Source organism: Ruditapes philippinarum, unplaced genomic scaffold (assembly GCF_026571515.1).
Source record: "Ruditapes philippinarum isolate M1 unplaced genomic scaffold, ASM2657151v2 ctg570_1_1_1_1, whole genome shotgun sequence".
Lineage (NCBI taxonomy): Eukaryota > Metazoa > Mollusca > Bivalvia > Venerida > Veneridae > Ruditapes > Ruditapes philippinarum.
The window spans coordinates 369,563-435,265 of NW_026859409.1; the positions used below are offsets into that span (position 1 = coordinate 369,563).

General features: G+C 32.4%; 3 protein-coding genes and 1 long non-coding RNA gene across 5 annotated transcripts; 2 read left to right on the forward strand and 2 right to left on the reverse strand.

The window, feature by feature from the left end:
• Positions 1–5,882: 5,882 nt before the first annotated feature.
• LOC132756392 (piRNA biogenesis protein EXD1-like) lies at positions 5,883–18,321 on the reverse strand. Of its 2 annotated transcripts, none has more exons than XM_060747455.1 (7): positions 18,176–18,321; positions 11,390–11,512; positions 10,894–11,024; positions 10,440–10,520; positions 9,666–9,779; positions 8,983–9,101; positions 5,883–7,228 (listed from the first exon to the last, which is right to left on the reverse strand). In XM_060747455.1, exons 2-7 carry the CDS (start codon positions 11,508–11,510, stop codon positions 7,000–7,002), a joined length of 795 nt encoding a protein of 264 aa, XP_060603438.1. In that variant the 5' UTR covers positions 11,511–11,512; positions 18,176–18,321; the 3' UTR covers positions 5,883–6,999. The 2 variants fall into 2 exon arrangements, with proteins under 2 accessions (XP_060603438.1, XP_060603437.1); XM_060747454.1 differs by lacking the exon at positions 18,176–18,321 and adding an exon at positions 12,341–12,509.
• A 9,799-nt stretch (positions 18,322–28,120) lies between these two features.
• On the forward strand, positions 28,121–35,136 carry LOC132756388 (angiopoietin-2-like). Its single transcript, XM_060747449.1, has 5 exons — positions 28,121–28,835; positions 31,840–31,970; positions 32,504–32,600; positions 33,589–33,747; positions 34,850–35,136. Exons 1-5 carry the CDS (start codon positions 28,121–28,123, stop codon positions 35,134–35,136), a joined length of 1,389 nt encoding a protein of 462 aa, XP_060603432.1.
• Positions 35,137–38,280: 3,144 nt separating this feature from the next.
• Positions 38,281–56,936, reverse strand: LOC132756398 (chymotrypsinogen A-like). The gene is made up of 6 exons (XM_060747466.1): positions 56,763–56,936; positions 56,035–56,227; positions 54,955–55,051; positions 53,867–54,035; positions 53,283–53,425; positions 38,281–38,556 (listed from the first exon to the last, which is right to left on the reverse strand). The coding sequence occupies exons 1-6, from the start codon at positions 56,902–56,904 to the stop codon at positions 38,380–38,382; spliced, it is 921 nt and encodes a 306-aa protein (XP_060603449.1). The 5' UTR covers positions 56,905–56,936; the 3' UTR covers positions 38,281–38,379.
• LOC132756399 (uncharacterized) lies at positions 48,888–50,950 on the forward strand. Its single transcript, XR_009629323.1, has 4 exons — positions 48,888–49,017; positions 49,540–49,644; positions 50,227–50,289; positions 50,681–50,950. It is a non-coding gene; the product is annotated as an uncharacterized LOC132756399 (long non-coding RNA).
• Positions 56,937–65,703: the final 8,767 nt, after the last annotated feature.

The following is a 65,703-nucleotide window of genomic DNA, read 5'->3' on the forward strand; positions in this document are numbered from 1 at the left end:
CAAACAGTAAGAACTACAACAATATATAGAGGATATTTGTTTGTTTGTGTGTAAGATAAAATTCATATTCGAGTGAGCTTTAAAAACAGTAGTCTCTCTGGCGTTGGTTCGATCCGCGGGAGATGCTTTAGTAGTTTAGCGCGGATGAAGGTAGTCTAGTACTGGTGTAACTCTCTAGGAAAGATGGTTAGGAAACTACCCGCCTATATGACTGAAATACTGTGGGAAAAGGCGTAAAATGAAACAAACAAACAAACGAACAAAACTTACGGCGAATAAGACCAGGCTTTGCCGCCAATTTTTTAACCCTTTACCTCATATATACGCGATAAAACGCACTTTCGACCCCCCCCCCCCACTTTTAAAGGCCTCAAACAGTCAAAAAATGCCATATTTAGGCCCCAAGCACTGTTTTTCGTTCGGGAAATGTTGTTAAAAATGTGACCACTTTTTCGATGCCGCCCCCATCACAATGGCACATCAGGGGGATGCCAGGTTCTGTTTGGGGGGTTTGAAGGGGGCGGCAGTCCCCCCCCCCTATCGCCAAGGAAATTTTGCACTTGTGAGAGGCTAAAAATGACCCCAGGCCGATCATTAGGTTATCTGTATCCAACGCTGAAAAGCCTTTGATTCTATCTCAATCCATTGAGAAGTTGCAGCACTTTGATATCAATTTTGATGGTAAAAACACTGCAAAATACTGATTTTTGGAAATTTTGAGATGTCCCCTCGTTTCCATGGTAAAAGGAAATTTAAGACTGAGCATGTCATTACAAAGGCAATGGTCCAGTCAACATTTGCGCCAAGTTTGATTAGTATTGAAGCATTTGTCATAGTTTCTTAGCAGTTTGAACTTGTAACTGGATTTTTCACAATATGCTCATAAGGGAAAGGGTTAAAATTTTTTATTTCACGGGAGGAAAATAATTGTGTTTGATTCAGAGGGATATCATTTGGATTTGTTAGTCATACATCCTTTTATAATAAAGAAAACTATAGTTTGCACTTAACAGTACCGTCCATGAAAAGGCTAAATCAAACCGAGCCTGCTACATTTTCAATTATGCCGTTTTGGCTTTCTTTAGAGATTCTTATTTTCTTTATTTTATTCACTAGTTCATCTGACATTTGTGCCACAATATTTTCTGTTTCTAATGATTTACCCTCAAAATGACTGAACAAACTGGTCCTTCGGGATCATTGATGTCAGCACTATTAAGTGTTGAGAATTGAGTACCGCTCAAGCCGGTGCTAGGGGCGTGAGGGATGTTGCAAATATTCATTATCCCTCATGTACAGACTCAATCAAACCTAGTCTGCAATTATCTTGTAATTTTGTTGTAATTTATGCTTCCGAGGGATCACTTTGTTTCAAGATTTTTATTAAAGGATTATTACAGACAATAAATAACTGTTGACAGATGTGTAAACATTCAAAATGCGGCTTGGAACTACCCTGCTAAGATGAGACACGTGTATAAACAAATAAACACACAATCTAACTAAGTAACTAACTAACTAACAAAAAAAAACACTAAAGGGACTCCACTGAGGATTTTTGACATAAAGGGACTGGAAAACATTTTCGGCATATGATGAATGTCTAGACCAATCTCTTACGTGCCCATTAAGAGATATTTGGGTCACTCAATTTTTTCTGAATAATCATTTTTATAGCGCAAAATCAATCAAAATTGAAAAGCGTTACAAAGTTTTTTTTACTCAATTTGGGATTTGAATCGCGCAAAAAAATATTTTCAAATAATTATGATTATAAATATGTATAATTTTCTATTCTAGTATATTTTCCAACTATAAATGGCCCACTTGACCAATGCAAGAATATCAAATTTTAAGTACATGTACATTGTAAATGAACAAATATGGAAACAAGTTTGACAAACAAATAGACAAACTAATCGTGCTGACCACTTATCATACTCAAATGATAAATGTACTTAAATGTAAAACATTTTGTGAAACTAAACTGCCATTTATGAACATGTTATTTCCCAATTCACCCTCCTTTAGTTCTTGACATTTACATGTTCATTGAATCTCCGTAGTTAATGAACAAATATTTTGACACTGTCGTCTGCATATGCAGTCAGTGTTTAGAGTCATTCACTTTTGAGGCAAGATTCTCTGAGTTGTGCCTATATTGCTTACACAACTCGGACAAATACAAAAATGAGTTTCAAATCGATTTTCAAACGAGCTCAGATTGTCAAGTCACAGTTATTGACTCATATGATTAAAAAACGACTTGTCAACAATGACTAACTATATGATGTATGTGATTACTTACATATCTGACGTTATTGGCAAACAACTTATTAGTTGACCAATGATTCACATAGTTAAATGGTATTTTTTGTCAATTTGTGAGTCTGTGAAAAATAAATAATAATTATAAAACAACAAAAAACAACACAATGCCCATTGGCCAATATTATTGCAAAAGAGATGATATAGCTCCAATGATTTCTGTCATTCTTTAACTTTATTTTCTTTTGTCCATAAAATTGGCTGAATTACTTAACATACTGTTTTAACCAGATGCAGCCATTACTTTTACATTATGATGAAGGAGTTAAAATGTCTGGTACAGATAAGATACTGATACCTTGTTTACATATTAATTCAATATCATGGAAGTTTGCGTTTTAGATAATTGTTTTGTTACAATGCCTTTATGCATTTGCATTGTCACCGTATGAGACCATACGTCGGATATATAAAGAAGAAAAAGAAGAAGAGGAAGAAGAAGAAATCAAAGGTCTCTGACCAGACAATGACAATCAAGAAAAAGAGAAAAACCTGAACAAATATATCACTGTGTGCGTAAGAAATGAAATTAACCTGTAAATTGACCTGTTATACGTAAAACTGTATACGTCATTGCTACAATCTTTGCGCACTTTTTGAACTTTAAGGGACGCAATTTTACTACAAATAGATTGCCTTCAAGTACATCTAAAATATTGTTCTTATATGTGAATGTGAGAACACTTCATGAAAACAATTACACTTTCAATAGAGGAAAACGTCAACTCAGTTAATTTACACGAATAAGAGAGTGAAGAAGAAGAAAAGCATCTTAAAGAGTAAAATAAATCATTTATTAAGAGAAGAGTTCTTTCTTAAGTTTTACTTAAATACCAGGCAATGATGTCCATTGTGGAGAAATATTCCAGTGAAATGTTATCCGAGCTTCATGTTAAACGATTGTGCTGTATTAGGAAAACTTCATCTCTGGGTAAGGATATGCAATTTCAGAATGTACTTGGTACAATAGAAGAAATAGAAGAAGAAAATCTCAACGTTGCATCAAAGGGGACGATTAAGGGAAGATTGCTCTGTTTTAGGAGAAATTCATCTCTGAATGAGAGTACTAGTAATCAATTGCAGAACGTACATGGTGAAATAGAAGAAATAGAACAAAAAAATCACACAATTGCATCAAAGGGGACTATTAAGACTGCAAGTGAGGACAATACATTTTCAAATGTAGAAAATGCAGTTATGAAATCATTATCGACAAAAGATACAGGACCAAACGCTGAGTACAAGTCAAGAATGACCGGGAAAATGACTTTGAAAACAAAGTCAAATTATGATGACGGAGCGCCAGTGTGGAAATGCAATTCAAATGTAAAGCTTTTTGACACAGAAGAGAAAATCATCAGAAAATTTAACCGGATGTGTACCTGTGATGGGCAGTGTGAAAATGAATTCAAACACAGTTCAGATTCTAAACTCACCAAAAAACTTTCAGTTTCTGAACTTTTGGCGTTTGCAGACAGAGTAACAACGTTAAGCGCAGATTTGTTTCCGCAGGTTATTAAAGAAATTCCAGGTTCCAATATAAGTACATGCTCAAAAATAAAAGAACTAGTTAGAAACATCACTAAATAATGTGAAAACTGAAGTCGCGTTGTTTTTTGCTGTATTTACTGTATTTAAGAAAATAAAAACATACACAAAGGCGCTTTTCAAATGTAACCAAGATCTGAATTTCTTTAATGGATTTCCAGCTTCTTTTTTTAAACAATCCTTAATCAAAAAGTGAGAAAAAGATGAAAATCTAAAGTCAGTCAGCGAAAGGGTACTTATTAGATGAACTATGATGAATATGTTTCGGAACGGCCTGTCCCGCAAATGAAGCAGTGTTTCTATCTCTTACAAATATATCTCAAAGACTTTTGAAAGAAACTTTTGAAACAAAGTCTGCTTACATGACGGTTGAGAAAAAACCACATCACAGATGCCTGACAAAATCGTAAGTTTTTTTATAAAACAAATTCGCACTAATTGTAATGACGATATTGCAAACTTTGTACACGTTTTGCAAACAAGTTAATAAACAATGTTTTAGAAAATTCGAAACCTGTAAATTCAATTCGTCGAATTAAAGTGACATTTTGCTCATATTTTCATAGTCAAGTGGAGCTGAATTGACTTTATATTTCAAAAGATTGACTATCAAAATGGTGTTTGACCAACAGTTGATACTGGAAAATGTACAGGGTAAATAATAAATCTGCCAAGAAAATAAAAAGACTACCCCAATCTTTTTATAAACTAAGCGTTATAGATAAATTCTAATGGATATTTACAGAAATTTCATATGGATATATGAGTTATTTATTGTTTATGTGAACTTAATTATAAAATTAAAGGGAATAATGATAAAATAAAAACTTATTTTGATCACCACCCGTTTACACACTATATTCCCTTGGATGGGTATAATGTCACTTGAATATCTCATTTTGCGAGTTTATTATCAATTCGCTTGTAGAATAATGATGCTGGGAAAAACATATGCAAAATTCTAGCCCCGTATGAGCATTTACAGTTTGCCGTGGTGCACAGGCTGGCTTGTTTCATTACTGGTGCAGATTAAAGCTAGGAAGGTAATGGTTTCTTAAGGTAATGTTAAATTAGATATAGGATTGAAAATATGTACACTGATTAAGTGATTTTCAGAACTAATAAATTTTCTATTGGAAGCAATTTTGTTGCATTTGTCTTATTTCTTTCTGATGCAAATAAAACAGTTATAGACTTTGTGTGTATCTGTTTGAATATATTCATTATGTAGCAGATGAAAATTCTCACTGTGTGTTTTCGAGAGCAAAATAATTGCCCTGGTCAAAAGAAAGTTAGATTATAACATAAAGAAACAATTCATGAGCAGAAGAAGAACAATATAGGGATAGAACATGAAAGTGTTTGATTGGATATCGAAGGTTCGAATCCTTCCTTGACTTCACAATTCACACTGAAAAAAATATTTGATCTGACCAAAAGGGAAATAATTACTTGTTATGTACGAATTGATAAAACAACACAAAGAAACAATTCATGAGCAGAAGAAGAACAATTCAGTTATTGAACATGAGAGTCCTCGATTTAATATCGAAGGTTCGAATCACCCACTGACTTTGCAATTCACACTGGCGCAGCTACTAGTTACGCCAGTCAAACGGCAATCATCTGACCTTGATTTAAACCAAATGGGGTTTGATTCCCTGGGAACGTGTAACAGATTGTTTTACATTTTTTGTTCATTGGTCTTATTAATATCAATTATTTAGCGTTTGATTTTTTTACTGTCAATAAAATCATTTTTTTTATATTTGATTGTAATTAAATTGCGTATATATATACATATATAATATATGTTTGATTGATAAAAAATATGAAATTTAAAACCGGTCCGTAACAGATGTTATATAAGATTGATTGAATAAATCAATCCAAGTGAGCAATTTTCAAATACACTGTCATTCGAGCGAGATTTCTTTTACAGAAGCAAAGAAAAAGTTGTTTCAGTAATTATAAACAGTAAAGACTACAACAATACAAGGTCGTGTGTTATTTTAATATAATGAATGAAAATAAGGTAACAAATTAATTAACAAAACAATATTCTTTGGACTACCCTGCTTAAGATGAGACACTTATACAAACAAAAATAAAATATATCAGGAACTCCACTGAGGTATTTTGACATGAAGGGACTGGAAATAATTTTCGAGCTTTTTATACCATTTGATGAAGGTTTAGAACAATAACTTGCGTACTCAATTTCAGATTATTCTAAATATTAATCTTTACAGCACAAAATGATCCAACATTGAAAAACATTGCAACACTTTTAACTCAAATTGGTCTTTTAATCGCGCACAAATAATTATGTGTAATACTATAATTTTCTATAATTTCTAGTATATTTTTCTACTTTAAGTGAACAAGATGATCAATGCAAGTTCAAAATTTGTGTTTCAGGCTTTTGGGCCTCAGTGGAGCTCCTTTAGGATTTTGGAAACACCGATAACGAACTAGCAAATGTACACATTTAATATTAATCTACTGATTGCCAAGTTTGTCGGACAAACTAATACAGCAGACGTAAATAACATTGAAATCGTTGATTTAAGTATATCTTAAAATCATTCGACAAACATCGTTATCTTCCGCAGATTTGACGTATGCATGCGTTATTTGTTTAATGGCGTTGCTTGATCAATACAAATCACGTTAAGTGACAAAAAACGCCAAAACTCCAAGACACCATTACATATATAACCTTGTCTGTAAGTTATTTATAAATTAGATAGCGTTAATATGGTTCTGTCAAGATGGACATGCAAAAGAAATTTATCCAATTCAATGTACTATATAAGTACACTGCATATGACATTTAAAAGAACAAATCGTGTTGTAAATGAACAAAAATGCAAACAAATTTTACAAACAAATCTTGTTTGTCTCTTATCATACTCAAATGATAAATGTACCTAAATGTAAAATATTTTGTGAAACTTAAAATGGCAGTATCTAACATAATATACAAGAAAATATTATTTCGAAATTCCCGGTCCTTTAGTTCTTTACATTTACATGTTCATTGCCTCGCTACAATTCATGAACAAGTTTTTCGACACTTTAAATGACACTGTCATCTTCTAATGCAGTCAGAGTTTGAAGTCAGTCACTTTCGACACATGTTTCTCTGTACGTCTGAGACGTGCCCATATTGCTTACACAACTCGGACAAATACAAAAATGAGTTCCAAACAGATTTTTAACACCACTCGTATGGTCTTTGCTGCACTTGATTTTCTGTCCACTTTTTAGCGATCCGGGTCTCAACATCGAATTACGCGTTTCTTCACATTGATGTAAAAACCACTCATCCGTGTCAGGTGGAAGCATTCTAATAGAAAAAGCGAAAAAGAATTTAAGTACATGTATAGTACGAGAAAACATTTCTTTCCTGTATTTGTTAAGGCACATCGTTAAAGTTATGTTACAAATATGCAATATGGATTTCTATTGTTTAAATATTTTCTTTCTTTTTAAACCAGAGCTACCACTTGCCAAATAGGTGCCAAAAAAAGCAATCCAAAGTGAGTGTTTAGCATAAACTTTCAACATACTTTGTCTGATTACGATATCTTATTTCTAAATTTATAAATCAATCAGAGACCCTTCTTTGATTTTAAGTAACAGTAACCTTGACCCTATGAGGTTCAAAAGCAATATGGTGTTCAAAAGCAATCCAAAGCCAGGTCTTCACATAACTTGCCAAATACTAATTTTAATAACATTATTTTATTCATTATTCTAGATACATTTCGGAAAACATTTTTTTTTCTGTTTTTAGTAACAGTGATCTTGACTTAGAACCTAAGTTTCCCAAAAAGTTAAGTTATTGTTCAGAAAATATTTACCTATTTTTAGAAACAGTAGCCTTGACATTGACACTATGGTTTCGAAAGCATTCCCAAGTGCAGTTTTTGCATAAGCTTGTTATAACACAAGTTTGATAACAATATTTATTCTTACAGTAAATCTAGTTTGGAAATCGTTTCCAATTTTAAGCATAAGCAACCTTGACTCTATGGGGTCAAAACAATACCAAGCAAGGTTTCCAAATAAGCCTAAAGAATAAATGTACCAAGTTTGATAAAAATACCACAATCCTAACTACAGTTATCGTCCGTAAAACATGTTTTATTTTACGTAACTGTGACCTTGACCAAGCGAGGTCGTTCTATTTTACGTTACAGTGACCTTGACCAAGCGAGGTCTCTACATAAGCTTGTTTTACATGTATATATCAAATTTAATTACAATATCTTATTCCAAACTCTATTTTCACCCGAAAACCATCCGACTGACGGACGTTCCGACCGAATAACCGTCAATCGCACTCCGATATACCCATTAAACTTTGTAAGGGGTATAAAAAGATTTTTGATAATGGAATACGTTGCTCAATAATGAACTTCAAGGTTATTAATTTTGAACTGTTGGATTTCTTAATAGTGTTGATTCGTTTGGTTCAATACCTTTCACGCAGGCGGGCTGGAGCCTTTGAGCAAGGTCATAAACGGCCGTCATCCTGATTTGTATTATGAACGACACACAAAAGTTCTTCTGTTGTATTCCTTTACCGGTAATACCATGCTTTTTCATATTCTAAAAACTGGATTTGAATTTCTTATGTATGCAACTGCGCTGGAACATGTCACCTTAGACTCTCATGTCGTCATTCTTTCGCCATGAATGAAGAATATGCGCAAAGTTATAGTTAGACGCCAGTGAGAAAAATCTTCAACGCTTTAAATAGCCAAAAGAAGGGGCGGTGGACAGGCTGTAGCTTTTTAAAACGCTTGATTTTTTTCTCGCTAATGTCTTTGTCTACTAAGTTGTTGACGTACTTTTCGTAGGCGTACTTTTCGTAGGCGCACGTAATGTTTATCCAACCGTCTGTAATTGTGGTGTAATTTCAGCATAGCCTCGTTAAAGCCCGAAACAGTTTCCCTCGGTCTGTATCAGCAGTTAGTGTTAGATTCTTATATGCCTTTGTCATTTGTCGGTGAATTTCTACATTAACTAAGCAACCGCTATATACATTCAAGCAGTAAGCTTAATGATAAATAAGAGTTGTTAAAGGATACATACACGTCAAGTTCTGTGAAAAGAGTCGGTACTAAAGGCTTAACATAAGAGGCGGCAACACTTAACATGTCTCCCGTGCAAGGTCGGCGTGCCCATACATTTGGATCCTCTATTAATAACCTCTGAAATCATACATAAAGCTAAAAAATGTAGTATTTATACATAATTACATGATATTCATATTATGAAATCCCCTTTCAAAAGTACCTTTTATCTAGTTCTGTCCATTGTTTTCTCGTTTAGGACACATTCATCTACCAAGCGGCCGTGCGCCGCTTTTCAATTGAATATTTTGACAGTGTTATTTTGAAAGTTTCTAATTCAAAATGTCAACGTTTTTATGTATATATATATTGCATTATGCTCTTAAATCGTTGCTGGAGGTGGGGAGGGTGGATGGCAACTTGCTCTTTACTCATGTGTCATTGCCGCCCATAAAAAATGGTAAGTCGAACTAAGTCTTCAACATTTTCAATTTATAGCTCTTTTTGGCTCTTTTTGTAAGATATCTATTTTATCTTCTTTTTTTATTACTGCTATTTGCTATTCAAAAACATTTGAAAATTGGAGACTAGGTTTGAAAGGACTAGAAAAATGTAAAAATAACATTTGTTTCATTATCTTAGAAACATACACTTATTGCACAAGAATAGAAAATGAAATGAAGAATAATTTTCGATTTTTACCTGAAAATCATACGAAGGTTGGTGTAAAGGTTGCTTGTAAACTTCGCAAAGTTTTATAAAAGAAACGAGTCGAGGGCTTAATCCGCTACGCTCCATCACAATAGAATATGCTACCTGGAATACCGTAAAATATACAATGTACTTTTATTTTACGATCCAGAAGAAGAACCTTCGTTTTCATGATAGAACTATTATCAAACACAGACGTAGGTACGTATAACGGTAATTTGTTAAATAAAGGTCGTGCCAAGTGTCTTTCTTTGACCTTACTTTGACCTTTTTTTGGTTACTCCTATCTTGAAAAGTACATGCAATTTAAGCCCGGTTTAATTGCTCTTTTCTTTGAAAGAAATTCTTTGGCCAGTTTTCACGGGGAGTGATAGAACCTGTTTGATTACTCTGTTCTGTTTATAAATTCTTATTGATTTAGAACAAACAACTATCAAGCACGTATACTCAGTTCGATCTTCATTTAAGGAAATTAATTTAAAATACAGTATAAACACATATCATACATAAATTAAATTATAAAAAATACCACAACTCATATAGTGGTTGTTTTCTTTTTTAACAATAAGTTAATGAACTGTTTACTTGTAAAACAGAGTAAAGAATGTCAGATATGCTTTATTAAATCATTGTCATGACACCGTTCTTTGGGAACGAGGTTCGATCCTCTGTCGTCTGATAGTGAATTAGTGTATTAGCACTGCAAAGTTTGCCTGCTACAGGTCGACATACGTACTCAATTTCAAACATGATTTAAATACTTACTCTGGTATCAAAGAAATTTCTCAACTTCAAACTGAACTGTTTTGTCAGTGTCGCACTGTCAGGGGCACAGTCATGAAATACCTATTGATAAATAAATAAACAAATAAATAAATAAATAAATAAATAAATAAATAAATAAATAAATAAATAAATAAAGTAAAACGTTTAACTCACAGTATTCATTTTACTCACTAAGCACTACCCACATAAGTCTTGTTCCATGCCTACAATTCTGCGATAACGTAGTAACAAGGGCAGGTAATCCAAACAAAAATCACATGGGAACTTACTGTTCAATGCCAACAATATTAACATTACTAAGAATAAACAAATTAAAGTAAGGAATTGTCATGTTAACAAATCTCAAAAGAAAACTGTGTACAACGTATCTGCAGTAAAAACAACAAATCCTCTTTCAAAGCCACGTAGCTGGCGGCATTTAGCTTTCACTTACCTTGAGCAATTCGGCGGACTGAAACAAGCGCAGTAACCCTCCGTCAAACATGATAGCTTTACATGTCCTCAAATCATACACATAAACTTGTCCATCCCAACAGCTGACTGCTACAAGAGTTATCTCCCCTCCTTAAAAATGTTAGATTCAGTAAGTGGAAATAATTGAAATAGTGTTGTCCAGTACAATGAAAAGAGTTTGGCTTCAATACATTGCTGTTTGAAGGGACACAATTATGTAACTACGAACGTACGTCTTAAGAAGAGTGATTTCCCTTTTCGTAATAATCAGCTTTTATGTAAAAAAAGCTTTGGAAAAAAACAAAAAACAAAAAAACGGATGTATAACACTTTTCTGCTGTAAATTTGCATTTTTAATAAAAGATCATATTATTTTGAATTCAAAACTACCATGCAAGGGGACATCATGTTTGGTGCTGGGGCTTGGGGTAAACTTCTGTACGTTATATATCTGAAGGGGGTATAACGCATCTTACCATGTTCGCCAACATTGCATCCAAGACACTTCACTCCAATCACCGGTTTTTCTTTCACGAGAATTTCGTTGACAGCTTTCAACGACGCCGACACCGTCTTGATGTGCTTGATTCTTCCCATTTCTAGAGAAGAAACAAATGATGTTGCGAACGAACGAATGAACGAACATAGTAAAACAACAAAAAAGAGATTAAGTATGTTCAAAATCGCTATAAATAAAACATTAAAGATATAGAATAAAACAATACATAATCAGTTAAGGAACTCCACTGAGGTATATTAGCCCAAAACATTTCTTTCATAAATCAACGGAAATCAATGCAACAGACAATATGAAAATTTTCTCGGTATTAAATTGATTATTGCTTTTATGCGATTTTTGGCCGATTTGTGTGAAAAGTGTTGCAACGCTTTTCAATTTTGGGTCAATTTGCGCAATTTGATTATCCCCGGGAAGGGAAGTGAGCGAATGAGATGAAAATTTGTACACGATCTATTGGTCCATCCCTTCATCCAGTTATACAAAAATCTTGCCAAATATATTTTTCATCTCTTCATGCCAAGCAACCTCAGTGGAGTCCCTTTAATTTGTATAAAGAGTACTAGAATAGTTTGAATTTACATGGAAATCTTTAAGATTTAAACCAAGTGTGTTTAAAAGAATGTAACTATTGCAAATTGGTCGGATAACTTTCAGAATAAGTAATTTTAGTCTGAAAAAAAAGAGTGTAAGTTTAAGAATCTTACATATACTGTCAACTGAGAAATATATTGTATCAGATATATAATGAAATTCTTGTTTGAAACATTTTCATTAATATTTTCCCAATTATATGAGGAAATTTAATAAATATCCTAGCATGAAAACCTACCCAGTCCCTCATTTACATACACTTTAACACCGACAGAATCAAAACAAAACTTCTCAAATGATATGAAAGTTTTCTTACCGTCCTAAAATTCAAATTTCCGGTCTCAGAATAAATAATGTATCCATAGCGATTTTAACACGGAACACTTAAAAACAAACCCCTCTTGTATGATATAATTCAGTGCATTTATAACACGTTCGCAGTTTTCACGTGTTTTCCTTTATCTTTATAATCAAATATTGATCAAGTCACAACAAAGCCTTTCAGATAACGCGCTCGAATTTCAATACATGTTATTTAAATAGGAGATTAAATGATTAGCCCGACTGTCATCGATTTTTGTGGAGTAAAATGTCCCCAAGTATAATGCATTGTATTATGTACACAGATGAAATGTGTTTAACAAACATTCGGCACCGCTCAACAAATACTAATAAGCATATGAACAATGTTGATTATTTAATAGGCATTCGGGTTTTAAATTTGGTAATATACTGTATAGAACCCGTATACGTGCGGTCAGAAACGTTCAAAGGGCAATAACTATGTTATAAATCTATTGCTAGTACAGTGCAACTTCAACAAAGCAGCCCCTTGTGGAGCATTAACCTTTTACACCATCAGTATCAATATTTTTTCAGAAAATAAGACTTAATAATGTATTTTACCTGTCTAGAACAAAAACCTGTCATCAAAAGCCACAGGGGTGTTTCTTTACAGAGGTTGTACAATAACATGCCTATATACCCTAGCATTATCAAAGTGACATTAGGCTTATTTTTTTCAATGTTTAAGTTGAGCATTATTGACTATAAATTTCAAAAGATTGGCAATAATAACGGTGATTGACCAACAGTTGATATAAGAAAAAGTTTTGGATAAAATATATATCTGCCTAAAATATAAAGACTGAATATAATATGCGCATGCGTCGGATTGCTAACAGCTGATTTCCGTAGCTCTCATAAAAAACTCTGTAAACACTGTGTTTCGGACTGTTACTGCACTTCTGCTGCTGTTCAGAACGTTGAATGAAGAAATCTAATGAAAGTTTCATTCATCCATTGTTAAATTAACACCCAAAGTATAGTTACAGGTATCTATTCTGTCAAAAAATTTTCCCGCCAGACCAACCTTGACCTTTTATTGTCCAACTTCCGGTGGGAGAAAAAGGTAAACAATATGTTTGTAGGTATTTTTATATCCCTTCTTTTTATCTCGACATTACTTTATATGGTGAATGTACCAGATAATTTCATCAGAACCAACATTACCCTACATCCTAGGCCCTCCATCCTGCCAAACGCAATGTCACCGTCAAAAATCTCCTCATGTGGACTTATTGTAGGCAACCTGAAATTTAGGTTTAGACGCCACCAAATTCCCACCAAAATTCATAGAAGTAAGACTTTATCACATCTAGTCATACTACTGCTGTCTATTTCATGCGATGTTGAACGGAACCCTGGCCCGGATTATCCTTGTGGAAGCTGTGGGTCTGAGGTCAAAGATTCTGACCATGCTGTTGAATGTGATAATTGCTGTATGTGGTTCCACATACAATGTCAAGGGTTGAATAGCACATGGTACCAAGATCTAACCAATAGCAATACATCCTTTGCATGGACATGTACAATATGTGATGAATCAAATCTTTCGAATATTTCAAGCATCCTCTCAATCTCATCACATAACAGCTTCTCACCTCTAGTAGATGAAAATACAGATACACCTAGCTCTATAAATCCCAAAAATCCAAAACAAAAACAAATTGATTATGTATCCAAACTGAAAATTCTATGCATAAACTGCCAGTCAATAGTCAACAAAAAACATGAATTTCAAAATTTATTAATAGATCAAAACCCAGATATTGTTACAGCCACAGAGTCATGGCTAAATAAAGAAAACTATAACAGTGAAATTTTCCCACCTGAACTCGGCTACACAGTTTTTCGCCGTGACAGACTCAAAGGTAAGGGTGGTGGAGTGTTTATCCTTGTTAAAAACAACCTCCTACCAAGTGAACAACCAAAACTGAACACCGATTGTGAAATAATATGGATAGAAATCAAAGGTAGTAAGTCACTCTTTCTGGCATCTTATTACAAACCACACGAACTTGATATGAATAGTATTTTAGAATTTGAAAAATCCCTTGAACTTGTGCGTAACTTAAAAGGTACAAAGTTAATCCTTGGCGATTTTAACCTCCCAAAATTAAATTGGGACTCTGAACATACACCATATCTTAAAGAAGGCTTAAACACAAGTCCTGTGTATGATAAATTCCTGAACATCATTGATGATCATAACCTCGTACAAATGGTCAATGAAAGTACACTAAATGACAATATTCTTGATCTATTGCTCATTTCAAACCACACTCTTGTTAACAACGTCAAGGTCATACCTGGCATATCAGATCATGACATCATATCCACAGAAATATCTTCTAGGCCCACCCTCCTCAAACAAAAGCCTCGTACTTGCACCTTGTATAAAAAGGCAAATTGGACCGAGTTGAAAACTTTCATCTGAAATACTTCAAAAAGCTGAATCTTTGTCTGTTGAAGAACTTTGGTCGCAGTTCAAACACACACTTGAGGATGGCATATCAAAATTCATACCCACTAAAAGAATTACAGCTAAACCATCTTTGCCCTGGATAACAAAATCCATTAAAAAATTAATTCATAAAAGAGATCAGCTCTATAAAAATATTAAAAAAACCAAAAACAAATAAAAATAAATCTGATCATGATCAATGGCTAAAATTTAAAAATTTGAAATCGCAAATAAAAGCTAGAATTAAACAATATATGAATCTTACTTAGAAAACATCCAGAACCTTGCAGATGATGATGATGAAACTAATACACAAAGTAAAGTTTGTACCAAAAAACTATACTCACTTATAAAAAACTCTAAACAAGATTCACAAAGTGTGTCTCCATTAAAAGATCAAAAGTCAGGTTCTCTCAAAATTAATAACACTGAAAAAGCAAACATTCTTAACAAACAATTTCAATCAGTTTTCTCACCAATTATACCACTCACACTTAAAGATCAATGTATACAAAAACTGAGACTCATGAATCCCAGAAAGTATTGTCAGTACCCACAAATGAATGACATCATCATCGGTAGGGCAGGTGTACTAAAGCTCCTCGCCAACCTCAATGCCAACAAAGCTGCCGGCCCTGACAACATTAGACCAATTGTCCTGAAGGAGCTGAGAGAAGAGATTGCTGACATCGTTGCAGTTCTTTTCCAAAAATCCCTGACCACCGGTAATATTCCCAATGACTGGACCCGTGCAAACGTATGCCCTGTCTACAAAAAAGGTGATACAAGTGATCCAGCAAACTATCGCCCAATTTCCCTTACATGCATCCTCTGTAAAACACTCGAACATATAGTTGTCTCTCAACTATCCTCTCACTTTACCACCCACAACATACTCTTTGATCTTCAGCATGGATTCAGAGAAAGACGATCATGTGAGACACAACTCATTGAACTTACTGATTACCTTATGAACAACCTTTCAAATGGCAAACAAACAGATCTCATACTTCTTGACTTCTCCAAAGCTTTCGATAAAGTAAACCATCTTAAACTCTTAGATACCCTGCAAGAACATGGTGTTTGTCCTCAAATTCTAAACTGGATACAGTCATTCCTTATTGGTCGTAGACAGACTGTAGTTGTGGATAGTGACTGCTCATCTGAAGTCCCAGTTACCTCTGGAGTGCCCCAAGGCTCGGTCCTAGGGCCCCTCTGTTTCCTTCTATGTATCAACAAGTTACCATCTTCTGTCCTCAAATCCCAAGTCAGATTATTTGCAGACGACACTGCTGTATACCTAACCATCAATTCCTCCTCAGACCCCCCAACTCTCCAACATGATCTAGACAATATGGTTCTGTGGGAGAAGCAGTGGGACATGGAGTTTAACCCTTCAAAATGCCAAGTCATCCATATCACCAAAAATAAGACCATAATTGAACACAAATATATGCTCCATGGCCAAGTCCTAGAGTCTGTTACAAATGCTAAATATCTCGGACTAGATCTATCTGCTGACCTTAAATTTAATACACATATATCTCGAATAACTTCCAATGCAAACAGATCCCTTGGCTTTATTAAAAGAAATGTCATCACTAAAAATGAGAAAGTAAAAGAACTAGCATACAAGTCCCTGGTCCGCCCACAGGTTGAATATGCCTCATCTATTTGGTCTCCTTATACTAAAACCAATATTGACAAAGTTGAGATGATCCAGAGACGTGCAATAAGATGGGTTAAAAGGGATTACTCCCCTCACTCTAGTGTCACAGCCATGCAGGAAGAACTGGGTTGGCGATCCCTTGAACATCGCAGATTGGACTGTAGACTGATAATGTTTTATAAGATATACCATAACCTAGTTGCAATTAATCTCCCAACTTATGTTCAAACCCCACATAGATTAACCAGACATATGCATCCCTTATCCTTACGTCAAATACAGGTATCCTCCGACTACCATAAGTACTCTTTCTTCCCTCATAGCATTATACTATGGAATAAACTTCCTTGTAACATTGCCACCCTGCCCAACCTGAGTCAGTTCAAACAGGCAGTGGTGGGTTTGCAGTACAAGTCTTACTCCCAGTGTTTTTAAACTATTTTATTTCTTATCATCTTGTTTCACTATTAACATTTTAACCATGACTAGAATACATTCTCAGTCTCACCTTCCAAGCATGTCAATGTTTGGACTTTTCTTTTTAGCTTTTCTCTTCACCTTTTACTAACAATCCGACGTGCACTAAATTCCTGCCTTTAACACTCGTAAGAGGGGTTGGCAGTATCCAGAGATAGATAGATATAAAGTTTCTTGCTCAAGGAAACAACGGCTTGTCCCTGGCATGGTTTGAACCCACGGCTGACAGCTCTGATATCACTAACCCGACGCATAAACTACTTGTCCACGATGCCCTATTGTTTTATTGAGTTATTTAACCTTTAACCTCGGAAAACCTAAACTGATGTACCTTTACTACTATTATAGATCCAGGTGAGCGTTGACAATGCTCTTTACTTTTGGCAGCTATTCTTTTTTTTATTATTGATATTAAAATCACCTAAGTATGAAAATCAAAGCTAGGAAAATCCATTATACAAATAAAAGCAGATTCAGGGTTCATAATTGGACGTTTCTGTGTGATTTAAGAAAGCCATTCAATCATTATCAAATCTTATTCTATAGAATATGCCTATAGTTGAACTTTCATCGAAACAAATTAGGATTTCTTAATATTATCTAAAGGGTCTAAATATAATATCATTGGGGGAAAAGATATAAAAAAAGAGAGGACAATATTGAATCAGTTTCGTTTTTATGCGATATTAGGGGCAGATATTTACTGGGAGGCAACTGTGTTAAGAAGCAAATACACAGAAAGAGAGAAGTTGTCTCCCTTGTTAACTGTCAGAAATGTCTGACACAAATATTTGAAGAACAGTGTAGGAGGTATTCTCTTATATAAATATTGCAATAAATTTAAGTATACTACATGTACTATAATGATTGATTTAAAAAACCCTACAAAAACAGACGAAGAAAGATAGAAATAAAGAAACAACAACAAAAAAATAAACATCAATAACAACAACAACTTAATTTGTAATATGCAGACAGACGCTCATGAAGAAAGTTCACGTGATCCCTCAAATGACCTATATTTGTTTTTAAATGGTAAAATAATTAAAATAAAAAAAAATAAATTTGACCATAGTACATTGAATATTTCTTTTTAATCATACAGTAAACTTTCCTGGTAGAATAGCTTAACATCTATTATAAAACGCTTACGAAAAACAATGGTAAACAATAATAAAATATATCAAATTATATCTCACCTCTATAATCTTAATCTTTTTTCCTTATTAACAAAAAAAATCGTCTCTGCATACACAATCTAGTGCTATACATGTATAGTTAAATCCTTTGCCTATATACACATACATAAATAAAACATGCCTTGATCGATACCACCACAATCGAGTTTCTATAATTGAATTTACCAAAAACCAATACCTCTATTGATACCAACTATATAAGACTACTTAAACGTTTTAACGATCATATAAAAAGCTTTCACTTTTTGTAAACACTGTCACATGTGCGTAAAATTAGTCTTAATTAGAGTGAAAAAAGGTATTGAAAAACATTTTCGGTTGTTATTTTACTCTATCAATTTGGTTCTTGTTAAGTGGGTTTTATACCTCAATATAAATTCGGTTGTTCAACTAAAATGGACAAACTATTTAAACAGAAACAGCGATATTACATTAACATTGACACTTGTTGAAATCTATTACGATATTATTAACCATATAACGAAAATTGCAAAATACCTTTTTGATAAATGCCTGTTAAGAGTTAAAATGAAGAAGAAATAACTTATTGCTTAAAGATCCTGTATGTTTGTGATTGATATTGTTACTGTGTGTAAACCGCACTTGCAAAAAGTTATATATGTATATAATTATGCAAACAAAACAATTTTCAAACATGGAAGAATATGTAAAATGTGTACTGCAAATATTTTTGAACATTATATTTTATCAATAAATTACATGCATTCATTTCTTATTAGAAAATTTGACTTTGAATTTATATAGAAAATAAATTTCTAATTTCCCCCCTTTATTTACATGAAATGTTAAATTGGGTAATATCTTTATAAATAATGCTTATTGGAACTTACAATATTGACAAATCTTAATTTGAGCATCATATTTATGAAATAAAACCATGAAAAAATTGTGTTACAGGATCTTTAAGCATAATTAAGGTATGTCTGTAGAATAGGTATTTGAGGGTTGAAGAGATATACATTATAAAATATATTTAAATGTGAAAACTTGCAGCCTCGTTTTATTTCTTTATGTCTTGTAACTAAATAAAAACGTGCAACAATGCCCTTATATATCAATGTTTAAAGTTGCATGCCTCCAGATGAGACACATTATTTCAAGAAAATATGATATGAGAAAAAATGTACAAATTTTTAAGAAAAGCGAAAACGTTCAAGATTCAATTAATATTTACATGTTATATGCATTTTATAATACATTCTAAAGTGACATTATGTCCATCTAAAGGTATATAGTGAGTGAACAGGTGAGAGTCAAAATAATGTTTCATTTTGCCATAATTCCTTTTGCTTAAATGGTTTACTTCGAATAAACAATAAATAACCACCGGATTCAAACGAAATTTCAATTAATATCATTAAGAATTTACATGCAACGTTCAATTTATAAAAAGAAGTGGGGCAGTCTTTTTTATATTTAAGGCAGATTTTTGATTTTATCCTAAACATTTTCCAATAAAATTTGTTGGTCAAACATCATTTAAACAGTCAATCTTTTGAAATATAAAGTCAATTCAGCTAAACTTGACATGAAAATATGAGCATAATGTCACTTTAAGTGCATCTAAAACAAAGGTAATACTTGATACCCAGCTATTTTTAGTTTGAATTTAAGAAATAAACTTTCTTGAAATGGAGAGTATATCAATGAGTTTGGTTTTGAATATAAAGGCATGCTACAGTATTTGGTTGACTGCGTAATAATATTTATATATATAGTGTATCATCTAGTTTCACCAATAAAAGTATTGAGAAATGCATACTATATCCGTATTGAAGCTAATATTTCAAATCTTAACAAGGTTCAAATCAGAAACTTAAGATACCTTTCTAAACTGTGTAAATACGAATGCAGTATTGCTTAAGAAGTTAAAAAGTTTGGTAATTTACCGAAATTGTTAAAAACATGTTTGTTTTGTCGACGACTTTCTGGATAAAGCCTCGAGTATGCTGCAAATGTTGTTGTTTTCATTTTTTTATATAGGGATCACCACTAAATATATATTAAGTTAAATCAACACAAATCATATCCGTAGTTAACCACCTGATATAATTCATAAAGTAAAATCAACACTGACGTTTCATTGCACTAAATCGTATTTTGACAAGTGATTAGAGTTATCAAATGAAGTGTGCTGTACAATTATCTTTTAATATAAAAAATCTATTCAAAATTGTGACAAGAAATAAGATTTTAAAATGAATATACAATTTGTGTATAAATTAATGCCAAATATCAGTAACATAAAGCCAACGAAATAAATTCATACAACCAGAGGTCAACGTGACTAAAAGAATCATGTATACCTTAAACTAAAGTTTTTAGATTTTCAAGTATCTGAGACTGTAATTAGAATCGAAGCCCCGTTTTCAATTTGGTCTCTAAATTATCAAATTAGGGTTGTCGCTGCACAATCTAAATGGCAGGAAATTGTTTTTGTCATCCATGTCAGTAGTTTAAAAGGTATGAGATATTGTAAAGAGCAGTTAGCTTCTTCAACATTAGATCAATGTGCACACTTCAAACGAAAGACCGTTTAGTGTTAAATATTTTATTTAAAATCTTTGTCTTTGAAATTAAACCCTCAAAGACCGGCTGTACCAATGTTTCTTGTCACACTATCATTCCTTTGTTATAACAGTTATATTTCGCCACGAAAAATAATTGGAGAAAATGGAATTTTATTTAATTATTTTTTTGATTCTCATTTCGACTGTCTTTGTTGTACAGATAATATCGTCGACAACAGTTCACTGGAAGAAATACGATTTCATACGACAACCACTTATCTGCAAGTCAAACAAGATTCTTTTCTCAGTTAAAGTTAATGATCCGTATGAATGCAGTAAGATTTGTTCCACTCAACCCAGCTGCCTGGTTAGCTCATTCAAACCGGACAGTAACGAATGTATTGGATGCCAGGAGTTTAGGATATGGTATATTGAGATGGACCATGTAATAAATTATGCCATCAGGCCATACAAAGGTGTAGGTAGGTGAAGTTTCACTAAATACAAATAATCTCCTGTTTTGAATAGCTTTGTTTATCAATTAAGATTTTTAAAAATAACTATATTGTACCTTTACTGTGTATTCCTAAATTTTAATAACCGATACAAAATAAAAAACGACCACGCAACGCGCAAATCGCATAGGCATATTGTTTGGGATTAGGTTTTGGTCCTCATATTGTGCACAGAGAACCCTCTCACGTTGTACAAAATCGAGTCCGCAACGGAATCTGTGGAATAATGTTTAAACGGTAAGCTCGAGGATGTGTGTATGTTATAAATTTATACAGTTTATTTTTAGAAAAATCAAATAGCCGAAACGGAAAACGAATGTAACACGCGGAAATCCCACAGACATATTGTGTCAGGAATCCTCAACTGATATTATAGACAAATAGCGTTTTCTAAAGTTTGCTCGGGAATACGTTTTTTAAAGTTTGCTCGGGAATTAGGTGTCTATTACGAAAATTAATATACTTTATATACAGAAAGAACAAAGAGACGGTACAAAAAAGACCATTCCACGCGTAAATCTCCCGGATATTTTGCTTGGATTTAGACTTTAGTCCTCATATTGTGCAACAAGGCTCTCCGAACTACTACAAAAGCGATAACGCAACGGAATCAGATAAATGAATTGTTACTGGGTTGTTCGAGAATATGATTTTTTTTTGAAAATATATACACTTTATGTACAGCCGGTACAAAAAAAACAACAAAAGAAAAAAAAACCGACCATGACACGCTGAATCGTCCGGACATATTGTTTGGGCTAGGGCTTTGGTCCACATATTTTGTAAGGAAGACCCGCCAAACTAGTACAAAATCGAATCTGCAACGGTATAATTTTTAAACGGTTGGTTTGTGAATATGATGATTTTTCCGAACATTTACACAGTCGGTAAAAAACAACATCATCAACAACAAAAAAACAAACAACAACAAACAAACATGTCATGCGGGATTCTCAAGTATTTATCGCTTGGATTGAGGCTTTAGGCCTTATATCATGTTAAGTAAACCCTAAATCTAACGCAAAACGAATCTGCAACGGAATCAGATAAATGAGATTCTTTTATCAAAATTTCTTAAAGAACTAATCGCAGGTCAAGAAAGCAACCATTTCACACGTGTTTCTTGCTATAATTTTCCTTGCCTTAGACCTGTGAGCCTTATATTGCTGTGGAAAATATTCTCTAAACTTGATCATTACCAATTTTAAGTCCGTAGCAGTAATTTTACAAAGGCTAACTGTACATGACGTAAATTCCTGTAAAGTCGTGCTCTAAAGGGCGTTTTCATCACACACCACTTAATAACATTAATTAATTTTATATAATGTTGAAAGACCACTGTATCGTGATCGACCAACATAATGTTAACCTCAGTTTCAGAAAAAACTTTGCCTTTATGATGTTGTTTCCGAAATTTTCAGTCGACCTACGGTTATAGAGAAAAAGAAACAATCGCCGGTCCGAAAAAGACCAAGCCGCGCGGAAATCCCCCGTACATATTAATTGGTTTAGGGCTTCGGGTCTTATATTGTGTAAAGGAGACTTTTCAAACTAGTACAAAAACGAATCTGCTACGGAATTAGTCAAACGGTTATTTAACAGTATGATCGTGAATATCATGTTTTTTCCAAACATTTCTACACTTAATATACAGAAAGAACAAATCTCCGGGACGGAATCAGACAAATGATGTTTAAAATCGTTTACTTAAGATGTGCTCTTTATTTTTTGGAAATTTATACACTTTTACAGACAGATTTTTTTTGCTGTGAAAATGCGAAAAATAGAAATACTTATTTCATTCGATCTATATTTCTTAATATTTAATTTTTAAGTATATAATAAATTTCATTATCTCTCACGAAAAGACAAAATGTACCCAAGTCTGTGCTTTTCAAATGTTTGCTTTTTTGTTTTGTTGCTATCTAGGGATTTTAAATAATGTTCATATTTAAAGTGTATCAAGCTATGACTGACTATAAATATCAAACTATTTCATGACTTTGAGGTTCATTTCAATATAACTTTAATTTAATGATATACTATTTATTGTGCTTTAAAAAGTTTTGTTTTGATTTTCTCTTTCGCTCTATTCACGCAGCACATACTAAATACATAAATACTAAGAAGTCGGTTTTATAAAAGTGCATATTATGCCTTTAAGTTATATCTCTGCAGGAATAATCACTTATTATTGTATGCTTAAATATATATATGATGCCCTAAATAAGTATATAGTGGTTTGGGTGGTGAGAGGGGGAGGGAGGGGGAGAACTGTTCTCTTTTTTCACAATGAAACTTTCTTGTGTTAAAGTGCAACAGATGAAATTCCATTTAACTGTGTGTTCTTTATTCCCAGCAATTTGTCTACCATTGTTATTTTTATGTTTTTATTTTTCTAATAGAGATGTAAGCTTTGAAGAAAACAAAAGAAGCTTCTTTCTTAAGTTTAGCTCGATTATTCAGATAATTTGTTTTTTAATATAAGCTATATTTTTCAACTAAATTATTCTGGTTAGAAGAAGACTTAGCGCTTGAACAAGAAGAATAGTCGAGCTATCTGTGTTCTTTTTACTGTCACAGTTTCGCATTTAAACAAGTGAAAAATATATCCAGTGTATAAGTGATATAATTATTTTTCTCAAGTTATATTCTGGTAACAATTGTTCTTTCTGTGTTTATTTTGTATATATGTGTGTGTTTGTCTGTATTTGTTTATGTATGTATAAATGATCTATTAATTTGTTTGTTTTTTGTTCACATAACCTTTACTGAAACATGTTTTTTTCTCAAAAATACGTTTTAGAGGAATGCAAGTAGCCAATATCATATCTTTGAATTGTAGAGGTCTTAACGGTTCTAAAAAAGAGATTAGAGTAATTAGATTTTTGAAGCAGAAAAAAATGAAATGCAGTACTTACTGTTTACAAGATAGACACTTATCGTTTAATATGAATATAAATATATACTGTGAATGGAATAATGAATGCTTCCTGAGTCAAGGAACATACAATTCACGGGGAGTTGCAATATTTTTTAATAAAAATATTGAATATAAAATTCATAGCAAACATATTGATAACAAAGGAAACTTTATTGTTTTAGACTTAACAATTGAAGAAAAAAGATAAACCCTTATAAATCTTTACGGCCCAAATACAGATCAACCAATTTTTGACAGCGAAGTGTTTGATATCTATTGACAGAATAGGAAAAGATTCTTATATCTTATGTGGCGATTTTTAACTAAGTTCTAGATCCTGAACAAGATTATTACAACTATAAATCTGTAAATAATGATAAAGCTAGAAATTTTATATTATATAAATAACACATGGGTTTATTGGTAACAGTAAAAATATCATCCCGAGGAATATACTGTTGCCCGAGGCGTAGCCGAGGGTCACAGTATTTTTACGAGGGATGATATTTTAAAGGTTACACACAAATCCATGTGTTACTTATTTTATTACTCCGAACAAATACTGTGATGATCTGAATTTGTAAACTAAATCTAACTGTAGCAAAAATAAATCAAGAGTAGCAATAACTAATCTGTCCTTACCTTGCAAGTTTTAAGTGAAATGTACTGTAGGCCTACTTGAGAAGCTGTTTTTCTTTTATTCTTTAAGCAAGTGATGATATCTACCAGTCATAAACATACAATTAACTATGTTTTATTTAGAAAACAAAACACTAACCCATTCATAAGGTTGTGATCTGTGAAATCTGATCCTTCTTTATCCAGAATATTCTTCGCACGGTTTTTCACAAAGTGCATTTACAAAATGACGAAGATATCCTACAGATGTCTGTCCACCAACTCTATCTGTAACGTTTCACTGGTTAAAATTGTTAAATAATCCTTTGTTGCATGCTTAAATCGTCTGCATGTTTTAGTTTGACAAAAAATTATTCACATTACAATTACTTCCGTTGAAAACGGATGTTAACTTTTTGACTATTCAACAAAATTATATTTTTTACGCGAAAAGAGCTGTAGGGTGCAAAGAACTAAATTTTATGAGAGCCATAGTTACTTTGGTGAGTCCCTATCGTCGAAAATAAGAATGAATCGAGAGAAAAATGGCGGCCATTTTATTTCATTTTATTAAGAAACTAGACCAAGTGACCAGATTTTATACTGTTAAAAAATACTGTTACCTATGTAACAGTACACTTGCATTAACAGTAAGAATAACTCCCAGAGGCCTATGGGAAATTAACATTTCGAAAATGTGAGGGGTAATAATACAAAATATTGATCAGAGAAATCTTTTTGATCCGTTCAGATATTTTTTTCGGAATCCGAACATGGCACATGGCGTAAACCGACACCACTCCAACAAGCACGCCTTGATTTTTCCTGGTAACTGAAACAATTTTTCCTGATGTAGGAAATATTTATATTAAGACAAGCTGTCAGTCAGATCATTAAATTGTTAAAAAAGAAGGTAAAGTTTAATGTTTTTATACACGAAAAAGGTATATCGAAACATAACAATTCCCTTTTAAAATATATACATATAAATTATTTGAATAAAATACAGACAAGTATCGCTGATATTAAAAAAACAGTATGCTTTACCTATATATAACTTTTAATATACATAAACATAGAACATAGAAATATCAAATGATGACATTCAGCTTACGAAAAACGGCAAGTTGTTTTTTAGAAACACTTTTAATGGAACTGAGAGGGGCAGCTATATCTTACAGCAGTAATCTAAAGAAAAAGAAAGATATGACGAAAAAAAAGTATAATAAATGAAATTTAATCAAACTTGTCCGACGATAAACTGAACCGATTGCAAGAATTGCAATTTACTTAAAAGAATTAAATAAAAATTCAGCTTCAATGTTATGTTATAAGATCAAGAGCAAAGCGGACGTTAGAAGGAGAAAAAACCTTCAATTTTTGGCGGTTTAGAAAAAGATAGTTTCATGACTAAGACTATATATAAGATTAAAAAAGATGACGGCAGTATTCTAAATGATCAAGAGTTAATATTTAAATAAATTGAAGATTTTTTATAGACATCTTTTAAGCAAAAAGTCGTCATACATGTATGATGCAAATGATCAATTTTTACAATTTGCGGAAAATATAAAAGTACCGGTTTTAAGTGAACCGGAATCCAATTTATTAGAATGCTATATAAGTTATGAAGAAGCTAATAAAGTTTTTACAAAATATGGCATATAATAAAAGTCCGGGGACATTAGGCTTTAGTGCATATTTTTATAAGGTATTCTGGAAAGATCTAGGTCCTTTTGTTGTAAGAGCTATCAGTGATGCTTATTCTTCAAATAGATTGTCAGTTACCTAAACACAAGGTGTAATAACATGTATTCCAAAAGAAAACCAACCTAAACAATTCGTGAAAAATTTAAGACCTATAATATTTCTTAATGAAGTATACAAAATTGCTGCAAGTTGCATTGCAAATCGAATAAAACTTACTCTACTAGATAAACTAATAAATAAAGATCAAACAGGTTTCATCAAAGGAAGATATATTGGAGAAAATACCCGTCTTATCTATGATATCATGCAGTATACTGAAGAAAATAACATTCCTGGACTTTTCTTTGAATAGATTTTGAAAAAGCTTTTGAGTCACTCTTGGACATTTGTACAGTATACCCTGTCTTTTTTGGTCCATTTATAAAAAAAATGTTTGATATTTTATATAAAGATGTAATTTCTGCTGTTAGTCAATGTGGTTCTTTTTTATCAAATTTTGTAAAAATAGGTAAAGGCTGCCGACAAGGAGATCCTCTTTCATGATATATTTTTACATTATGTGCTGAAGTTGAAAAAAACTTTAAAAATAAAAAATGACAAGATTATTAAAGGAATAGACATTAACAATGTAGGACATAAATTGTCACACTTTGCAGATGACTCAACAATGATTTTAGATGGATCAAGTGTTTTAAAAAATCTTTGGAAATCTTGTCAGATTTTGCACAACTATCGGGACTTAATCTTAATTTTATAAAACTAAAATTGTGTGGATAGGGAAAATGAAATATTCTCAAAAGTGTAGAACAACAAGATGGAAATTATCCTGGAATCAACATCAATTAAAAATGTTAGGCATAAATTTTCATGTTGACTTAAATAAAATTATAGATTTTAACTATAGCGAAACAATAAACAATATTCGAAAGGTTATCCAAAGTTGGAAAAGAAGAATTCTCATACCAATATGTAAAATTGCTGTTATTAAATCTTTTTGATTTCATCTCTAAATCATTTATTCATTTCACTACTTCTGACGATGTAATCATTGTATTAAATAAAATGTTTTATGACTTTATTTGGAAAGGAAATGTAAAGATTAAGTCTTCAGTTATTGTAAAAACTATGCCGAAGGCGGCTTGCAGATGATAAATATTTTTTGCCTTTATCATGGCATTAAAAATAACATGGTTTAAAAGAATAATCTCAAATGCTAGTTGGAAAAGTATTCTTTACGACAAAAAAGATATGCATTTTTTTTCATTGCGGAAACTATTACTTTGATAAACTTGCAAAAGAAACAAAATTAACAATCTTAACAGCCTTATCAAGATTTATAGAATTAATTCAAATCGAAAATCAATTTTTCGGAAAACATCCTTTATTTTTTTTAACAATTATAACATATTAATTGGTTCAAAAAGCGTATATTTAAAATCGTGGTTCGATGGAATAAAGAGAGAATTTGGAGAAAGTACAAAGAGCCAGAACAGTTCAAGAAATTTAAAGAAGCACGGAATAGATACTGTAAAGAAATTGATTTTGAGAAAAAACTAGTAATAAGTGAGAAAATTCTAAATGCCAAAGGTGATTCAAAAAAATCTATGGTTTAATTTCGGAATTTACTGGTACTAAAGCTGAAAATCCTATGCCACAGTCTACAAATGACGGTGAGCTAGCTGAGAAGTTTGCAGACTTTTTTATGGATAAAATAGCTAAAATTCGTAAATCACTTCAGGATTTTCCAAGCTTCATTCCAAATGTCAAACAAATTCAACCTTTAGAAAATTTCGAAGATCTTACAGAAACACAGGTGAAGAGCCTTATTTGTGAACTAAATACCAAATCGTGTGAGCTGGACTTAATACCCAAACATATATTAAAGTCACATCTAGATGAGCTTCTGCCAACCATTACCAAACTGGTCAATCTATCTCTGTCTAAAGGCGTATTTCCAACACACTGGAAACAGGAGATCGTTAGACCCCTTCTTAAGAAGTCTGGTTTAGAATTACAATTGTCAAACTACAGGCCTGTCAGTAACTTATCGTTTCTTTCAAAATTGATAGAAAAGGCTGCGCTCTTCAGACTAAATAACCATGTCGATACCCATAATTTGTTACCCAAAAATCAATCAGCATACAGGCGTCATCATTCATGTGAGACTGCTTTACTCAGACTTGTCAATGATCTTCTAGACGGTATGGAGAAGCAAGAGGTCACAGCTCTAATTGCAATAGATCTAAGTGCAGCTTTCGACACCGTTGACCACGACATTCTACTCGACGTGTTACAGTCAGTACGGTGTCAATGGTACCGTGTTAGCTTGGGTGGACTCGTACCTGCGACCTCGTGGTTGTCGCGTCAGTGTTAATTCTACTGAATCGACTCCACGATTGCTGGAATGCAGTGTACCTCAGGGGAGCTGTCTTGGTCCGTGGCTCTATCTCACATATGCGGGAACCCTTTTTGATGTGATACCACCATCCATATCTGTGTACGGCTTTGCTGATGACCACATTGCTAGTCAACGCTTTCGACCAACTTCAGTGACCAATGAACTTAACGCTATAAAGCAACTTGAAGACAGTGCTGTAATCATCAATGACTGGATGAATGCCAATAAACTCAAAATGAACACCACTAAGACAGAATTCATTATGTTTGGTAGTTAAACCCAACTTAGTAAATGTTCAATTAAAGAAATTGATATCGCCGGCGATAAAATTCAAAATGTCAGTGTCATAAGATACTTAGGTGCCTACTTAGACGAGGGCCTAAGATTCTCAACACATGTTAAGACCAAGTGTAGAACTGCTATGTTAAATTATTTGAGAATAAAGAGCATTCGCAAATATCTGACTCAGGACGCCACAAAAATCCTAGTATTGTCGCTTGTAATCTCACATTTGGATTATTGCAACGCTATATTGTTTGGCATTTCAGAAAGTGAGTTACAAAAATTACAGCGAATCCAGAATATGTGCGCTAAACTTGTTTTGCAACGCGGAAAATATGATAGTTCCAAAGACTCTTTGTTGGAACTGCATTGGTTACCAATTAAAGCTAGGATCAATTTTAAAATACTATGTACAATGTATAACTGTTTTATGGGCAATGCTCCAGTTTATCTAACAGAACTGTTACACAAGCCTGTCATAAAAAGACCAAATCTCAGATCTGTTGATAATATGGATTATTTTCCTTTAACAAAAGGAAAACATTTAACGACAGAAGTTTTAGTACCGTTGGTCCAACTCTCTGGAATAAATTGCCTCTGTATACAAGACAGTCTTCGACTTTGGACATGTTCAAGAAAAATGTCAAAACCTACTATTTTAGAGATTTTTACACATTGTTTTAAGATTGTGATTGGGCTGTAAACTGATAGAGATGTGGAAATGTGTTTGAAATTTTACTGAAATAACCATTAATTTTTATTTTCTTTTAAATTATTTTTTATTGTTATTTTTTATAACTATTCTTTCTTTTTTTAAAGTTTTTAATACTTTATTTTTTACACGGCTGATATCTTTAACATATTTTTTTGTAGTTCATTTGCCATGCATGTGTGTTGTTTTTTTTATCTATATGTACATACTTTTATTATCCTTTTGTACAACGCCATTGAATATGTATATAGAAACTGATGTTTATAACATAGAACACCTAATAGCATCTGATGGAAAGTTTTTATCTTATAATGAATTTATTAATAGATATAATGTTCAATCTAATTTCATAATTTTCAACGGTGTGTTTTCACGTATCAGTAAAGCAACTTTTAAATAAATATGATATAATCTATATCATCCCACAGAAAAGTATTGGCCAAGACATACAACTATACTTTTAAGATATCATATCACACATAAATGGAGCAAAAATTTCTATAATATATTAAATAAAAATAAATCAAAGCCCACAAGTATCGAAAAATGGACAAACAAATCTTAATGAAGCTTTTAGTGAAAATTAATGGAAACTCATTTTTGAAATGCCTTTTTGAAATACAAAACGTGCAAAGTTGCAATGGTTCCAAACAAGAATTTTACACAGGATTATTGGAACCAATCATCTTTTATACTAAATTATGTATAAAGAAAGTCCTTCATGTTTTTTTTGTTGTAATAATGTTGTAAGCATTGAGCATCCATTTTGGCTGTTTCCCATTGTCAAAACATTTATAATTGAATTTCTTATAAAAAATGAAGAACCTTTTTTTATATTTGTGTATAAAAGAAATGATGTTTTGCTATAATGCAAATGATGATCTGCCTAACGCAACAATTTTTTTTAGCATACTTTCAAATGTAGGTTTATCAGTGTTAAATGCTTGATCTTTCTTTATCAATGATTGGAGCAAAAAACACTTTATAACACAAAAGCTCAAGACTGATAAAGAGGTAGCAATCAGAAATAAAATAGGCTACCTAAGTTTGATAAAGTTTTGAGTTTTTTTTTTAAATTATGTCTGTATTTTAAAAAGAAAATGTCAGCTGAGATAATCCTATTTTTAGACCGAAAAGTATTGAGTTAATGTAACTAAGAAATAATTCAAGCCAAATAACATGCATTAGATTTTATATAATGTTGATGCTTTGAAACTATTAAACAAATACAGTGCAAGTGTGAATGCATGTCGACCTTGTCTCTTTTTCTTTTTGTTCTTGTTGTTTTTTTTTTCTTTTCTTTTTGATTCTTTTTTTGTAAAAGTTGTTTTTCTTTTCCTACACTTTATAAGTTTCACATCAGGTAAACCCATGAAAAAAAATTTGTAAAACCACTGTGAGAGTTGCTTCGACCCACAAATGGTTATATGACGAAGCGAAAAAATGGGGTCAACACATGTAGGGTCTGAAAAGAGTAAAATATTTCATTCACAACGTTCAAAAATACCTTGTGTTCATATTCTTTTGATTATTTCTGGTGAGTGGTTAAACAAAATGTTTATATCCGTTTACTTAAATCATGATGATATAATTATGCAAACAGAATTATATATTCCAAAACAAAAATATCAGTTGCCATAACTAGAAAGTTTAGTTATGACTTTGTTGTCAGACCGAGATTTACAAACATTGGTATGATTTTCGTTAATATGCAAATAGATACTCTAGTAATTACATATAACCTGATAAAGCTTTATACGCTTAAACAAATTCAAAACTATTCTGTGTTGATAAACAATACCACATCTAAATGAAAAACGCCACAATACAAACATTTATAAATCTGTAAAGAATAATATGAAAGCCAAGGATTTATCACCAATTCAATAGTTTTGCTTTATGAATTATTCTTAACTCGGTGAATTCATTAGAAGCTATGCTATGTTTTTTTTATTGTTATATCGTTATTGCCTAGTGAGCGACTGTAAAGAAGTTCTTGATGTATACCCGGAAGCAGAAAGTGGATTTTATGAGATAGAACTATGGAAGTCTAAGAAGAAACTTATTGTGAATTGTGACATGGAAACAGACGGTGGCGGCTGGACGGTATGTAAAGTATTAAACTAATGAAAACTTTGTTCAGCAAATATCGTTGGAGCATAGATACTTCCATTTTTTCTGTTTTCCGCATACTTGAAAGCTGTAAATTCATACACAACAAAAAGAAAACAGTGCTAAATGAAAATATTAGTTTTCGTAGTTTCTTTCCGGATATCATTAATTTGTTATATGCAAGAAAAAATAATCAAACGGCTATTGTCTCAATCAGGAATATCGAGTTCTTAGCGGAAACTTTACACAGCCTCTTTACGGCAGTAAACAGTTACCGTCGAGCTAGATGCTCAGGTCTGTACCGGAGCCAGTTTAGGATCCTCGTAGTCTGTTTCATAGTTTACTACCTAAATCTGAACAGTCTATCAAGCATAATATCAAAATGTGCAATAGTTCTATGAAACGCCCCTTTTCCATCTCATAGGATATAAATGGTTTGTTACTTTATAATACGTCAGATTGAATTTGATTAAATTTCTTTTGTCTATTTTAACTATACTGTGCTAATGTCGTTTCACTCTTTGTAGATATTTCATAGGCGCTTTGACGGGTCTATAGACTTTTATCGAAACATCACAGAGTATGAAAATGGGTTTGGAATCGCAAGAGGAGAACTGTGGCTAGGTTAAATTTATGGTTCACTTTGATATTTTTATTTTAGATAAGTGAAACAATTTGCTTAACTAAACGACTTATGTTGTTATTTTCATTCATTGTACGCGGGCATTTGTACTTTAAAACATAAGATGATAGGCTATGCCAAAAAAAAGAAAGAAAGAAATACAAAAAAAAGCATAAAATGTGTCGCGTTTTCTATAGATTGTCAGTATACGGGATGTCATATCTCGCATACGTACTGCTGATGTATTGTCTGTCCGATAATAGTTTTAGTGTTAATAAGTGTAATACAGTGATTAAATGATCGTTTCCGTACTTCACAATATCAATGGCTAACATTGTTACGTAATACATCTACCGTTAATGCGTATAAAGGTTTAAAGATATCAATGTAATCTGGACAAAAACGTCTTGCGTGTCAAGATATTCTTGTTTTTAAATGTTTCAGTTTTATTTTTATATTTTAGGAACACGTAATAACTGTTGCAGCGATACACTTTATTGGTTTATATGTCTTTATTATGATATGTGATATGTTGATATAAGATATTAATATGGCAGAAGATAAAATAGTGAATAATTTCAAGATTTCTTGACAATGCAAAATGTGTACGATACAGATTATACGCATGTTTATTATTTCACTTTATATTTGCATTTGATATTAAATTTACAACTAAGTGTTATATATCTAGTAGGCTATCATTCAGATATCATTTGGTTTTTGATCATTTAATACAGTTAGTGAATGTATTTATATAACAAGATCGTTTAATATAAAATTAATCAGTTTGCGTAAATAATGTATATGCTGTAAAGTTTATCATAACGAGATTTTTGTGTGTGTCACACTATTTGATTTTGTTTCATTTAAAGTTGTTTTTCTTTCGTTTTATTTTTGCATTTCAACTTTTAGTTTTGACGATTAGGTATTGTATATATATTCATGATAGTTCGCACACATTGCATTTATAGTAATTTATGTTTACCATAGGCCTGAAGTACATACAAGAATTAGCTGACCAAAATCGTTCAGAAGCTCGCCTTGATGTAACAAATCACAGAAACGAAATAGGGTATGAGACCTTTCAGGAATTTAAGTTAACAAATGGAACAGACTATAGACTCAACATTGGGTTACGCAACGCATCAGGTACAAAATTTATACGAATGTTGATAGTTACAGTATGAAAGATAAATTATACTAAACTAATATATGATGAAATGTACTAATGTACGGAAACGTATAGCGACCACCCCTATATGTTAGTTAAAACATAATTTTTGACAATTTATTTAATACATATTATATACCTAACCAATTTTTACAAACTTACTTGATCTGAAATATGTATATTGTAATATCTTCCGCCTCTGAATGTTAGTAAAACAGAATTTTAGACAATTTATTTAACACATGATATATCTTTGACCAATATTTTAATTGTTATTTGATATTGAATATATACTTTTTACTCAATCTGCTGTTAATATTGCTGGATTAAAATTTATGTGAGTTTTTTTCTGTTCATTTATATGTATTAGTTATATATATTTGATTTTTTGCATTATAATATAACATATTTTACAGCTTATATTTGATAATGAGGACAGAAAATCTCACGCAATGTATAAAGGAAGCAATTTAATCAAGTTATGTTGTAAATCATATATAATACGTATTTTTTCGTAATCTATCGTACGTTTTTTTTATCTTATAATGCAAGATAAACTACTTTTAACTTTCTGACTAAATGAAAAAATAATACACTAACATCTTTTTAAATATGTATTTCTTTCCTCAAATCATATTTACATATAAGAAACATACTATAAAACTATAAAAAATGTCATTTGATATATATCATATAGGGGTGGTCGCTATACGTTTCCGTACTAATGTAATAAACAAACATACTTTTGGCATGAAGATTTCATTAGTTTTAATTGATATATAAATTTAAGTCCCTAAATTGAGCTTTGCTATAGCAACACAAAGTCCAGAAATAAATCATTTTCTCCTTACCTATTTTGTAACATTACATTTACCGTTATCTCTATGTATTAACCTTTATCTTAAGAGAACTTTAACAAATAACGAGTAAAAAAAACATATAAACAAAAAAGATTATCTTGCAGATGTAAAACTGTTTCAATGTTTTATTTGTTTAATTGGGGAATTTTCCCACTATATGATTGACTAAAATTGTCAATGTACTTAAACAAGCAGTGAAAATATTAATTATCCTTTTCAGGCAACCTAGTAGAAGGGTTAGCGCACAATAATTTAGCTGCTTTTTCAACTTTTGACCGTGACCTAGATTCAAAAGATACAGGAAATTGTGCTGTTGATCGACACGGAGGCTGGTGGTATGACTCATGTACATACGCTAATCTCAATGGATTATATGCCCCACCAGGTACAATATGTCAACTTGATGGGGCTGATTTCCTTTATTGTGGACACTGGCATGGAGGGTTTCAAGAAGGACCTGAAGGAGACACGTTAAGGAAATCTTCAATGATGTTAAGAAGGACATAAAGTCTGATCGTATTAATGAAAGGTTTATCTAATTTCAGACACATCAGTGATTTTGATTTATTTTAAAATCAATTCTGAGAATCATTCTTACTATTGAACTGCACAGATAATTGGTAATAACAATATAATGAGACATCACATTAATTGTCGGTATTTTTAACCCTTTCACTGCCATAGGGACGGCTTATGTCGTTCCTGGTACTTTCGGCGTATTTGCCATATCGACGGCTTTTGTCGTTTCTTTATTTATAATAATGGAAATAATAAATTAATAATAATAACAAAAATAATAAATATAAAAAATATAACATCGACAATAATTATTATTATACTAACAGATTTGGAAACATATATAATTATTATAATACTAATAACAAATAATAATAATACAATGTATATTAATTAATAATAAAGTAATTTCTTAGAAAACTCTATCAATAAAACAATAACTCTGTCAGCGAAAGGTTTAAGATATACTGCTCAGTCAGAAAACTTGATTATTATGGCAGTGATATTTCACATATTAACACATTGTCCACTTATAATTTTGTGTTCTTATATTTCTGTAATTATTATTTCTTGCGTGCACGCAGCGTCTAGTAGATATGTATTCGTCTATTTAGCAATGGGGAAAATTTTAGTCTTGCTTTTGTCTATTTTTTGGTTTTGTTTTAACAAAATCTCACTCTTTGTTTAACAAAATCACACTGTTTGCATATACTTTAATAAAAGTAGCTTTTCTGATGTAGAACATGACTCCGAGCTTTAAGGAACTAAAAATAAACGTTAAAGTGAAGTGATAGTGCCATGTTTGAATATCATATTCTTTTCATTTTAATCTATTTTTATCTACCTAATAAGTAACGTGTCAATGGGCTAGTCTATATTCTAATGTCGTGACTTATGTCGTAAACAAATTTCGGAGAGGGAACAAAAGGTATGACAAATTACGCAACAAAGATTTTTTGGCGCAACAGGCGCAACAGACATATTTTATTGCAAAAAACAAGCACAACGTTTGCTTTTTCAAGAACATTTCGAACATTTAAGTTATAAAACAAATTTAACTGCTTGAAAAGTAAGTTGGCATAAATATTTGCAATAGGTTCTTTTGAAGGATTATGTGACGATTGTTTTCTTTTGCTTAGATTTTTTATGGAAAATAAAAAAGTAATGTAAGATATATAGTAAATGATAACAACAACAACAAAAAAATCATAAAAATCAAAATAGCGGAAAGCTTTTAAAAATAAATTTCAAAGAAAAAAAATAACACTTGGGCTTTAAGATATGAACTGCTGTTGAAATGGTAATTCGTGTAATTTCTGACGGATAGAACGTATTACATAAGTCATTGACGCTTACCAATTATTTAACAATTCTTTAATTGTAATCTGTGACTTGAAATTGAAAATTTATAGTAAATTTAAAGTAAAAAAAAAAGGTCGAAGAAGTGTTAATTTGTATGTATATAATTTATATATGTTGTATTAATACCCTATTCAGATTTCATTACTATACAAAGTAATAAAAACATTATAAACCTAATGGGGTTTGTTGTTGTTGCTGTTGTTTTATTAAATGGTCAATTATGTTGCTCATTGTGTAATAGTGTAATAGTGTAATTTGTTGGTACCTAAACTGTTTTAAAAATAAAGATTTTTCTTTTTTGCAAAGCACTGAATATGAAAATCCGGCTCTTTTTAATGGAAATACTAGATAACTTTTTTTATGACAAACGAGTCAATGGTTCATTATACGTCCCTTTCGGTACATTTATATTGCATTATTATCAAATACTAATAAAATATTGGAATGTTCATTATCAATTTGTTTGTTTAACTATCTATTTAAAGGTTGCACTTACGGTTATTCCTAAAGAAAAGATAGTACAAAATTATGAATACTTTAGATAAATCTTACCGACTTATGTAATAAAATGTGTCTTTATACCGCGTGGACGTCTAAAGCGGAAAATTGCATATGCTACAGTTTCTTATGATTGGGTCCGTTTATACTAGTAACACATTTCGCCATTAACCGCACAGTTCTCAATATCAAGACAATTAATTGTAATTCCTTCGTGACACGATGTGTCTTTAATTCTGTTTTAAGAAAGAAGAGGACACGTTATCAACTTAAATCATAATGTTAACAGCAATATCCTATCACAGCGGCATTTAGTGGAATTCGTTTGTGAATAGTAGATGAAAAGAAAACTCATTAAAACATAACGTTAACAGAATATCCTATAACAGCGGCAATTTGTATTAAGTGAAATTCGTTTGTGAAAAGTAGATGAAAAGAAAACTCATTAAAACATCACGTTAACAGCAATATCCTTTAACAGCGGCATTTAGTGGAATTTGTTTGTGAATAGTAGATGAAAAGAAAACTCGTTAAAACAGCCATAAAAAGGTATCAATATTCCGTTTCTTTTAAATATCTAAGAATGTTCCGCAGACATTATGTCTTAGAATAAATTATTACTTCTAAGGTATTGTCGACGTATTAACATGTGCTCTTTTGTTAACAAATGAGCCGCGTCATGACAAAACCAACATAATGCGTTTGCGACCAGCACGGATCCAGACCAGCCTGCGAATCCGCGCAGTCTGATCAGGATCTAGCTGTTCGCTATCAGTTTTAGTTCTTATTATAGGGTTGGTAAGCGAACAGCATGGATCCTGATCAGACTGCATGGATGCGTAGGCTGGTCTGGATCCATGCTGGTCGCAAACGCATTATGTTGGTTTTGTCGTGACGCGGATCAAATCTGTTGTGGTGAAATTCTTATTGTATACAGGTCAAGGATCTGTGCATACATAAATGGTCATGTGGCAAATGCATCGATGCATATATATGTATTATATATGTATAATATACCGTTGGAGATATTATTAAATTTTCTAACCAACAGTCTATTTTTGCACGATTTGCACGTGCAATAAAATTTAGCAAGTCATTTAAATACACGTGATTTTGTGTACTGGTTTTAAACATGGATGAGTTGCATTGTAATTTAAGAGAGGAGCAAAAGTCTTATTGCAAACTCCGTGGGTTATTTGGTAAATACACGTCAGAAAATAAAAACGGTAAATAAAAATAGGCCAATATTTTCAATAAACTAGTTCTTTTGCAAAACTGTATTCAATATTTTATTTTCAGTTGGACATACTGGATACATTAAATATAACATGAAAACAAATGTTTGTTTCAGTTGATTTCAATATTTCCAATCTCCTAAACGATTACTTTAAGGAGAAGCATATATGACGTCATCCAATCTTTGTAACTAAGAACTTTCGTGTAAACGTCGGGGAAACCGTCCTGCCTACACGTGTAATGACCAAATGACGTAATACCAACAAAGTAGTAAATACCGCCACGTGTGCAGACCAATGGTCCTCCTGAGTCACCCTGAATACAAAATAAACATTCCTGATTATAAAATAAGCATTCATGAATATATTATACAAATATCTGAATGCAAAATAGACATACCCCAAAACCAAATGAACATGTCTAAATACAAAATAAGCATTGTTCAATACAAAACAATAAACATTCCTGGGTGCAAACAAACCATTCTAGACTATGTAATAAAGAGACCCGAATTCAAAAATGACCATACCTGAAATAAAATAGTCATTCTTGTATTCAGAATAATAAACATTCTAGAGTACCTTAATAGAGATCTACAAAGTCATAAATAGTCATGAATATAACACAAACTAGGTGCAAAATACAATTCTCAAATATATAATAAACCTTCCTCAAAGCAAAATAAACATAAATCAATACCAAAATGAAAATATCCGAATACAAAGTTGACATACCTGGATACAAAAATAAGCATTTCTAAATACATTATTATAAACATTCCTAGGTACAAAATATATATTCGCGAATATATATATTTATTTAATTTTACCCATGAAATATGGTGCTATATCAGTCAAATATATTTCATATTTTTTTTAAATAAATATGAAATATAAATATGAAAGTGGGCGGAGTCATAACTCCTATTTATTTTAAGGGACTTCTTTCGCCATTTTGTTTGAAAAATCTGATAAATACAAACAACTTTTTGTTGAATTTCGTGCTGAAAACCATCTAGAATGATAGAAAATGGTCTAACTAAGAAAATTAATCCGAACACCAATATCTTTAATTCAGTCATTAACGCTGTACAGACGTTTTTATAGTTGTTTACGTGACGTCACAATGTAGCGCTAAATATCGCTAAATAATAAGACAATAATTATATCACTGCGCGCTGTACAATTGCAGTTGCGTAGCAAGCAAGGGGGTTCGTAACCATTTTTCTTTGATAATGAAATTAAATAAAAAGGTTATTTTTTCGTTTTTCGTGAAATATGGTATATATTTTCACTCAACATGATAAAATGCCCGGCTCGTGAAAATATGTGGCATTTTATCATGTTTCAAATACAATTTTTTATATCCTCTTAATATAATAACCATATCCGAATACAAAATGCTATATACCTGAAATAAAATATAATTTTTGTATACAAAATAATAAATATTCTAGAATACCTAAAAACAAAGTTATAAACATTTCTGAAGAATAACACAAATATTACCTGAATACACAATAATTAACATTCCTCATAAGAAAAGAAAACTTTTGCGAGCACAAAAAAAACGTTCTTGAATATGTTTAAAAGAAATTCTGAATACAAATTTAAAATATATATTATTGAATGTAAAATAAACATATCTGAACATAAATTAGATATATTCGAATAGAAAATAAACATTCTTGAATACACAAAATAAACATTTCTAAACACAAAATAAACATCTTGGAATAAAAAGAATATTCCCGAAAACAAATTATTTTCAAAATAAAAAATAAACATAAAAAGATTATCTGAATCCAAAACAAACATTCCCGAAAATACAAAATTAACATGCCTGAAAAACAAATAATCATACTTTACGATGTAAGTAAACTTTATTGCAATATAAACATTATTATCTGAATATAAAAAAGACATATTTTAATGCAAAAATAGAATGCCAAAATGCAAAACAATATCAGTAAATTAATATAAAATACATGTATGCATTTATAGCAATATAGTTTTGAGTATATATTTGTTATCAATCGGTGTGATAACTTTAAGTAAGTAAGTAAGTGAGTGAGTGAGTGATAGACAGGACTGATTTTGAAAATTTGTCTCCCTATAAGATGCTAGAGGCATTTTGTAGTACAAGTAGTATCTTGGTGTATTTCACCTATTTAATGTATGCTGAATCCGCTAAAGGTGGATACCAAATTGAAAAACTTGATCTTGACCATTGAAATGGCCATTTAAAATGACCACTAAAATGGCCGCCAAATTTCTTTATCATAAATGGATGATATATCAAATAAAACTTTTGAGGAAAGGAAAAGCCTGAAATTTGTTACAAAGCATGTTAAGGTAAAAACAAATTAGACACCAAAACAGAATTAAAAAAAACAATCCAATATTGCCGAAAAATCCAAGATGGCGGACATTTTTTTATAGGCCATTATAATAGTAATACAGAAGTACTATTAAAGAAAGTACTGGAAATTTTAAGGCATTTAAACATAAGAGACCTATATTTAGGGTTTACGAAGCGAAAACTATACTCTTCCCTGCCCTATCTGCTAGAAATAGAGCTTTCATGTATTTTATCTGTCACTCTATGCAAGCATATAGATTCCTACTTATCACAGCGTGCGTATGTGTGAGGGGGCATGCAAATTAATTTGAGTACTCTTGGGTTTTGGTGTTCGTTTTTCTATTAACGGCCCTCGTCGCAGTTCTATTGTTGTCAGTTCTTCTGTTATTGGTCGTGATCTTCGTTCTTCTGTAATCGGTCCTGGTCTCAGTTGTCAGATGTTCTGTTACCGGTTCTCGTCTCTGTTTTTCTGTTATTGGTCGTCGTCTTCGTTCTTCTGTTATCGATTCTCGTCTTTGTTCTTCTCCGTTCTTCTGTCATTGGTTCTCGTCTATGTTATTCTGTTATCGGTCCCGTCTCTGTTTTTGGACCCTGTCTTGTTTTCTGTTAACGGTCCTCGTCTCTGTTCGCTTCTTGTCAGTTCTTCTGTAATCGGTCACTGTCTCTGTTCTTCTGTTATCGGTCCCTGCCTGTGCTGGCTTGTTGTCAGTTCTTCTGTAATCGGTCCACGTCTCTGTTCTTCTGTTATCGGTCCCTGTCTCTGTTCGCTTGTTGTCAGTTCTGCTGTTATCGGTCCCTGTCTCTGTTATTCTGTTATCGGTTCCTGTCTCTGTTCTCCTGTTATCGGTCCCAGTCCTGTTCTTCTGTTACCGGTCCTCGTCTTTGTTCGTTTGTTGTCAGTTCTTGTCTCCGTTCTTCCTTTTTTTAACGGTCGTAGTCTTCGGTCTTGTACTTTCGGTACTTGTTTCCTGATCCTTTAAGGTCTTCTCTTGTAACTATCGTTGACGTCATTCTGTGTCGATGTCCTGGTTTTGTCAGTCTTGTAGTCATTTATTCGTTCAGTGGAGTAGCGGGGGATCGAACTCACGACCCCATGATTTGTAGGCACACAGTGTTACCACTGCACCATGGCGCCCGCTCTGAATAAGAACCATTTTTGAAAGTCCTTTATACATTAAATACAATTTCAATGGCTAACAAAGGATGTATTACAATTATATTTTAACACCTCTACTATGTAGCCAACCCACGTGACTTTTATATATGGTCAAAGAAAATATTACTCGATTTATTACAAGTAATATTTTTATGGATAACTTTGCTGTTACTTTAAGATATCCAGGCAATTTATTGGAGGATACCCTGAATTCTAATGTATATCAAATTATGTATAATTTTCGCAAAACCGTGACTGAATTCCAAAATTTTCGAGACCTGCCATGGTATAGCAAGCACACGTAGCAATCTCCCGGTTTCAAACATTTTATGACTCGATGAAAATATGGTGTTGTTATTGTTGCTGTTGTTGTTTTTTTTAACTTTCAATTTCAAATTAAATTGTCACTTATTTTTAAACAAGATGGTAAACATTTGTTGTTTTCTGTATTTTTGTTAAGAATGTGATAAAGTATACACTTCTAAGTTTAAGATGACTTTTTAATATTATCGATTATCCGTCGTATACCTTAATGCAGTTATAATTGAATCTAAAAAATTAATTATGCAGATAATATTTTCGGCAGAAAACAACAAATACAAACAAAACAACACACAATAAACTTACATATATGCTGAAAAACGGCTCTTTATTAATTTCAACATTTCAGCAAGTGACACATTTTATAAAAGAATGGGACAGAAATGTTGTTGTAACCATTTAAAAAGTAGGATATTTTTTTACCTAGTTTGCTCAACACTCAATCAACACATTTTTGTATATAAACCTGACGTACAGAAAATAGACAGAAAACAACTTTCATTGATTGAGATAGAGTCAAGATGTCGTAGACATTTGGGTTACAAAAGGAGTTTTTGATCCCGATAATGTTTTGAGTAGGATAAACATAACAAGCTTATATTCTTAAAATTTTGTACCCTTAATTTATTCTTTAAAATACGTGCAATTATGTAATTATTATGTCTTTAGTTAGTTTCTGGAGAAAAGGCTTAACAAAGGTGGTATCTTTTATTTTATGATAAATTTTATAATGTGTACTTTAAAAAGATTTTGTGGTGATTTTGCACTTAATCCCGCTTTTGCATGTTGGAACAACAATATATTTGTTTGTATACACAGCCTAATTGCTTTTTTTGTATAGTCTTATTTTATTGACCTGTCAATTATGAAAACATTACAGCACTCATTGAAATATAAGATTCCACTTCGATTTCGTCAGTAAAGTTTACGACAATTAATATGGAGTATATAGAGGATATTTGTTTGTTTGTGTGTAAGATGAAATTTCATCGAGTGGGCTTTAGAAACAGTATTCCCACTGTGGCGATGATATTTTTCATTATATTAAAAAATATGAATGATTGCTTATTTTAATAATAAAAACAAACAATTTTAGTAGGAGAAAAAGTCCAACCATCCATCCATATTTCTGTTTCTTACTGCGAATTTATATTAGACCTGGCTCTGTTAAATATAAGCGGCGGCTATTCTTAAAAGTTGTGTATTTCACGGGAGGAAAATAATTGTGTTTGATTCAGAGGGATATCATTTGGATTTGTTACTCATACACCATTTTAAAAGAAAGAAAACTTATTTGTGGATTGAAACAGACAATAAATAAACGTTGACAGATGTGTAAACTTTCAGAAAATGGCTAGGAAATTGGAAACTTGGAATTGTTGAAAGGCTGTCGTATGAAGGCTGGGTTGTTTACTTATTCTTCGGGCTGATGGCTGTCATTGCTTAAGCATACGGCAGTTATTGCTCGTAGGAAACTTAAATATGCCCAAATGTCATCAAGAGCAGTTTTGCATGTGGAAGGAATGTATTTTTCAGACTGTAAAAATGAAACAAAAAAATTAAGAGACGATATTATTTGCTGATTTGTAATTTGGATGAATAGAAGTAAGTTTTCTTCTCTTTATTACTTTTGACATTTAAGTTATTTATCAATTTCAGCTTTGCTTTTCACTAAACAGCCTGACATTGTCAGAATTGTCAGAAAAATAAAATTGAGATACCACATGGGGAAAATCTTAAGAAAGTAGTTTCGTCATTGAAAAGTGTGAAATTATATTTTGATAATTTTCACTGTGAAATTATCAAATATAATTTTCACGGATAAATCAGTAATCCACTGAAAAGCATAAAATAAAAAACTATAAAACTAATATTATTGAAAGTCATATCTGCTAAAAATATAAACGTCGCTACTTCCTCAGTAGCACAGCCGGTTAAGTGATTGACTGATGTGTGAGAGGTCTATGGTCCGATTCCCACTCTTGCCTTTTTTAATACCTGTTTTTTTTGTTGTTGTTGGTTTTTTTTTGGGGGGGGGGGGGCGGGGGTTTGCAGTATCTATTTTAAAACACATTTTGTCTCGGTTTGTGTTGTGTTTATCATTGAAACTTTATGGCATTGAAATGACATTTTTTGACATTTCAATATAATTTTTTGATTTTTAAATATAAATTTTAAACCATAAATACCATAATTAGTGCAAAATATATGAAAACAAAATGAACGACTTAAAACAATCATAGCTACAAATAATGTTGAATATTACGGAACACCTGAAGTGACATTTTCCACATTGTCTCCCTGAATAAAATTCGTTTTTAAAAGATAAAAATTCCCAATTAGAAATAGTATTTCGTTTTAACGAAATATAAAATCTTAATTACGAAATATTGATTCGTTATTACGAAATATTATTTCGTAATTACGAAATATTAATTCGTTATTACGAAATATTATTTCGTAATTACGAAATATTACTTTGTTTTTACGAAATATTTATTCTTTGGTAATATTTATAAAGAAGGATTTGAAACTAAGTTTTTTGTTAAATATAAGTCAAGTAAACAAAACATAAAAAGTGATTTTTTTCAATCTAAGTCTTATACATTAACGTGCTAGTAAAACAGTACTGTATATAACTGTTAATTGGGCCATTAGGCTTATAATCGTTATATTTGGCGGTCAATCTCATTCAAAGCAGATCATATTGATTTTGACAAGAATAATTAATTGCATCATATTGTATCATAGTTTTAATGACCTATTTTAGTATCTTTCTCTTTCATTGTCTTATGTATCATAGTAAAACATAAAAACACGTTCCCTGTTGTCACAATATGAAACCCCGGATAAAAAAGGAACCAATGAACGAGCATCGGAATATGATATTTCTGTCGCTTTCCCTTTCTCTGCCGTCACAATAAGTAAACCCCAGCAAAAATGAGCCAATCAATGGACATGCTCTGAAGTGCGGGTAACTAATACCTGCACTCCAGTTATTAACGCACTGTGCATGTGTATGTATACGATTTAAACACACATTTTCAACAGAAAGGTCCCCAAACTATGATACAAATAACATGTTATTTTCTTTGAGTATACTGGTTAATAAGTTATTCATTATCATACCTCATCATGTATGCCTAATGTGACGTCACAAAGTTTTCAATATTCCACAGGGGCGAGTAATCTTTATAGATGATATAGTTCTCTCCCCTTGCAGCTCTGTTCATGTAAGCGATTACTTACTATTTTAAAATGTAGTCTGGATTACCTGCCCTTTTCTCTCGTTCAATAGTACTAAAGTTTATAGTAAGACGGGAACCACACTATATTAAGATGTTGGTTCGGTAAAATAAAAAAATAACACATGTATCTCATGGTTATAGTGCATATAATCAACCCAAATCAGAAAAAAAAAACACCTGAGGCGAAAGGCGTGGGTTGCTAATACTGAGAGAAATGTGCATTTAATGTTTGTTGTGTAATTGTTCAATATTTGTGTCATCTATCGTTATAAGCAGTGGTTCATTGAACCATTTTTGGCGCATTAGCATCTGCAAAGCACAAGTTGCCCACAGGACGACGAATTCAAGAGATAAGAGTGACTTCTGCAGACACATAAGGATCTCAAAATTCAGGATCGTTGAAATATATGTGAATTTCCGCAAATCCAGATATTCAGATCCAGTTCATCACAGGGTAAGTTTTTAGCATTTTAAACATTTATATAAAATTAAATGGTGTTTTAAGAAAATCGATGTGGTTTTATGCAGTTTTCGTCGACAAAATGGCCTTGATCCGTCGAAGCTTCGCCACATTTCGCATGTTTTCGGCCTTTATCGTCAAACTTCGAATAAAACTGAATAGAAAACTGTTACTGGTTATCGGCCAAGTGCCTCACTTTGAAAACAATCGTAACAACTCAGTCATACTTAGCATAATGAGTTATTACAGACGCCTGAGGTGTTCCGAATGTTTGAACGTTTCCCGTTACTAACGAGTATTCGGTGATGCTTTGATTTAAGGGAAGACATTAACACGCATCGTTGTGACGTCACAGAAGAAGTTGACGTTACTCATTACTCATAGCAACGTCATATTGCGTCCGGAAAATTACACAAACTGTTAATTAATGGTTAAATAATGGATAATTAATGGATAGTGAAAATCCAGGCTGTTGTGTTTGGCTCATAAGTTTAAAGAAATCCTGCAACGAAAGGGTGAGTGGAATTAAAGAATTGAAACATTCAATTAAAATGTTTAAATTAGAGTTCTTTGTGAATAAATTAGGCAAAAGGAATTACAAAATATTTCAAGGAAATTAAACTTGTGAAATGTACTGTGATTTTAAGAAAAAAAAAGGTTCAAGATTCATGTAATAATTAACATGTTATATGCGATTAATAACTAGTTGGCAGAATTTATCACCATATTTCTTCTCCGTGACTAACGCAGTAAGGGCTGCTTTTGAATATTTTGACATCTTTTAGATAATTTACGCGGCTTGTAAATGCCGTTTGCAATTTGTGAATTATTTTCTTTGTCCCTTCACAATATTTTAATTTCAATTTTTTTTAACTCTTTATAAAAATTATCATGAATCTGGAGATGATGTTGACAATGATGATAATGATAATAATAATAATAATAATAATAATAATAATAATAATGATAATAATAATGATAATAATAATAATAATAATAATAATAATAATAATAATAATAATAATAATAATAATAATGATAATAATAATGATAATGATAATAGTAATAGTACTAGTAATGGTGACGATGACGATGATGATGATGATTATTATTTTTATATCATTATTACGTTCATGATAAATAGATCCGATAATTAATGATCAAATAATAAATGAAAAGATAACTATAAGATTACAGTGATTGTTAAAGGTCCATATTTAAGCAGTACCGTTAATTTTCAAGAGAAATAATGAGATCTTCTTAAATTTTAAAGTAGCCATATAATTAACTGCTTGCGGTTACAGAGTATCCAGAAAGAAAATAATTTACTTTTTAAATTTGAAAGTAGCTAGATATTTAACTGCTTGCAGTTACAGAAACTTTCAAATAAGAAAATGATTAACTTCTTAAATTTAAAATTAGCCGACTACAGACTTTACCCATGTGATCGTTGTATACCAAGATTAGTCGGCACAATCGTCTTCACTATTTGTTATTCAGTCAGTCAAAAGTGAACGATATACCAGTCTATCTAAGACATCAACATGATTTTACTAGTAACGAACATTGACTCTTTTACAGTTTGCAAGATTTCGAAATCGCTTGCGCCAAAGATATTATGCAAGAAGAGGCAAGACTCTTGACCCAGAAACCCTGTTAAATGAAACAGGAAATGCCGACATGGTCGTCTGTAAGATTGCCAGCAAGTCAAACAAAGTTGTTCCTCAAAACCTGTCATCTAAGAATGGTATTTTAACTTAATTGTACATTATGTTTTCTAAAACAATTATTGCTGCAATATTCTCACACATTTTAGTGCAGTTATGTTTTTCCACAAGAATTATGAAGCACTTGGTATTGTGTGAATCAGCCTACTAATGTACAATAAAGACATTTAAAAAAGGACAAAAAATGGCAATACAATTTTTTTTTAACTTAATACTAGAACTTCAAAAACCTTTACCATATAAGGCATATATAAATACCGGAGAATAAGTTTAAGGATCATTTTCGCATCTTTGGTATTGATTTTACTAATTCTATTAATATACGAATAAAAATGAAGCAACAGATTAACTTTAAAATCTAGCATAAATATCTGAAAAGTGAAAACAAATTCCTTTTCCAGACGATGCTGTTGATACATAAAATACAACAGTGATAGAGATCACAGCAGACGACAATATCACAGCAGACGAACAAACTTGGTAAATACAGTCATGTATACATTGTTACAATTTTTATCATTTCATTTCATATCTTAAATATCACCCCCCCCCCCCCCCCCCCAAAAAAAGAAAGAAAAACAAGATCATTCAAAATTTGGTCACATCGCCGGAAAATTCGATTTTTAACTCATAATAGCTACAATAAAGACTATATGAGCCGTGTCACGACAAAACCAACATAATGGGTTTGCGACTACCATGGATCCAGACCAGCCTGATCAGGATCCATGCTGTTCGCTTACAGACCCTATAACAAGTAAAGAAACTGATGCCGAACAGCATGGATCCTGATCAGACTGCGCGGATGCGCAGGCTGGTCTGGATACATGCTGGTCTCAAACCCATTATGTTGATTTTTTCGTCACGCGGCTCAGCATTTTGTTAAATGTTGCATTCGTTACCGATAATGTACATGTACTTTAAATAAAATTAATCATCACATTCATAACTGATACTATGTACGAAAACAAGAACAATATCTCCTATTAAAGGCATATCAAGCCAGAAAATGTTACATCTTTTAAAGTACTAACTTGCCTTATTCTGAGAGTCATCCTTTGCAGTTTTGCTTTTTGTACTCGTATAAGTCATTATTTTGTAAGAAAGTCAAAATTCCACTTTGTTTTCATTTTGCTACATTTGTAGCAAATTATTTCACTTCCGGTAATACTCTCTATGTATTAAGCATCTTACAAGATCTAAAACTAGTATTACAACATAATATAATCGTGTTCTTTTTCTACAGAAGAAATTATTTATTTATTTCTGAGACATAGTGTGCCTTTAAGTAATGTTGTATTGTTGGACACTATGTCTAAATCACATTAAATAAAGCGTAACGATATTAAAAATCGTTTCCCCCTTTTCTAGTTGCAGAATACGTGACATGTATCATAGACAAGGCAGCCGACACCCTGAGACAGGAGTTACCTAGCAACACAACGACCGTAACAGTGAGACCAGCAGACGACAACATTTCACTGTCCTCTAGTATCATCAGCCGTAAGTAATTTGGTTGATGCATAAATCAATTGTAACAATGTCCGTGCTGGGAGGGGTGTGGGAAGTGAGCCTATTTATTACATTTTGCCTGTCACCGCACTGCCAGTTTAATGCAGTAGTTATGATTTTGAGCCAAGTTGACCGAAAATATGTCAAAGACATGGCGACGGGCGGCTTTTACCTTCTGTCGGGGCATATGCAAAGGCTTGAAAATCTTAAAAGTCTCCGCTGTTCTACTAACATGTACTTAAGCCGTTGAAGAACGTGTCGAGTGCACGATACATACAATGTTTTTATATGTTTAATGTACATCACATTTTCTACAGTTACTTGTACATGTGACATGGATCCCTTTACAAAACTTCATTGATAAATACAGAATTAGGCTAGTTCTTAGATTATTTCTACGAGGGCTCATTCATGTTTAGAAACCATTAGTGTAAGGAGCAGATAATCCAGTCTCAAATCTGACGTGGTATTTCTTGGCAATTAATTATAATTATGACATAATTATTTTGACAGGAATTGCTGATATGGTTGTCACGGAGAGTCTGTCAAATATTGTGATAGATGCCGACATTAACCAATCTGCAACAAGAGCTCCTAGAACTATCAAAGAATATAAGGGTAAGAATTTTTGTTTAAAGGGACTCCACTGCGGTTTTCTGACATGACGGGACTGGAAATAAATTTTTGAGATTAATGTTCCTTTTGCTGTTTACAAGTATTGAGCAATAATTCGTGTGCAAAATTTCACATTATTTGCTCATACCGTTTTTCTTGAATAATTATTTTACTTGTGAAAAATGACCAAAATCGAAAAGCATTGCACTCAAATTTGGGTAAGAAAAGCAAAGAAATACGACTTTCTATTTATTTCTAGGTACATTTCTTAACTATCTTTTGCATATTTTATTGTTTTAAATGCCAAAGTTGATCTTTGAAAGAAATTCAAAGTTCATGCTTTCGGCATTTGTACCAGAAGAGTTCCTTTAATATTTTATGACAAATCCTTGACCAAATAATATTTATCAGTACAATACTTAGTTCAAACGAAAAAGATAACTTCGAAATTGTCATATTATATGAAACAATATAGGTATAGAGTCGACCAAGAGAATTTTTTTTCAGGCTATGATTTTAATAAATGCTATGTATAACACTTCAGTGTGTAATTTACAAAAGTTATTGATACATTGAATTTTACAGAAGCATTTGGCATAACCGGATATGACGTCATTGATGACGGCCTTCCACCCGTAAGCGTGTAAGGTAAGATTCAGAAAATTAATATTATTTATAGTAAATCCAATGTTGAAATAGTTTGACATGTTAAAAGTTAAAGTAAGGACACTGCGTTATGCCTTCTGCAATATTATTTAAAATATATTAAACGAAACCTTACTAATGTCAGAGGCTGAATTTAAACGTCGTTCTTTGTACATGTATGCCCACTGTCGTAACCATGGTGAATTAAATAAGTATTCTATCCTCGCTCTAAAGATCAAGTGATATAATTATATTTAAACTACTCGGTAACGATAACAATCTGAGTATGCCTCAAAATATACAAAATTAAATTTATAATTTATTCTGATTGTTTCTTTTGAGCAATAAGCCCTTTGTTACTACATGCTCATTCAGTTTTTTCCCTAAATTTCAGAGTACAAGAAGAGGAAAGAAACAACGCGTGTGGTTTTTGATTGTTTGTTTTTGTTTGTTTACTTGTTTTGTTGTTGTTTGTTATTTGTGTTTTAATTTTCCTTCGTACTGTTGTGTGAGTGTGTGTGTCCTTTTTTGTCATTTTTGTGTGTTATGTTTTGTTTTTGTTTTGCTTTGCTTTGCTTTGCTTGTTTGTTTTTCATGTTTTTCGTTAGTGTACATGTTCTGCTTAAGCATCGAATTAATTTCTTATATATTATTGTCATAAAAATGTTTCTGAATTTTATTTTCACTAATAAAGTCCATTGAAACATACTCTTGTGCATTATTTGCGTCCCTGGATAGAACAGTAAGAAATAATATTAGTTTGCTGTAAAAATTATAAATAGCTTTATGTTCATGATTCTTCACTTTCAATAAAAAATATTTGTGACTGTGAGTGAAAATATATCAAATACACTTGTGGAATCTTGAAGAGATGTTTATCTTTATAATCAGTCTGATCAGGATACATGCTGTTCGCTTACAAACCCTATAACAAGTAGAGAAACTGATAGCGAACAGCATGGATCCTGATCAGACTGCGCGGATGCCGTGACGCGGCTCCTATATACAAATGGGCAAATATATACAGAAAAGTCAGGAGGCTAGATTCAGATTCTGATTTTGTTAAAAAAAAACTTTGAATTAATTTAAGTTTGAATATAGACATCAACTCCAGTTTCATTTTCAAAATGTATTTTTTTATTTGAAAAATATACAACGTTTCAACTCAAAAGTCTTCATCATGTTTAAATCTTTGAAAAATTGAAAACTTACTTTGTGATTGACCTAGTAATTGCTCTTTCACACATGGTGTTATAGTGCATATCTGGATCAGCGGAAATTCACATATATTTTACGATGCCTCAATTTTGATATCAATATGGGGTTCACCCTACCCCCCTCCCCCCGATCCCCGTGTTCTCGCGTGCGAGTGCGGTGCCATTTGACAGTTATGTTTTGATAATAAAAAAACCTGGGTCAGCTATTTTTATACGGTGCCATGAGCAATATGTATTGAAATGACATGCAACAACGGCCCATGTTTGCGTGATTATATCCGACGATGCATTTTCATCTCCGTTAATGCACACATGCGTGGGCTTATTTATTCAAGAATAATAGCGTTCTATACATTGTTGCAATTAATTTCACGACATAAGAGATTGATAAACTTTTCAATTAAACATGTCTTTGAGAAACGTCAGCTTCTTAGAACCACTTACATTTAATGTAATAAAATAAAAAAAAACCCAAAAAACAATTAAAATAATTTCTAGGGCACTATCTCTCAAGAAAAGTAATGAATTATTTCGCTACAACAGCAAATTTACCCTAAAAAGAAATGTAAAAAATGAAACAAATCATGGCATTCCATGACGCAATCAGTCACATGACATTTTCCTCTTTTATCAAAACTGTTTTTGTTTAATAACTGCACCAATCAGTTTTATGTTGCGTTTGTTTAAATCGTATTTCATGAGAAGGAATACATGTCGGAAACATTGAATTTCTTACATAGAAAATGAACAAACAGGCTTGAGCATTTGTTTTCACAAACTTGATTCTTACGAAATGACGTTTAACTTTTCGTTTATGTGTAGATAAAGAGCTTCTCTGTGCCGTACTTATTTTTGGTTTTACTTTCCGGAAGTGAACTAAATGTTGCGACAGGTACGCAAAAGTCAAAATAGGAAAAAACAAAACAAAACAAAAACAACAACAACAACAAAAAAGAAGCAGTACTAAACAGTGGGAAACATATGTAAGAGTTATTTAAACTTCTGAAAAGTTATTTTAATATCAAAATACTACTGTTGATCAACCAACGGTTTAAGTTCTGGTCCGTCTGCAATTGCTAGATTCAGTCTGTGATTGTGGCCAATAATTTAGCCGCTAGAATTAAAGTATTTGAAAGGCAATCAAAACGTAAAGAAAGGTAAATCCTTGGAGAAAAGTATCCCGAATGTGTTTCAAGACAAAGTGATTTGTGAATTTGGTTTTTTTTTCCGATATCGTTATTGATTGTATGGTTAGCCACTTGCTCTGTCGTTAATTTGAGTATTATAGGTTATATAAAACAAGGTTATTTCTTTAAAATCAAGCATGCGATAGGTTTTTTTGTAGCCATGGAAGATATGTTTTATTGTTCAATTTGCGGGAAAATAAGAATTTTTGACTTGCGAACCATAGCAACATAACGGCTAATTCCATTAGTCTGCGGATAAGCTCTAATTATGAATAATGTGTGAGGTATTCCGAAGTTAAAGGAGCAGTAACATTTTGGTTCACTCGGTCATATAATCGTGCTTTGTGATATTATAGCTATATGGTGTTTACTGTTAGTTTTCGGGACATGGAATAGTAAATAGTAATAGTAAGTTTAAGTAAGGTCTTAGTTTGAAGCGAAGCGGAGCATGCGCATAATTTTTTTTATAGACTGGTTCAAATTATTTTAAGCTTTAAATGAGATTCATTAACTTCAACTTGATACACAAAAAATGGATGCTGCCAGAAATGTAGAGAGGTCTAATAACCTCTCAATTGAGTACGAAATTTACCTGGCAGGTTCCTGAGGTGCCTGTACCAGCACATATTTGATTATCTGTGATGTTGGCATGAACACCCCAACCTGCAGCACAGTCCGAGTTCGAGACAATGTTCACCTTCAAATGATGCAGATGACGATCGTCTGAATCTATACCTGTAATAAATAAATGCTTGATTAAAAAGCAAAAACTGATATTTTTGTATAAAAGTTTAAAGGCCCATTATGCCTAAGATATGCTTTCATTTTTATTTCTCAAAAACTTTTTATTGATGGCGTTTCAAAAGAAATACTTATCTGCCACATAGATAAACTAACGTTTGCTTTCTTAGCTCTATTGGCAATTGGTATTATCATAGTGAATTAGTATTTTGTATGAAAGTCAAAATACTGTTCTATTATCTATTAAACGGTAACTTATAAATTTTATATTCAGTAATTCACTGAATGATACAAAATACGTATGCAAGTCGATTTTTGTGATGATACTATTTTGATGCCCGGGAGTTCAATGAGACCATTATATGCGTCATTGAGAAAAATAAGATGTTGTTGCTAAAATAGAATTATAAGAAAAGCATTGCAAAACATTTTTACTTCGTGTATAACCCCAGCCTGAAACATAGCACTCATCCGTGATTGTCCAGAGTTGAGCCTGTTCCGGAAGGCAAGCGGTGCGAATGTAGTGACCGGAAATATCAACCGGTGTGTCGAGCTGGATAAACGCTACGTCGTCTGCATTGTTGGCGGTCGTGTAACCGGAATGCTTATTACAGAGAAAAAACAACAGAAAATACAAATGGAAAACATGATAAATTGACAATAAATATCAATTAAATATTAAGGTATGATCCACCTAATGCATTATCTCCACTTTGAAGAGTATTAAAATAGGCTAGAATTACTGTCAACTGCATTGTAACTGAGGGGCGTGGGTTCGAGCCCCAGAAGAGGCAATTTTTTTTCTTTATTTTTTTTCTTTGAACATTATTTGTGTCTCTCAGATCACTTTTGAGAAGAAAAAAGTTTAAGATTTTAATCATGAAATTATTATTGGTATTCAATCATAGAATAATCAAAATAATTTTGTCTGTCAAAAATATTTCCGAGAAATATCCGTCCTTGAATTATATTAATCCTTTCTGAGAAATCTCATAACGAAAATGTAAATAGGTTTATCATAGAAAATTTACGCTTTGTAAACATAATTGTAAAAGGCACATTATGCATCAGAATTTCTTATTTTTTATTCTTTAGAAATGTCAGACATGTGTTTAATAATGTTTTAATAATTGATTTAGAGCGTATTAGATGTCAAACAACTGAAGAAAGTTGCGCGGAATGTCCACTAATGTATGGTAAAAGTAAACGTAAACAAAGTAGTATTTTGACTTCCATTCACTATGATTTTACCCAATGCCACCAGAGCAAAAGAAATAAATGATTGTTCATATATGTGGGCAATTGAGTTTTCTTTAACAAGGTACCAAAAATAGAAAGTTTAAGAGAAATAAAAATGATATCATTTCTGAGGCCTAATGGGCCTTTAACATATAATGTATATAGATTTAACCCCTTAAAATCATTTCTTTGACAACTGTATAATTGAGGTCATGATTAAGAATGCACTCTGTAACATGTGTAAGTATTTGAAATATATCGTCCTAGAGTAGACTCCCTCTCACCTTAATTATAACCTTTGCCTTGCGTCTTATTTCATTTCCGGTTTGATAGACAAGATGATGCTCTCCAAGTACTATCTCAAAGTCTCCTTCCGCGTAACTTTAAAAGACGAAAGAAGACAGTACATATGAGCCGCGTCATGACAAAACCAACATAATGGGTTTGCGACCAGCATGGATGCAGACCAGCCTGCGCATCCGCGCAGTCTGAGCAGGATCCGTGCTGTGCGCTTGCCGACCCTATTACAAGTAGAGAAACTGATAGCGTACAGCAAGGATCCTGATCGGACTGCGCGGATGCGCAGGCTGGTCTGGATCCATGCTAGTCGCAAACCCATTATGTTGGTTTTGTCGTGACACGGCTCATATTTTTTTTTACCAAAAAAGATGAATGGTCTTGTCCAGGTTGAAAGATGGACGAGTCTATTTAAGATATTCATGGGGTAGGGTTAAAAATAATACGTATTAAATACAGTCCATATACTGATAACTCGTTTTTATTCATGAGGCACTAATTTTCGTGGTTTTCGTGTATAAGTCAATCCACGAATCTTAGATCCAACGAAATTGCTGTATCATATTATTACATTTTATCTTTTGGAAAGATAAACAACCCACGAAAACAGTCTTTATGACAAAACCACGAAATTTCATGTCCATAAAATTAAATGGATTCACAGTAGCTTGTTTTAAAGTCGATCTGAATATATTTTAGAAGAAATACAAATGTAAAATTACTGTGAAAAATATGATATTGTGAAAAAAGTCTGAAGCTGTAATGTAGAATTTTTTAAGATTTCTTAAAAGCTAAATGTATACAGTATATATCGACTGCCGAGCATTTCTTTCTTAGGTAGGGCTTCGTATAGGCACGTTAAAAGCCCATTATATATTGACCATTATATCTGTAACAATACAGATGCATTTGTTGTCTGCGTAACCTACATTTGAAAATCCACACTAGAGGAACTATCTGATTTTTTGTAGTTTTGTTGTACATGTTAACGACTAACAACAGTATAAACAGAAAAGAAACAAGGATGTCCTCTGTGTTACCTTGATAAACAAAAACAAAAAACTTACGACACAAAACAGTGTGCAGCAGTCACAACAAATTCAGTAGTAACCAGCGTTCCTCCACAGAAGATGTCTCCAAAGCGGTCGACAAGGGCCACCTGCCATGGCCAAGCCCCTTCTAATGCAGCGTCCCCGCCCACTATCCGAAGCAGACGATTTGGTGTTGTCACTCGTGTGATTATTCCACATGTATCATTATCTGAAGTAATACTTAACTTTTGATTATTATTCATTATAATTCAAAAATTTTGAGAACATCAAAAACAACAAACTTATATACGTGTATTCACTTATGTACTTTACGAAGGTTCACACTGCCAGCTCGGAGTGTGTCTTTCTTAGTTTATTTAGTTTATGCACCATATCATCAGTCCTTAAGTAAATAGTGGTAAGTCTAAAATACAAAAAATCAACAAATCCTCACATTAAACAAACAACGTAGCATAATATGTATAACTGCAAACTCGTTATTTTTCGTGACACACTAATTTTCGTGGACATGCCAATCCACGAATTTATTATCAAACGAATTTCATTTTGTCTGCTGTAAGATTACTTTGTATCACATTATTAACATTAATAAACAGTTCACGAATGTATGTACCATCGAAAATGTTCTTTGTGACAAAACCACGATGTTTCATGTCCACGAAATAAAGTGCATTCACAGCACTATTTCTAATTTTTATTTTATAAATATTTTGTATTTTCATTTATTTTACAAAGAGACTTACTTGGACTGGCCGGTTCTGGGTTCGCTGTAGAGGGTTTTGGTTTGCAGCATACACCCTGACTACAACTCAGATCATGCGGCTCTACCCATCCTGTACAAGCTGCTTGCGAGCCAACACACGTGCCGCCTTCACGGATACACATATCATTCAGAACTCTTGCTGACGTCACACAAGTCAGATCTAAGTAGAAATAATCATTATTTAACTCTTACCGCCCGAAAAAAATATCGAATGGACTTGTCCATATTTCAATATGGGCAAAACCATTCGTCAGAGTAGGGGGATTTTCAAAAATGTATATACGACTTTTGGAAAATTTGAAATAGGAAGTCAAGTTACAGAAACAAGAGAATTCGTTGCGAGTATCAAATTGAAGTAAAAATTAGCGAATCTTTTTTTCACGATATTCAGTGCACGTGAATAAAGCGAAAATTAGGTTATCGCAAAAAACAACTGATATACGGTATGCTGACAGACAACCGAACACTGCATACCATGATAATCACGACGGAAATACCGGCTAATCATAATTCGATTGGTGGTATGGATGGAATCAGTTGCAACCAGTGGGCTAATTACAAATACATATTCGTTTTTAACTTAAAAATGCATATTAAATATTTGATCTAGATCTTCAGTAATGTGTCAAAATGTATTTATTGTAAATATATTTTATTGCATAAATACATGACAGATATTATGCAGATGATACGTATATAACAAAAAGCAAATTGAATTGGGAAAAAAAGGTCTAGCAACATTAGATAATTTAAGCCCTTTCCAGAAAACGTATGCCACTTATCTTATCAAAATATTTCAATGAAAACTGAAATTGAAATACATTGTAAGTAAAATTTAAAAAGATTTTTGAAGCCGTGAATTAATATAATATTGAATTAAATGTACTTTTATTACTTGCGACTAAGAACCTCCGGTACATGTATTTGAAACAGATACAATATTGAAATAGATATAAATATGTAACACAAATTGTTATAATGATAAAATGACTTACAAATAAAAAGTAAGTAACCGACCAGCGTATATCTTTCTATCATTATCATGATTATGTCCAATGTCTTGTTTATTCGTTGTATTGAAAGTGTCCAACAGTCAAATATTTCATATTTATTTAACACTTACAGACCTAGAGGTTAAGGCTAAAGAAATAGAAAAGCGGGCGCTCTGTGAAAATATGATATGAAAATAAAAAATCGGAAACATTAATGTTTTCTATGTAAGAACTTTCAAATCTTAACTTTAAATTTAACAATCAATCGATCTTCAATCAGCAATCGGCATAAATATAATGATAAATATCAAAAACAGATGTTTGTTGATAAATCTAAACTTAAATTTAAATTGAAAGGAAAATATAAACAAGAAAAAAAAAGAAACAACAAAAAAAAACAAAGAAAAAAATTATTGAGTATACTTGGCCTTGTAAAGATCATGGCATAAGTAAGGAATCGATAGGTTATAATATACATCACTATCTTCTGATAGATGAGTGGCGTTGACCAGAAAAGCAAACAAATAACTAATCTTCATCCAATTTTGTTAGATTGCGGGTTTAACGATCAAATCCACCAATCTCTTTCAACATCTGATACCGTTTGTTTTGGCCTTTAGATATGATCTAGAAAATCTTTTAGAATTAAAACAACTGACAGATACTTTATGGCAGTACGCTTCCAAATAAAAAAATAAATGAATAAAATGATAGACAAAATAAACGAAAATAAAAATGAATGCATGAATGAAATGAATGAATGAATGAATAATTTAATAAATCAATATAAATAAATAAATGAATGAATAAATAAATAAATAAAAATAAAATAAAATAAATAAATGAATAAAAAATAAATAAATAAATAAATTAATTAATAAATAAGTAAATTAATTAATTCATTGTAAGGAAAATATAAATAAGTAAATTTATTTTTTTAAAAATATCTGTTCTCTATTCTTTCTTTTGAGATTAAATTTTAATGTCATACGACGGGCATATTTTAGTTAGTGGGCAACAATTTTAATTCAACCATGATTTGCACGTGAAATTTCATGTATAATATACCGTTGGAAATATGATTGATATTTCTAACCAACAGTCTTTTTTCGCACGATTTGCACGTGCAATAAAATTTTATCAGGTTATTTAAATACATGTGGTTTTGCGTACTGGTTGTAAACATGGCTGAGCTGCAGTGATTTGAGAGAGGAGCAAAAAGCCTGTTGCAAAGTTCGTGGGTTATTAGGTGAATGGGCGACAGAAATAAAAACGAAGGTAGATTTAGTTATAAAGTGACATATTGGGCCTTTGTGCGTCATATGTGTTTTCCATCTTGAAAGAAAAGTTTAAGTAAAGGAAAGTGTGCGCCCGTTGAATCCCGCTTTTGCTTACTTCTTACAAGAAAATGGAGTAGTTTGAAAAAAGCCTTGGCCTTATTGACTACGTTCAAAGCTCGAAACCCTAGACACCTGAGCAAAAATTGTCACATGGATGAAACATGGCTTTATCTTTTTGAACCCCACAATAAACTCAGTAACGTGAATACAGCGATCGCCTCGCTTTTTCTCGACGTAGCAGGAGCGTTAAAAGAGTTATGTTCGTCGATGGACTATAACGGCCCTTGTCGCTGTGCCTGAGAGAGTAGTGTCACTGGAACATTTCATTTTACCGTGGCCATGTTGTCATTGTTGTAGTTAATCACTACATTACAAAGAAATAAAGGTCCGGGATGCGCAGGATCAAATTACTCCATCATAATGCATCTGTTCACCGGTCAGTCTAGGTTCAAGCCAATCTGGAAGAGCGGAGAAATGAGGTTTGCCATAGCCGCTTCTAGATCTGACGTATCTCCTTGTGAATTTGGTTAAACCTATGTATACATCAAATCTTGCCTTCGCGGTCGACGGTTCGAAACCCGTAGTGCCGTCGCGAATCACTCTCTAACAGTGTATAAACAGTTTTAAGGGAAGGTCAGTTGCTAATGTTGTCTACCAGTGTATAAACAGTATTCCCAAAAGAACAGTTCGAAGTAGATTTTCTGAGGCTGGAAAAAGTGTGTAGTGGTCCATGGTGAATATTTTGATGGACTCTACTGATCAATTTTCTCAGGTATGTCTTATTTTTAAAAACGCTTAAGTGGTTGGCCACTTATTAAAATATTACCCACGTATATATTTTGTCAGAGCGGTAGTGCACTTTGCAGGGCTTGATCTATTTATGTTATATACAAACGTTAAAGTATACTACTATTTTCAGACTCAGACTAAAATAAGTTTCTCACAGGTTTCTTCTTAAAAACTTAACATTGTATGGGAGTGCATGAAGAATATTTTATAATGGTTATCATCAAATATGTAAGTCATGTATATTGTTCGTCGCATTTCGCAACGTCAAATAAAACTCCGACATCATACATCAAATTATAGAAAATGAAACAAGAGACGCGTATGTAAATTTTATCAGACACATTTACATCTGGAAGTGACGAACAGTTATTACTGTCCTGTAATGTCGTGTTTCGCTTGACACAAATTGTATATCTCTTACATGGGAATTGTCTCGGCTTTTAATGTACATTGTAAGAACGTTCACTGCGCTAAAATAAATAGAAAAAGAACAGATATATATGTATTGAAATAAAGATACAAGTATATAGCATAACCAATTTTTTTTTAATTTTTAAGTTTATTGGTTTATAACAGGCACAGTTTTCACAAAACCCTTAATTTCAAATATTGATAAAAACAATAGAAATCTAACATTTGGATATCTGTATAAATAGTTCTTGATAAATGTTAATAAAGCTTTTACTAGAACATTTAATTATCTACTGTACATACACGTAGATATACGATCATGTTTCTCAAACTTACCAACAACATCTATATATAGGGTATATTTCTTCCCTAATTTGATGTCACATATGATACTAAATGTACTAACAGCATTATTATACATGTATATGGGTTTATAGACCTTCTATTATAGACCATTTCACTTTAAAAGAAGAACACAATAGAAACACAGAAATGTTTATCAAAATTGTATAATTGTATTCATATGCGTTCAGCAAATGCATTATGCATTGTTTTAAAACAAAACGAAAAATCTTGCTGTAAAGTGATAAAGCAGTATGTCCAGGATGTATAGCTTTAATCTTCTTTGATATATGAAAAACCTCGTTTTGGCCATTAAAGTATCGGCATTGTTATATTTTAGTAAAAATCAGTTACATTTGAGGCGTAGTCCTCTATTCCACTGTTCTTAACGAATTATATACTGTCTTCAACTTTAAACATTAACACTATCTAACTAAAATGAGGCACGAAATATGATACGTTAGCCATCTAATTTTTCAGATTTTTTAATGAGGTTCAAGAGAACACACACACACACACACACACACACACACGTACGCGCGCACACGCGCACAAACGCACACGCGCGCGCACCCCCCACACAACTATTAAAGTCATCATAATTATAACACACACATATTACACAAATGCAATGAATAGGCTTTGATGACCAATCATACTAGAGAAGATTTACAAAAAATTATAATTGATATTATATATTATAGAATTGGGTTTAATTCCGTACCGGGATGACATATTAAATCTTCTCTTAAATATACGATGACTAGACTTAAGTTTTTGGTCGTTCACCTTCTCTGATATAGCTGCAGTCTCACTTACTCCCGGGAGAGCCCAGAACCACCCGGTATGTTACTGGGATGATCCGGACGATCCGTGGTGAAAGTATTGATGCGATCACACTTACCCCTGTAGCACTGCACTACGGTTATTCCCAACTAACCACTCAGGATGCGCTCCGGACCATCCAGGCAGAGCCCAGGTCTTTCCCGGATGACGCCGGAAGAGCCTCGGCTGACCCAGGCAGAGCCCCGGTCAATCCAGGCAGAGCCAAGGACGATCCAGGCAGGGTCCCGGTTTCTAACCCCGTAGGATTGAAAACGCGCGAAAATGATTACATCGATACATAATTTTTATTTATATTATATCTATTGTTCCAGAACAGCAATTCATGATGATTTTCTGAAAAATCCTTATGCAAGACTGGATAAAAGGGAAAATGGGAAGGGTTTTAATACAAACAAGTGAAATCATCGCAAATTGTCTTGATTCTTTTGAAATGAACCGGGCTTTGCCGGGGGCTCTACCGGTATCAACCGTAGCTCCATCGTCATCTTCCGGGATTCTGCCGGCATCCTCCAGGGCTCTGCCGGCATTCGCCGGGGATCTGCCAGCCTTCACCGGGGCTCTGCCACCATTCACCGGGGCTCTACCGTAGCTCTACCGGCTATATCATGCCCCGTATCACCCCCGATTTGTGCCGGCGGAGCTACGGTGCTTCCCCGGTGTAACCCCGGTCATTCCCGGCAGAGCTAAGGTTGAAGCCGGCAAAGCTATACTTCCCGGATCATTCCGGACCACCCCGGTGATATCAAAATTTTTATTCCATCCGGGGTCAAATGCCGGATTTTCCCGGATCATCCTGGACGTTGCCGGCAGAGTTACGGATGTACTCCGGTTGTTCTGCGTCGTTCCCGGATCACCCCGGACGTTAACCGGGGCTCTGCTGGGGCTCTGCCGGGATGTTAGTGAGGCTGTAGCTTAAACGTGTACATTTGTTCTGGGCGTTCATAGCAACTTTCATTAAATCTATATCTATCTGGTGATCTTTTTAGATAAATAAAAAACGTGATAACTTGTCTAAGATCAACGAAATAAAATGCTGCAATAAACTCTTGACCTATTTTCCCACTAATTAATTCGGTCCGAACGCCAGACAATTTTTTATTTCTCGGTATTTCCCGATGGAAGGATATAATTATTATCCTTCCCAAATCTAACTTATGTTGCAAGATCAATTTCACTTGGTATTTGGCTTCAACCATCGCTTTCAGTGATTTCGTTCTTGAATCAAATAACAACTCTATAATCAATGTATATTATATATAATTATCATTCATTATACACATTTATGTAAATGAAGCAAAATATAATTATGTAACGACAGCACCAAGAAAAAAGCTGGCTCCCGAATTTTTGCAACTATATTGATTAAACAACTATTCATTTATACATCTACTAAACAAAAACATCTTGCATATACGTATTTGTAAGCCATGAATTTCAAATTAAGAACTCATTTAGTATTTTTGTAAATCACAGATTATAATGTAACTATGTAATACAATGTCCTTAAGCTTGTATTCATACCTTTACCATGACAATATGGGTAACACAGTGTCGATTAATATACACATAACATCAGCCCTATATGGTCAGCTTTTGAATTATTTTATTCTAATGAAGTTTGAAACTCCAGTATTGCCCAGAAGTATTCAAAATATAGTTTCAATCATTACGTCATTATGCTAGCACTATGAATGTTTTTTGAATGGTCTCGTATTTCCAGTTATTGTTGATGTAAAACATTTTATATCCGCAAAGGACATTTTGTCTCGAGTTAATTTGGTCTTTGAGCAATATATAGTTTACTTCTCGTTTCTTTTAAATTAAAAGAACACAAGTTCGTTGTCCGATAAGCATTTTATTTTGATGACTTATGTCACCTGGCACCGACTTTTGCACAATGAAACATTACGTTCTATTTTATGCCAAGCAGCTTGGTGTGCCAATTGAATACATATGGTTGTAAATGAACAAAAAAAATAAGGGGAAACAGGGTTTGTATTCTAACAGCTCAGGGTCTTAACAAATCAATGATTAGGTATCATGCTTAATGATGATTGTATGAAATTAAAAAGAAAATGTCAGCTGCTTTGAATTCAACTTTTGCAGCAAATAATTTAAACAAAAATTGATGCTTGAATTAGAAAAGCGTCATTTAATTTAACAATTATTGAGAAATGTATGAAAAAGTGTAACACGCGGTATTCCTTTATGAAAAATACTCCTATTATGTAATCTTATAAAATTATCTCGTTTCACAGTGCTATTAGTAACGTGACTGCATGCTCTTTTTCACAGCTATTTTTCATAATGATTGCACCAACCACTTTCAGCTTTTATTAGATTAAATGTTGATTTTATGCAAGAACATTAAAAGCTTTAAAAAAAAACTTTTGTAAAAAGTTATATTGACACTTTCCATTTCACAAATAATTCTAGGGATTGTCTTTATTGTATATACTTACCCCTTGTTACTGATAGGTTGCCTTTAAGTGTTGTTACATAAAAATTGCAGCCACAATTTCGTAGGAGTCGACTTAATGGCAACGATTATTGGAGTGTATGCATCTCTTAGCTCAACCAGGTGCGGCGTTTTTGACACTTGGTGTTTTGCTAAAAGTTTGTAACACTTGAGGTAAGCAAAAATCATCTTTCTTGTTTCGGCGCCATAATTTCATTTCTCAAAAGTTTGTTATTGGTTGACGTTCTGTTACAATATCAAAATAGTTACTCATTGACAATATACCTGAGCCACCTCTGAAAAGATACCAGCTTTTTCTGCATTCAATACTAGTGTTAAAGTATTTTGTACGGAAGTAAAATACATCTATGTTTTGAATATGCTATCTTATTTAATTCATTTACTTTTACTTATTTCACGTTCAAAATTATCTTCTTCAGGTTATTAGCATGACTTTGTTATATATCCATTATTACAACATTATTTAAACATTTTTGCCATTTCCACTGATGATGCTGGGAAAATGTATACATTTCTGAGGCCTCTAAAGAGTATGGAAACTTATTAAGTCGTTATTATTTTGTCCTTATTTCTAAGGCATCTACGAAAAAGCAATTCAGAAATGTCTAAGCCAATGTTACCATTCAAAAAATATTTTCGTAATATAAATACTTTCAAATGTTTCCTTTTGATCAGACAATGACGAAATCCCCAATAACATCCTCACACCCCATTCTATTCATAAGAATAAAAAGAATTAAAAAGATCAAAATGAGAATTCTGTAAAAGGTCCAAATTGTTTGATACCATCTGCATGTAGTAATCGCACTTAACTGTTTCCATACCGACTGTGTTATCCGGAACATGTACATGGTTGAAATTGGTACAACGACTAACATTACATTACTATAGTGGATAACCTTTGTAAAAAAAATAACACCAATTTCATGTTCTGACATAAATTTTATATTAATCAAATATATTTCCGGTAATGTAAAGAAGCTTTCTAAGTACTGCTCTCTGTTCCTATAACAGGTTCAGGTTGCCTGAGTCGCACTAATATTACATTTAACCATACAGAAAAGGTCGGCGTTAATGATTTTTTACTCGTTTATAATGACACTGCTATGTGGTAAGTATTGCTTAACAACAACTGACATTTTGACGTGCAAATGACTGTTCTCAGTACTTTTGGTACTAAAACAACAAGCTAAGGATCGTGAAAATAGGACTTGCAAATCTTACTGACATAAAGGAAATCTTATAATTGTGTCAAAATCTATACAGAACTATAGATATATCTTAGTTAGCAACCTACATTACTGATGCCGAAACTATATTTGAAATAACAAAGGAAGAGTGCATATTCAGTGAATAAAGAAAATATGTTTCATTTAAACCTGAGCAAGGATTTTAAAAGAAGTTAACTTAAGTAAACAAATTTACTACATTTATAGGTTTTGAAAAGTAATTACAATTTTCTAGGGAATGTTATAATTTTTCCACACAAAATCTTAACAACGTGTTACATCGACTCCAATGCCCGATGTAGGACATACCCACTATCGTCCCAACCAATATAAAATGGGCTTTCATATTAAATTAATCTAGGCAGATTTGCTAAGTAATTGAAATTTTACGTGTGTATGCTTAAAAATCCTAGATTGCATTCGTTGAAAAATTGTAAAAAAGTATTTATAACATAAAAAAACTGTTTGGAACATTGAGGCGGCGTACAATGGG

What these genes read in the sequence shown, in the direction of transcription:
- LOC132756392 (XM_060747455.1), bottom strand. Translation starts at nt 11,510, where the DNA reads ATGGGAAGAATCAAGCACATCAAGACGGTGTCGGCGTCGTTGAAAGCT. An exon ending in GAAATTTCTTTGATACCAGA is followed by an intron (nt 9,780 to 10,439) that starts GTAAGTATTTAA and finishes ACGGTATTCCAG; the next exon opens with GTAGCATATTCTATTGTGAT. An exon ending in AACCTTCGTATGATTTTCAG is followed by an intron (nt 9,102 to 9,665) that starts GTAAAAATCGAA and finishes GTATGATTTCAG; the next exon opens with AGGTTATTAATAGAGGATCC.
- LOC132756388 (XM_060747449.1), top strand. Translation starts at nt 28,121, where the DNA reads ATGCCACAGTCTACAAATGACGGTGAGCTAGCTGAGAAGTTTGCAGAC. An exon ending in TGCGACCTCGTGGTTGTCGC is followed by an intron (nt 28,836 to 31,839) that starts GTCAGTGTTAAT and finishes GTTATTGCCTAG; the next exon opens with TGAGCGACTGTAAAGAAGTT. An exon ending in CAGACGGTGGCGGCTGGACG is followed by an intron (nt 31,971 to 32,503) that starts GTATGTAAAGTA and finishes CACTCTTTGTAG; the next exon opens with ATATTTCATAGGCGCTTTGA.
- LOC132756398 (XM_060747466.1), bottom strand. Translation starts at nt 56,904, where the DNA reads ATGTGTATCCGTGAAGGCGGCACGTGTGTTGGCTCGCAAGCAGCTTGT. An exon ending in AGGCAAAGGTTATAATTAAG is followed by an intron (nt 54,036 to 54,954) that starts GTGAGAGGGAGT and finishes CTCTGTAATAAG; the next exon opens with CATTCCGGTTACACGACCGC. An exon ending in GCACCTCAGGAACCTGCCAG is followed by an intron (nt 38,557 to 53,282) that starts GTAAATTTCGTA and finishes TTTTGTATTCAG; the next exon opens with GGTGACTCAGGAGGACCATT.